This window comes from Prosopis cineraria, unplaced genomic scaffold (genome assembly GCF_029017545.1).
Source record: "Prosopis cineraria cultivar Desert tree isolate PC_DT_omini unplaced genomic scaffold, ASM2901754v1 PC12, whole genome shotgun sequence".
Lineage (NCBI taxonomy): Eukaryota > Viridiplantae > Streptophyta > Magnoliopsida > Fabales > Fabaceae > Prosopis > Prosopis cineraria.
Genome location: NW_026555343.1, coordinates 12,630,687 through 12,694,157, shown reverse-complemented (window position 1 = coordinate 12,694,157; position 63,471 = coordinate 12,630,687). Strand labels below are relative to the sequence as shown.

General features: G+C 28.5%; 6 protein-coding genes across 6 annotated transcripts; 3 read left to right on the top strand and 3 right to left on the bottom strand.

The window, feature by feature from the left end:
* Positions 1-7,289: 7,289 nt before the first annotated feature.
* On the top strand, positions 7,290-9,547 carry LOC129289109 (uncharacterized). The gene is made up of 2 exons (XM_054925922.1): positions 7,290-8,761; positions 8,944-9,547. Exons 1-2 carry the CDS (start codon positions 7,290-7,292, stop codon positions 9,545-9,547), a joined length of 2,076 nt encoding a protein of 691 aa, XP_054781897.1.
* Positions 9,548-9,843: 296 nt separating this feature from the next.
* Positions 9,844-10,569, bottom strand: LOC129289108 (ethylene-responsive transcription factor 13-like). The gene has a single exon (XM_054925921.1). It carries the CDS (start codon positions 10,567-10,569, stop codon positions 9,844-9,846), a length of 726 nt encoding a protein of 241 aa, XP_054781896.1.
* Positions 10,570-16,230: 5,661 nt separating this feature from the next.
* LOC129289106 (ethylene-responsive transcription factor 1-like) lies at positions 16,231-16,914 on the bottom strand. Its single transcript, XM_054925920.1, has one exon. It carries the CDS (start codon positions 16,912-16,914, stop codon positions 16,231-16,233), a length of 684 nt encoding a protein of 227 aa, XP_054781895.1.
* Positions 16,915-24,055: 7,141 nt separating this feature from the next.
* LOC129288732 (uncharacterized) lies at positions 24,056-27,101 on the top strand. The gene is made up of 4 exons (XM_054925463.1): positions 24,056-24,111; positions 25,362-25,488; positions 25,589-25,661; positions 26,646-27,101. Exons 1-4 carry the CDS (start codon positions 24,084-24,086, stop codon positions 26,925-26,927), a joined length of 510 nt encoding a protein of 169 aa, XP_054781438.1. The 5' UTR covers positions 24,056-24,083; the 3' UTR covers positions 26,928-27,101.
* Positions 27,102-29,353: 2,252 nt separating this feature from the next.
* Positions 29,354-33,370, top strand: LOC129288930 (uncharacterized). Its single transcript, XM_054925746.1, has 4 exons — positions 29,354-29,625; positions 30,393-30,519; positions 30,874-30,946; positions 32,803-33,370. The coding sequence occupies exons 1-4, from the start codon at positions 29,598-29,600 to the stop codon at positions 33,070-33,072; spliced, it is 498 nt and encodes a 165-aa protein (XP_054781721.1). The 5' UTR covers positions 29,354-29,597; the 3' UTR covers positions 33,073-33,370.
* Positions 33,371-51,706: 18,336 nt separating this feature from the next.
* On the bottom strand, positions 51,707-52,518 carry LOC129287475 (uncharacterized). The gene is made up of 2 exons (XM_054923640.1): positions 52,158-52,518; positions 51,707-52,057 (listed from the first exon to the last, which is right to left on the bottom strand). The coding sequence occupies exons 1-2, from the start codon at positions 52,479-52,481 to the stop codon at positions 51,893-51,895; spliced, it is 489 nt and encodes a 162-aa protein (XP_054779615.1). The 5' UTR covers positions 52,482-52,518; the 3' UTR covers positions 51,707-51,892.
* Positions 52,519-63,471: the final 10,953 nt, after the last annotated feature.

Genomic DNA, 63,471 nt, shown 5'->3' with positions numbered 1-63,471 from the left:
CACAGCAAAATTATGTATGATAATATTAAAATATTAGAAAAATAATCAAAACATTTCTCATCCTTCTACAGCCATGGTCAACCACTCATTTTCTTTCTTTTTATTGTTCCATATTTAGTACTTGAATGACATGCTTCCTCTCTTAGCCGAAAGAAGACAAAAAGTCATATCCCTTTCATATATTTGCACAACATAGGAACCATTTCAGTTTCAACAAAGTCATGAATGAGTCAAAATTGTGAATGAGTAGATATAATAAAACAAAAATTATATTAGCCTGTTCAACACTATCCGTTACTGAAAAATAGAGCATGAAGGGGGAAAAATCTGTAACTTATTTTTGGTTTCTATCTTAAGTGAGTTTTAACTTAGTACCTTCCAGTCATTAATTCTACTTCAAAAATACCCATTCATGAGCTCGGGAGAAAATCTGAACAGTAGGGCATTTATCTTCTAAGACTCATAAATTTATGCTTATGTTACTTCAAGCATTCACAGCCTTGAATTTCTAACTTTATCTCCCTAAGCTCCTTCTAAAAACTGAAAATCTCCCAAAACCACCAAGTTCAAGTGAAAGCTTGAGTTGAGTAGGTCCATATTCTGGTTTTGCATGTAAGATTTGAGCAAGAACGGAGGCAGTTTAGCTAGGTTTAAATTTCTCTCTCTCTCTCTAAGCTTTTTCAGACTCCATGGAAGTAAAGCTCATTCTCTCTCTCTCCACTCACTCTGTGCGACAAGAAATGAAGAAAGAAGAAGGAAGTGATGTCCTTTACTCAACCTCTCTTTGCGACTTCCAGGTGTTTCATAAGGTTTAGATCCACGTGACCACACTCAGAGAGCCAAAAAGAAAAGAATAAAATAAAGTACAACCCATTACTAATAACAAGCCTTGACTTGGTGGCTCAACTTGAGCTTGTATCTTAATATTATAAAATCTTATAAATAATTCATTTGGATATTTCTAATGAGTAAGCATATAAAATAAAATAAAAATTTGGACATGACATTTCACTAACATCTAAGTAAAGTTGATCATTTTTTCACTGACATGAAAAAAAAATATTCTCAGGTAAAATTCTATACAGATTAATTAGTCATCATATGAATATTATGTGGAAAAAATGTTATTTTGACTAAACATCAAATTAAATTGCTCGCTTCTTTGCAACACTGGCGAAAACCACTTAAAAATTTTAAACTTATTATGAATGAAATTGTTTAAGGCTGAGAGATTATTCTTAAGGTAAGGTGGCATAAGAAGTGTGCTTAATCTTGATCTTCGATTGTGTATAACTTAGCTTACTATATTGAATCTTAGGTTTTGACAATTGATCACCATTACACCTACTAAAGTAACATTATGAGTATTTATATAATAATCGATCAATCTTCTTAAAAATTTACCTGCAAATATTTTTTGTCTACATCAGCAAAAAAAATGGTGAACTGCTACTTAGGTGTCAACTAAACATTTATATTTAAGGGATTTGATGAATTGATCACTTTTGTACTAACTCTATTAACGTTATAGGTATTTATACCCCTTTTCCTTACTTTAGGCTACTGGATCTCCCTAGCTGACCACTTCATGGGTATTTTTGCCTCCTTTTTTTGGTCCATGTTAGTAAAGACTAACACATGACATGCACAGTCAGCATTTAACACCAAAAACTAATTATGTTAGGGCAAAGTTAATGATTTAGTTACTTTGCACTCACTCACGTAATATTATGAGTATTTATGCCCCCTTCCTCACTTTATGATACTAGGAACATCTAACCGACTACTTTATATGTAGAGTTTCCCTTTAACCCAAGATTTAAAAGTTCATTATTCAAAGACTTGCTATGCCATTTTTGACAATAAAATTACAACTCATTCTAATACATTTGGAATTTTATTAGTCCTTTTATATTATAGTTGAAAATTTCTTTTCTTGAAGTGTTAATGAGTCCTAAGATTATATTATGAGTGTGAATTCTTGGACACCTCTCCTAATAAAGGTTTAAATCTTAGATCCTTACATTGTAAGGAATTAACCCTTTCTATTAAATTCAATTCATGTTAGTTAAAAAATAATTTTTTAATGCCTACTATGTCTTATTGTTTAATGACTTATGTTTTTATTATTTTTTAAAATAAAATTATATTTTTAAATTTTTAAATTTTTTTTATTCTTTTTTTTACTTAATTAAATTTCAAATACTTCCTAGCGCAATGAAATGCCCATATTATGTATCCCACATTTGTGTCGGTTTAGTTAAACAAAGGGACTTCACGCACACACACACAGAGGGGACCAACTGAAAAAAGATAATGACTGAGAATACTTGGCTTAAAATATATTTATAAGGAATATTTGAACACCGCGCGTGCGACTAAATATTACATCCCCAAAACTGCAAGATTATCCCATTCTGTCACAATTAAAATAACATTTTATAATCTTCACATTTTAATTGAGTCAGAATTATGTATCATATTATTATAAAAAAATTATATATCATATAATATATCTATATATATATAAGGTTTGAATCTGATTACAATGTGCGCTCAACTGTGTTTTGAACATGATTTCTTCCCAACAAAAAAAGACACATGTGATAGTCAATATAAAAATAAATAAATATATATATATATATATATATATTACTTTTGCATTATCCATAAGCGAGAAAGTATTTAATTAATTCCATTTTTAACATAAAAAAAGGAAACAACAAGATGAGGATAATCAATTTTCCAGAACAGAAGTCATTAATATAAATTGATGAAACTTTTTGTTCATTATTATTTTCTTATTGATTATCATAAAAAATTGAATAATTAAATATTTTCTTACATTTTGAGATATTTTATCACAATAAATTAATTAATAATATGCTTTTGCAAATATAATATTGGTGTATCACATTTTCCATGCATCAAATGTATTTTATATTGAATTAAATTAAATGTTTTGTGGACCAGTGTATACCACAACTACTCTAATGAAATGTTGACGACCTTATTCTCTTAAGAGATATATAAACCATAATTATATATTCATAGTAAGTTGACCAATGACCCTACCTATCTATATTTTCCATGCGTGGGTCATGGTGGGCTTCATATATATTATTATAAATAGACTAAGATTGACTGCTTTTATTAGTCTGTAAAGCAAAATTAATTAAGGTATGTTAATTTGAAAATTGTTTTAATTTCTAGAGAATTGTTAAACTAAGACTCAGCCTGTACTTGACTAGAATTATTTAAGTGTATGTTTGAAAATTATACGGCACTTAGTCTTAGAGTTGAATCTTCAACAACGAACATATATAACAACATAGGAAAAAATTAGAATTAATTTAAGTGATTGTTGATCCTGAAATGAAAATAAATCATCTTCAATAACTAATATTCTATATCAATTGAAATTGGAGTTGTGCGTACATGTATGGGTAAATAAATAAACACGTTTTCACACGTACGGTACGAATTTCGATAATTAGATAAATTGTGTTGTTCATGATTTGTTATTATGTGGCATGTTTTATATTTTTATTTTTTTATTATTTTATTATATTTATAGACATGTTTTCGTGTAGTGTTATGGAGTTGGTTTTTTAAATTATTAATACTATTTGATAATAATTATTAATCCTTCTATTTCCAAAAATTTACATTTGGGGTATTATATTCATATGCTTGCATTGGCCCTGCAATCAATGCTCGATCAACGAATATGTTATCCTAAATAATATATTACTTTTTAGTGGAAATGAGAATTCATTCAATCAATCAAAAGAAGGCTGTGCAAGGATCCTCAATAATATTATTTAATTTAATATTATAACACTTTTAAAATGTTAATTTTATAATACACACACGTTATATGTAACAAATCAATGATTTAAAAGAACAACTAACAAAATTATAATAAGCAGTCAAATATATGTTGATTGTTGAGTGATGTACCAACCTTGACGCCTACGAGGCACCTATCTCAACTCCAAGTTCTGAAACCCATAAATTGTCAACAGATAATAATTAAAATTAAAAAATAAAATTAATCAATTAATTAATACTCCCTCAGTCCTAAATTATAAGATACTTTTGAGAGAAATTTATCATCCCAAACTATAAGACACTTTAAAAAGATTAATATTCTATTAAATAGACTTATTCTAATATTACCTTTTATTTCTCTCTATTTAATGTTAATTAGGTGTAGATTTAAGGTTATTAAATGAAAGGTATTTTTGAAAGTTTACATTTTTATTTTGAAAAAATAAAATTGTTAACTGTGTTTAATGAGGTTTATTAATATGTGAAATTTTATTTAAAAATGTCTTATAGTTTGAGACGGAGGGCGTACATTTTATTTTACTTTTGATTAAGAAAGCAAAATATTTCCAGGCTTAATCATCTGCTACCAGAATATTGTCGGTATAGGTTATAGATGTATTTATCTTTTGATGGTTGCAACCGAAGGAAAAAAAAAATGATGATGATGATGATCAACGATCACAGAAATGAATAATTCATGGTATTTATAATGAATGATATTTTTTTTAACTCATTTTAGCATCAACCAATTTTTTTAAGAAAATGAAGAGTATGTTTGGTCAGTAACTAACGAGTTCCACAGGGGAAAAATATTACTTGTGCCTCTAATTGTACTTAATTAAATATTATTTGTAATATGAATAATAGTTATTAGGTTGACATAAAAGATTCCAAAGATACATAAATGATACAAATAGTAGCAGTTCAAGTCCCTTAAGCATCAATGATTTAAGATTTGATTCTTGAAAGTATGTATGATAGTGGCGGAGCCACATGTTAGGGAGCGGGGCAAATGCGCCCCCTCACTTTGAAAAATATTACAAATATGATATAGAAATTGTATAACTTTGCCCCTTTTATTCTTAATCGGTTCATCCTTTGCCTCCTAAATAAAAATTTTTGGGCTCAAAAACTTATTAGATATAAAATAGTTTAATGATTTATATAAGATATGAAGAGCATATTTACATAAAAGATCATAACGACTTGGTCATTATAATTTTTAAGAAAAAACTGATAATCAATCTATTTATGTTACTATAATTTTAGTCCTATAATATAATTATTATTTTTTAAAAATATTATTTTTTTTTGATTAAATTATCCCGCACCTCTTGGTTTCAGGTTCTGGCCCGCCACTGATGTATGGAGAGCATGGCTAGATGATAGAGGATTTCTGTAGAAATTAATCTCATATGACTATTAGCTGTGAAGATACCTTAAAAAAAAAAAATACACACACATATTATACAAAGTGCATGTAAATGTTGAGGGGCTGGAAAAAACATATTGCCTAAACAATACCAAGAAAAAATTAAAAACTTGATGGGGCCCATAGCCCCTTCCAGTCCTCTCCTCACCCCGATCTTTATTAGTGCTAAAATCAAATGAGTATTTTAACTGGTTTAATAAACTATTTTCGTCTATGATTGATTTGATCACGGTTTTAACTATTAAGCCTGAATCATTACTTTGACCTAAATCTAATAATAATTGTTTTTATATCTTTTATTTTATTAGATATAGAATTAAAACTGAAAATAATTTCTTTGCCATCACTTGATTTGAAAAAAAATAAGTCTATTTGTTCGAAACTTATCTGAACTGTAAAAACTGGATTTTAACGATATAGATCTCACCACAGCGATCAGCATCGAAACCGTATAGATGAATATTTTACAGCAATTTTAAAACTGGATCTATACCTTTTTTTTCTTCTGTTTTTGACCCCGGCAATCAAAGGAAGTGTATCTCATTAATAGGCAGCAAAAGCACCGGAAACAGAAAATAGAGTAGATCGCAGAAGAATAGTAATATCAAGAAGAAGAAAGACCAGCAACAGCCCCAAAAAAAAAAACAAAAAACAAAACAAAACAAAGAACCAAAAAGTCAAGAACATGTTTCCTAGCCTTCGAGAGATTTGAGAGATCATCAACAAGGATTTTAACCCAATCTTTCAAGCACACCAACCAGTAACTGCCTTTTGGAATCTTCCCTCCCAGCACCCTCAAGGAATCTCCACAGTTTCTCCGCGCATAGCCAAATCCAAACGAAGAGATTGTTCCAAGCTTGAAGTCCACACGTCACCACAAGTTCGCATCTCTTGATTTCCCGATCCAGACCCAAATCATTCACATCTTGTCCTGATTTCCTTCACACACACCGTAGCTTAACCCACACCAAAACCAAACCACAGCTCCGAGCCATGGGTCGAAGGAACACGACTCGCCGATCATGAGGAGTGCCCTCCGGTGATGAGGGAAGGGAGAAAGAGAAACCCCTGGCAAAGCACACTCTGCAAGCTTGGCCGCCGGCGACTTACTCTCACAAGGGAATGGAAACCCTAGGAGAGAAAGGGTGTGCCCAAAACTTTGTTGAAATATGTTGCCGACTTGGCACTTGGATGTAATTGGAGGTAGATGCTAGGAAGCACGGATACGCCAATTTTGGTGGCGTATTCGTGTCGGATACGCACCGGACACGGATACTCGCTCCGTGCGAGTACGTCCGTGTCCGATATGTTTTTTGTTTGGGCGACACGGCGCGACACGGCGAGACACGGCGAGACACGGCTGACACGGCTTCGACGCTGGACGCTGCATTTTGCATAAAAAAATTGCCTAAATAAGCAGATTGAACCTCACTCACTTCTGATTCTGACCTTCTCTTCCAACTCGCGAAATCAGTCGGCCGTCGTTCTCTTACACTGAGTTCGCGAAATCAGATCGAACCTTCCCAGATCGCGCCGTTGTTGTCCTCCGACCTGCCGTGCGCCTGGTTCTTTCGTGCTCCTAGCCTCCTACGCATTCTTAGTTGCTCAGCTCACCGGCGTCAGTCTTTCGTCCGTTCAGGCGTTCACTGGTTTACACTTCTCTCTCTCTCTCTCTCTCTCTCTCTCTCGTGTCTCTCAACTCTCAAAGCCTGAAACTGAAAAATGAATAGATTTTATTATTTTATTTTTGATTTATGTTAAAGACTTAAACTTTGCTTCAACTCTCATGTCCAGTTTTTTTTTTCCTTTTGACCGAAGCTCATGGTCTGCCCTCTTCTCTAAATTTAATTTTTATTTATTAATTTAATATATTAGATTGCAATGTTCATGTGCAGAATTTATATTTAATACATGCTTGCTTTCTATTTTTATGTTACATGTTATTTTGCTCAAATCTCAATCTGCATTTCAATGCTTTTAGTCATATTTAATTTTAGTTTATCTCAATTTTTTTTAATTAGCTATGGCTACAGCAAATAGTTCTGGGGGAAATATTAATTCAGTAGCCCGTTTTTCTTCTATAAATGAGCTACAAAAAGATGGAACTCCCTTATGGTGCTATGTCACTTTGGTGAATAAAAATAGAGACATACCAGGAGGTGGAAATAGATATTGGAGGTGCAATTATTGTAACAAAGAATTCAATGGCTCTTATTCTAGAGTTAAGTGGCACTTGTTAAAAACTTCTGGCAAGGGAATTGCTATATGCTCGAAAGTTGATGAGTATTGCCTAGCTGAGATGAGAAAATTACACGAAGATGCTGATGAGAAGACCAAGTCAAAGCAAGTGCCATTACCACCCCTGGCTGAAGGTTCATCTCCCTTATATCCTATGACAAGTGAAAGCAACCAAAGTAAGAGAAGGGCAGTAAGTCCATTAGAAAAGGCCTTCCAACAAGGGGCAAGAGAAAATCTACATGCTGAAATTGCAAGAATGTTTTATACAGGTGGTCTATCTTTTCATTTGTCACGCAATCCATATTTCATTAGTTCATATCAATATGCTGCGAACAACATCATTCCTGGATACAAACCTCCTGGTTATAATGCATTAAGGGGTCCATTGTTACAAAGAGAAAGAGCTCACACAGAGAAGTTACTTGAACCAATTAAAGGAACTTGGAGTTTGAAAGGAGTGAGCATAGTCACAGATGGTTGGACAGACGCTCAAAGGAGGCCTCTGATTAATTTTATGGCTATGTCTGATGGGGATCCCATGTTTTTGAAGGCAGTTGATGGATCTAAAGAATATAAAGACAGACATTATATGGCTGACTTGATGCGTCAAGTGATTGAAGAGGTCAAGCCTCAAAATGTGGTTCAAATAATCACTGACAATGCATCTGTTTGCAAATCAGCAGGTAGGCTTATAGAGGCTGAGTATCCCACTATTTTCTGGACGCCATGTGTTGTGCATACACTTAATCTTGCATTAAAGAATATATGTGCAGCAAAAAACACAGAGGCAAATGAGATTATGTATGATGAATGCCATTGGATAGAGGAGGTTAAGGATGATGCTGCTTTTATTAGAACATTTATCATGTGTCATTCTATGCGATTGGCAATTTTTAATGAATTTATGCCATTAAAATTACTTGCCATAGCTGACACTCGCTTTGCATCCACCATTGTTATGCTCAAAAGACTCAAGCTCATTAAAACTTCACTTCGTACAATGGTGATAAGTGAAGCATGGAATGCTTATAAGGAAGATGATGTTGGAAAGGCAGCCACAGTGAAAAACTTGATCCTTAATGACTCTTGGTGGGATAAGGTGGATTATATACTTTCTTTCACTGGACCGATTTATGACATGCTTCGGATGGCTGACACAAATAAGCCTATACTTCATTTAATTTATGAAATGTGGGATTCAATGATAGAACAAGTGAAGGAGTCCATCTACAAGCATGAGAATAAGGAGCTTTCTAAGTATTCAGCTTTCTTTGATGTTGTTATAGGATCATTATTGATCGATGGACAAAAAGTTGCACTCCCCTTCATTGTCTTGCACATTCATTGAATCCTAGGTTAGTTATATTACTATTGCAATATTTTTCATTCATGAATTATTTAGTTTTGTTCTTAATCCTTTTTGTTTGCAAATGTTATAGGTATTATACACCCCAATGGCTTGAAGGTGCTCCCAATAGAATTCCGCCTCATTTAAATAATGAAATATCATCTGAGAGAGTAAAGTGCCTTTATAGGTACTTTACTGATCCTGAGGAGAGAAAGGCGGTCTTTCAAGAGTTCCCAAAATTTGTTGGAAGTTTAGACTTCTATTCATCATTTGATTGCTTGCAAGATAGGTGGAATTTAGAACCTAAAGGGTGGTGGTTAAATTATGGTTCTTTCACCCCTATTCTTCAGAGGCTTGCATTGAAACTTCTAGGCCAACCGTGCTCTTCCTCTTGTTGTGAAAGAAATTGGAGCACTTACTCCTTTATCTACTCATTGAAGAGAAACAAGATCACTCCTAAAAGAGCTGAAGACTTAGTTTTCATGCATACTAATCTTCGTCTCTTGTCAAGGAAGAGTGAAAAGTATCGCATTGGGCAAAGTAGAATGTGGGATATTGGTGGAGACACTATGGAGCCATTTGATGCTGTCAATAGCCTTGAGATGGCAAGCTTGTCACTTGATGAACCTATTTTAGAGCAAGAAATTATAGGAGAGCCTAGTAATGTAATGGAAAATGAGAATGATGAAATGTGATGCATTTGATAGTATTTTGTATTTTTTTGGATTGCTATGCATTTTGATTGTTGACATATTATTTACATTTATATAAAAAAATATTATATATTGCCATACCCGTATCCTAAAATTTTAAAAATTTGCCGTATCCCCGTATCATGCCGTATCGTATCCGATACTCGTACCCGTATCTGTGCAACCTAGGGTAGATGTTTAATAGAACAATAAAGCAATAAGCAAGATGAATGATTTTGCTTTTATTGGAAGAGAAAAAAATGGAGAAAAAGACCCATGTTATGCCTTCATCAACACGATCATTTCAAGCTTCTAACGTGGCTTCTATTGGTTGCCAACTTATTCAACAGACCAACCAGGCTCTTCTTCTTACTTGACCCTTGAGATCCATCATCATCCTTCTCTGGCGACCATGATGACGGTTCCGACGAGTGTCGCCGCTTCTGGTGGGCGACTACTCTTGTCGGCTCCCGCGGTGGTGGTTCCGACCCAATGAGGTGAGGAAAATTGAGCTTTGCTTTTCTACCCTTCATCTTGAAAGCGGCTTTGTCATAAGCCAAAGCTGCATCCTCTTCCCTCTCGTAAGTCCCTAACCACGTTCTCGCGCCGTTCCTCGCTGGGTCCCGGATCTCCGCAGCAAACTTCCCCCATGGCCGACGCCTCACGCCTCTGTAACTCCTCCATCTAGGCGGCGCGTTCCCTTCACGTGCCACAGACTGATCTGCAGCAGTGTTAACATCAGCCCCATCACTACCACCTGGTTTCATGGTGTTTTCATGCCGTTCACTGGAAAACACAGTACCGCCGGAGTTACAACGAACGCCATGTTCCGGCGAAGCGGTGACGTCGCCGATAGGGTTAGAAGTAGAGGTGGTCTTGAAGAAGGAATTATTATTATTATTCATGAGAGACGCAGAGGAAGGATCATTGTGTTGCTGAAGAAATGGCGATTCAAAAGCAGAATAATTGTTAGGAATCATTTTCAGAAGCTGACGAGTTTGCTGTGGGAGTACAGAAGCACACATGAGCTGTGAAAGATGGCTTATTTATATGTTCGAAGGGACATTGATGATATTATTTTATTCTTGTGTTTGTTGCTTCCATGAAACTTCAATTTTAATTGGTTTTTAAGTTAATTTCCTCCCGTGTGATTTGTTCCCTCAAACAAATATTATTTATTCAACGGCTTCTTTTATATAATATTTTTAAGAAAATCATGATCTTTAAAAATTAGCTAAGAAAGATTGTTTTTTTTTTTAACGTCTGTTTTCGTTGTTATATTAGTTAATTATGTGTTTTATTTTTTTTACTATTTTTAAAGAAAAAGTACTATAATGTTGTTTTTATTTTGATAATTTTCTATGTCACATATCAAACTATTCCTGAATCTGATACGTAGCATCAACTAAGATTTTGCTGTAGAAACTCCAATACTATATAACCCCATTTTTTGCGTCATTCTATTTTTTTAAAAAAAATTGTAACTTAAAATTTTCGCTTTCTTTAGTGGAACCACATGGAACCACGTGTAGGGGACAATCTTAATAATGCATTAGAATATTTAGCTTCAAATATGATTATTGATGAGAAATATTCACACACTCCTGTACGGCAATACGTATGGACTATGCAGAGTAGTATATATTATAAATTGAAGGATGATAAACATGCTAGCCAAAAAAATGATGATTAAGACACTCTCTCCATTAAAAAATGTAAGACATTTTTAACCGAATCTCACCCCTAATAAAGTAGTTACTTGCTTTCTAACTAACCTTATCTTTATATATTTACCCCTATTAAACACCCTTCAATAAATATAAAATTATTATCAATAGGGGCACTTTTAAAAAAGGCAATAATTACACCTTAAAAGACTAAAAATGCCTTATATTTTTGAACATCCAACTCAAAAAATGTCTTATATTTTTGAATGGAAGGAGTACTCCTTTTATTTTTATTTTATAAATAACTTCCAATATATTTTATTGGAAGTAAAGAAAGTGTTAATTTTTTAATTCTAATAAGTTTTTAGCTTTATTCCTATTAAATATACATGTTTTAATAATATATTTTCTCTTATCAACATTTAATAGAAGGTAAAAGAAAAAATTTATGATAAAAAATTAATCAGTTGACTTATAAATAGGATCAAACAAATCCTATTTTTGCATTATAAATAAGATAAGTAGGAATAAACAATAATGGACGTTGGTGTCTCTAGGGAAAATAACGACAAGGTCCTAAAAGATTTAATTAATAACAATTAGGTTTTTGATATTTTTGAAAAAAAATGAGTTAAAAAAATTCTACTCAAACAATTACAAATTGAAGGATGTAATTATAGATAACATATTTATAAGTTTTAAAGGTAGTTCTCATATTGTAATGAAATTCATGTTTGTAATTGTCTCAATTGACATTTAAAACACATTTGTTTAAAAAAAATTTGCTAGAAAATTAACTATCACTAATTCAATATTTTAAACCTCATTGTCATTTGCTCTTTAAGCCTAAAAGCGTGTCCAACTTACCTAAACTTTATTCCGTTAAAAGAAAAAAAAAAAGCTGTAAGCAAACTCACCTAAACTTTATTCAAAAAAAAAAAACAACTATTGTTCTGTCTTTTTTAATTTTTTTATTTGGGTGCAAAGGAAGTCATTCACTATCAATTAAAATAACATTTTTTATCAAACTTTGTTGGAATTTGTGGATCTGCCTTTGACGGAAATTATATTATAATCTTAGAGCAATTAGTGAATCTAACAAGATTTCGGTAATAATGATTTGACCAAAATCTGAAATTAATAAGTGATTGATTTTTGATTGAATTCAAAGAATAAGAAATATTCCTCTGCCCTTATGGTGATTATTCCATTCAATTATTTCCTATATAATCAAGCATTTTAATGTTGAGGATTTTTCTTTTCTATAGTGACCTCCCCTTCACTATAAATAGAAAAGGATGGTTGAAGTAAGAAAATGTACCCTAGGGCAAACAGTTCTCTCCCATTGTTCAATCTAGAAGTCTAAATTTGTGATAGTTGAGTAGATTTTGCTACTTACAAATCTGGTTAGACTTTGGCCCAACTTTGTTATTTGGTATATTATTTATGTCTAGTATTCCTTCAAACTTAAATTGGCATGTATAGTGTACGTGTAAGACCTTTCATTACTTAAGGGAATATTTGAGGATTTAAATCTCAAATCTTATATATATATATATATATAGATATAACAACAACAATCTAATTAGAGAGATTTAACCCTTTACTTTCAGTACCTATTAGATTCACAACTATATTGTCTAACAAAATATACACCAACCAGTATAAATCCTTCTAGAATTAGAAACTTCTAAGCAACAAGAGAGCAAAGATTGTCAAAATGTAGGATTATCTTAATGGTGTGTTTGAATTAATGGGGATTTGGATTTAGATTTAGACCAAATTTCTCATTTAAATACACAAAAATTTATTCAAATTATAATTTCAAATTCCCTCTACACTTTAGTTATTTGACATTCAAATCACATGTTCTCTTCTCGTATTCACCATGAATACCATGATGACTTTTGTATATTTTCTCATCTTTTGTCTATTAAAAATTAAAAATAAACTCATCATTTTTAATTTTTAATTTTTATTTCAAATCTCAATTCATTTCTTTTCTTCATTTGAAAATAATTTACACTATCCAAACAAATAATTTTAAATACATGAATTTTAAATGTGAGATTTGAAATATAATATTTTAAATCTAAAATCTAAATCTAAATTCATCAATCAAAACACTACCTAAAGGAATTGTAAGTTGTAAATCAAACTGATTCAAATTGAGTTGAATCTTTAATTAAAATTTTAAGATATATAATATTATTTTATTCTACACACTACTACTTTAATTTAGAAAAGTAGCTAAAGCAATGGTAATAAGCTTCAAGATAGATCTTTAAGGAACTTCGAAGTAAAGCATTGATCATATATCTATATACTATTGAAAGTAAGATGACCATGACTATATATGTTTTCCATGGCTCGTGTTGAGCCTTCATACTATAAATAATCAAACATTGACTACTTTTTTGGTCTGTAAAGTAAATTGTTAATTTGCATATATAGTCAGGATGCTTTCCAAGAATATCGTTCAATTAATTATGATCTATTATGGCCCCGTTTGGATTTGTTGCATCCTCTTTTCAAAATTCAAATCCCAGATATTGTTTGGATAATTATAATAAGTGTAAACTGACTTTCTAAAAAAAATTATACATTATGGATCAAAGGGTAATTGACTAGCTAGATTCAAGTGTTTGAAATACTCACCATTTATTTGAAAATTCTACATTATAGTCGAATGCTCACCATTTATTTGAAAATTGAGTCAGCCTTATATATAATAATTAATCTAAAAAAATCTCGGTCCCTATTGGCTATTACTTGTAGTATTAGCACCACATGTAATTCTGCTCATTTATTATTTTTTGTTGCTTGAACGATTTTACTTTATATTGAAGTCTTTCTCTAGCTACACGAGAATGTAAGATTGCTAATTTCAAAAGCCAACTTCTGAAAAGATGTTAATTAAATATATGACAATTAAATCAACTTATTATATTTTTAAAACAGAATTATATATCTGAAAGATTTGCCCATTTGGGGATCACATCATTGTTGACCTAATAGAGCCAATAATTTGAGTGAATCAGACTTATAAATTGACTTTAATTTAAAAATTATTATAAAATTAATGGCGTTAAATTTATTAATTATATATATAAATAAAAATAATATTTTTGATAAATTATTATATTTTTTTTCCTATTATCGGGCTTATATGGGTCAATTAATTTAGATGGTAGCTTGTAAGTAACCTTTTGAGCGCGCACATCAGGAGGAATTTCCCTTGATCTCTGCTTTCACTATCTAAGCTAGTTTCATATGGCTTGAATAATAAATTATTCTTGAACAAAGCTGTCGTCTACATACATCACGTTCAAATTGTATATGCTCGATCGTCTATATATTGTTATTATTATTTCTTTGTGTTTTTTTAATTATTGTGTTAATTGAAGAATTATACTGAAGTGTTTTCCAGCTCACGGGCATGTATGACAGTATTTTCTAAAGCTAGCCAACTTCTGAAAATGTTATTCGCTAATTTAATTATTAAATTATACTATATGATAATGACTAGTAATCCTCTATTTCCAAAAGATTTATATTTGGATATCATATCCATGTGCTTGCAATTTGCATGTTAGGCCTGCAGTCAATATAATGCTTGATCAACGAATATATTAAAGAGAATATCAATGAAAGACCTCTAAAATGATTTAATATCAAACAAGAATTTATAACAAGTAAACATTAACAATTGGCAAGTGAAAGTTCAAGTTTTGACGACAAGCATCCGATTTGTCTAAGTCCTTGTCTAATATTAAATTAATTTTGCAATCCTTCATTCATATTCTTCCTATGTTATCCTCAATAATATTACTTAATTTACTGTTATAACACTTAAAATTTTAATTTTATCATATATACGCAAATGGGTCAAGATGATTGGCCAAATGCTCTCTCTCCCACATCAAAATTGGCAACTATCGTGAGGGAAATAAATTTGCTGACTTTTTAGCCTCTTTCGCACTCAGTTTGGATGTGGGAATGCACTTTGGGCATAGGGCAAACACGTTTATGTAATAATAGATCCTAGTTGGATCTTTCTTCCTTAAAAAAAAAAAAAGATTTAAAAGAACAACTAACAAAATTATAATAAGCGCAATCAAATATATGTTGATTGTTAAGGTAACGTACCAAACTTGACACCTACGGGGCACCTATCTCAACTCAAGTTCTGAAACCCATAAATTGTCAACAGATAATAATTAAAAATATAACTAAATAACTAATTAATACATTTTATTTCACTTTTGATTAAGAAAGTGAAATAACTAATAACTAACAAATAACTAAATAACTAATATTTCTAGACTTAATCATCCGCTATCAGAAAATATTGTAGATATAGGTTATAGATGTATTTATCTTTTGATGTTTCCAACTAAAAAAAAAAATTACGGATGAGGATGAAGAATAATCGCAGAAATGAATAACGGTATTTGAAAGGAATGATATTTTTTAAAACAAAGAATATATTTCGTCAAAACATATGAGTTCCGCAGGGGGAAAATATTATTGCTTTTTCTCTTTACTTTTTTTAATACTCAGATTTATTGCAAGATTAGTCTCAAATTAAAACCTCGATAGTGCCCAAAGCCCCTCCTAGTCCCCCATTTTCACCCCAATCTTGATTAATAATGAGCTCTTTCTTAGGTGCTCAGTGCAAGCGGTCCAAATTTAATAATAATTATTTTTATATTTTTATTTTATTAGATATAAAATTAAAAATAAAAATAATTTATTGGCCATCACTTATTAAAAAAAAGTCTACTAATTAAAAATTTATCTAGACTATCAAAACTGGATTTTAACATCTTGATCTCACCGCAGCAATAAGCATAGAAACTGTATCCGTTAATACTGCACGGTACTAATAGTGTTAGATGAATATTTTTTAGCACTAGACGTTTAAAAGAACAATAAAGCAATGACCAACATGAATGATTTTTTTTGTTTAATTAGGAAGAGAAAAAAATGGAGGAAAAGACCTATGCCATGCCTTTATCAACACAATAAGCTTCTAACTTGGTTTCTATTGGTTGGTAACTTATTCAATAGACCAGCCAGGCTCTTCTTCTTACCTGACCCTTGAGATCCATCATCATCCTTCTCTTTCGACCGTGATGAAGGTTCCGGCGAGTGTCGCTGCTTCTGGTGGCCGACCACTCTCGTCGGCTCCGACGGTGGTGGCTCCGACCCAATGAGGTGAGGAAAATTGAGCTTTGCTTTTCTGCCCTTCATCTTGAAAGCAGCTCTATCGTAAGCCAAAGCTGCATCCTCTTCCCTCTCGTAAGTCCCTAACCACGTTCTCGCACCATTCCTTGCCGGATCCCGGATCTCCGCCGCAAACTTTCCCCACGGCCGCCGCCTCACGCCTCTGTAATTCCTCCATCTAGATGGCGCGTTCGCTTCACGTGCCACAGCCTGATCTGCAGCATTGTTAACGTCAGCCCCATCACAACCACCTGGTTTCATGTTGTTTTCATGCCGTTCACTGGAAAACACCGTACCGCTGGAGTTACAACGAACGCCATGTCCCGGTAAAGCAATGACGTCGCCGTTAGGGTTTGAAACAGAGATGGATGTGAAGAAGGCATTATTATTGTTATTCACGAGAGACGCAGAGGAAGGATCGTCGTATTGCTGAAGTAATGGCGATTCAAAAGTAGAATGATTGTTAGGAATCATTTTCAGAAGCAGACAAGTTTGGTGTGAGAGTACAGAAGCACGCTTGAGCTGTGAAAGACGACTTATTTATATGTACGAAGGGATATTGATGGTATTTTTTTTTATTTTTTTTTTTATTCTTGTGTCTGTTGTTTCCATGAAACTTCAATTTTAAGGGGTTTTTAAGTTAATTTCCTCACATGTGATTTGTTCAGTCAAACAACTATTATTTGATCGTCATCAGTGCGTATATATAAATGGTTTTTTAATATAAATACACATACATACATATATAGTAGTGGCTTCTTTTGTATGACATTTATTTTTTACATAATAATACTAATAAATAAATAAATAAATAATTTAACTAATTTCATTAATCTCCATAAATTAATTATAGGTTTTACAATTGTAACAGGAGAAAATAGTTTTTTTTTTTGCCAGCAGAATAGTATTTTAACATACTTCCTTCAGTCTAAAATATAAATATTTTTTTCCTAACTAATCTTGATTCAAAATATAAATTTTCAAAAAAAAACCTTTCATTTAATATTTCATTTGTGAAATAATTTTAAGAGAAGAGAATATATAGGAAGAGTAATATTAAAATAATATTATTAATTAAATTTTATTTTTATCAAAGTACCTTATATTGTGGATGGGACTTGCAAAAGTGTTTATAATTTGAGATGAATAAATTATTTAGACTTTTGCTTTCTTATTATTTATAAATCAATCATGTCATCAAATTTTATCAAAAGTTTTCTCTTTTATACTCATAAAATGTTGTTGAGATAAAATAAATTATTAATTTTTTAGATAGAGTTAATGAATTTTAAATTTCTCTTTAATAAAACAAGATAAAAGTGACTTATAACTGGAATTTAAAAAAAATAGTTTGAAATTTGTGTCAATTACCATACAGAAAATTTGTTTCTCAGTAAATCTCAAGCCATTTGATATGGAAACATTTGTCTGGGATTGTGTACATGACATGAAAAACGATGCTAGTTAATTGGTGTAAGAACAAGATACGTGATCTCTTGGAAAAACAAAAAAAGTTTAATTAGCAATCAACTTACAAGCCACACTTCACTGTGATCATGCTTTTGTTTAAGATTAAAAAATAAATATTTTTTTGATAGTTTAAAAATTTTACAAAAAAATATTTAGGCTGTAGAAATTTTATAAAAAGCACATACAATTTCATGTTTGTTTACAATGATAAAAAGTGATTATTATTTAATTTGTTTTATATTTTATGATATTTTGTGGATCTCTATTTATAAAAAATAATTTATTATTTATTTGTTTATTTTAAAATATTATGATATATTCATGCATCTCCTCCACATTTTTATGACATTTTTACTTATCTATCACATCAAACTATTTTCAGAAACTATTTAAAAATCTGTTTTTTTAACAAAAAATTAAGACTACTTTCATAAATTTAAACAAATCTCATAAATTTTCATATAATAGACTTTAAAAAAAAAAGTGGTGTTTATTAAAGAAAATTAAAGAAACGACGCAAATTAGGAAAGATCTCTTTTAACGTCTGTCTTCATAGTTATTATTTAATTTTGTGTGTGTGTTTAACATATCAAACGATTCCTGTATCTGATACCTTTATGCATCAAACCAAGATTTTGCTCTAGAAATTCCAATATTATATTTAACCCCATTTTTTTTGTCTGTCTATTTTTTAACAGGAAACTTGAAATTTTATCTTTTTTTTTTTTAGGGAACCACATGGTACCACGTGAAGGGGACAATCTTAATAATGACATTAAATATGATTATTTATGAGAAATATTCCAACACTCGAAGACTTACGGAGGACTATATATTTGTATATCAATAATCATTTCCGATCTAGTGAAAAAGACTAATTTTTCATAACATAATGAATCTTATAAATTGAATTTAAAATAGTAACTCAGACAATTACAAATTCAGATATTTAATCATGCATCAATAAGATATGCATAACTGTCTAAATTGATGTTTTGATCTCATTTAGAAAAAATATCTGGAATCCAATTATTAACAATTTAATCTTTGAAAACTTAAATGTCATTCTTTATTTATTTATTTATTCTTTTTTTTGTGGATGAAAAGAACCACTCAGTGTCCTTTTTTTTTTTGCCAAAAAAAATAGCCCATTTTATTAATCACAAAAAATAATACACACACCACTAGCTGAAGCCAAAAAACACTCCAAAAAAACCAAGATACAACCTACCACACAAAACTCACTGAAAAAAAAAAACAAACAAAACAGCAAAAAAACACAAAGCAGAAACAATTAACTAATTCCAACTTTGTTCTAGTCATCACAAGAACAATCAAAAGTAGGAATTCTTGCAGTCCTTAAATCAACAATCAGAAGACCAAATAAAAAAGATGATGCATCTAATAGGATATATCCTCTTACAACCTATCACTGCCAACAAGTTAGTAGTTTTATTGCCTTGGTGAGCCACCAAAGAAAAAGAAACATCCTTACATGAATCTCGAGCAACTTGAATATCCTGCAATAAATCAATATAATGCCAATCATAATCACCTGAAATCTTACCCATAAGAATCCAAAAAAGCACCTCACCATCTATCTCTATGACCACTTTTTTATCAGTAAAAGAAATATCAATTTTTAACCCTTCTAAAACTGCTAAACATTTTATTAAATTTTATGACACTCAGTGTCAATTAAAACAACCATTTTACCAACTTATAAATTGGTGAGTGGTAAGAGATTTTATTACTTAAAAGAATATTTAAATATTTAAATTCTAACTCTTATATATATGTAATAATTTAATTAGAATAAGTCTATCCTTTTTTTCTTCAATGCCTTAGCAGAGATTTGACACAACTATCAACAAAGTATACCCCTACGTGGTCTAGACGTTCCACAATTAGAAACTTTTAGGAGCCTACTTTACTTTTTTTATTATGAGAGAAACTTCTATATGCCTCCTTAAAAACTATAAATTTTAAGAAGTATTTATTATATTTTTTTTTCAAATTACCCTTATAAAATAATGTTTATTTTCATGAAATAATTCTGCTTCATTAATTATAGAAATAATTTAGTTTAAGTTTTTTTATTTTAAACAAATATTATACTTAATCAACTTTCTTAAACTGTGTGAATTGGTTTTTTCCCTAAAATTTGAAAGTTGATAAAGTATAAGAGAGCAAGGATTATTGTCATGAGCGTAGGATTATCTTAAAGATATTGTAAGTGGTAACCAAACTCATTTAAATTCGATTGAATCCTTAATTAAAATTTTAAGATATACAATAACTTGTAATAATAACATTATTTTATTCTAACACTTTAATTTAGAAAAGTAGCTAAAGCATTGATCAAATATTTATATATTATTGAAAGTAAGCTGACCATAACTATGTTTTTTCCATGGCTCGTGGTGAGTGTTCATATTATAAATAGACAAACATTGACTGCTATACCTTTTTGTCTGTAAAGTAAAATGTTAAGCTTTCCAAGACTATATGGTGCAAGTGACGCACACAGAAATTTCAAGAATATTGCAAGGACAACATTAATATACATATATTTTATATATGGGGAATTAAAACTAATATTATTAAATATTAAGAATCATTTATATACATTATAAATATAAAATTAAGCAAAATAAATTTTTTGTGAAGGCCACATTGTATGTAGGTACGTCCCTGGATGAACTAATTGACTCATATCGAACTCTTTCCAATCTAAAATATAGTATAATTATGTAATATGCATCACTGCATTACACGTATTAGAAAAACTAATTTTTTTTTTATAAATCTCATAAAAAGTTGATTTTTTTTCAATTTTTTCTTTGATTCATAACTAATATCCACAATTTTCGTGCATTTTGTCTCATCTGTATACATACTCAACATAGGGGTAAAAAATGAAAATTGTTTTTTAAAATTACAAATATGTCCTATATTTTGAAACCAATAGTAGCTTATAAAAACATGTTCTATAATATGAAGATGAGGAGTAATTGAATACAATATTCAAACGTTTTAAAGGCTTGTAAGAATATATCTAATATGAATCATATAGTTGTATTTTCATCATTAATTTGAAAATTGCAGTCTTATGAAAACTGAATCGGAGCATCCGGTTCAACTATTGAACTGAAAACTAGTCCCAAGTCCAGTTCAATCATAACAAGAAACCAGTAGTTTTTAAAAATTAGTTAAGAAAATATAATATTTAAAATATATCAATCTATTCATAACTAATTGGACCGTAGTTTAACTATTAAATATCCTGAATCAGTGTCTAGACCGATTTAAATAGCCAATCTAGCTTTCTTAACTTTATTTTCAATCGGCCTCATAATAATTAATCTTAAACGAATCTCGGTCCTTCTTGGCTATTAATTTAACGCCACATGTAAATTCCACTTGTTTATTGTTATTTGTTGGTTGAACGATTATAAATTGAAGTCTTCATTGTCTAGCTACACGTGGATGTAAGATTGCTTCTTTGTAAAGACAACTTCTGAAAAGGTGTTCCAAGTTTAATTAAATATATTATAATTAATCAACATATTATATTTTTAAAACAGGATGATATATATCTGAGATTTGCCCTTTTGGGAGTCACATGATGTTGTTGGCCCTAATCAATGTTTAGATCAATCAAATATGTTATGGTATTATTCATTTAGAGTAATATCAAATATGGAATAATATTCTTTCCTTATTTATAGCAATTAAACTTATTTTAATTATTGACGCATTCTCCTTGTTTTCAAATTTATACAACCTTTCTTCAAACTCAGGTTTGGTGCTACACACGCACACAGACAGAACTCTCTTTTATTTTTGGAATCTAAAGTTTATGTAACTCTTTGTTTTGGTATTTCCTCCATCTTCCTCTCTTCTCTCTCTCTCTCTCTATCACACATTTTTACATCTCTAGAAATTTAGTGTGAAATGAAATATGATGATTATTAATGGAATCAAGTGAAGTAGAATTCAAGGTTCCATTATTTGGTCTCATAAATTATTATAAAATTAATGGATTTAAATATATATATATATATATATTTTTTTTTTTTTTCTATTATTAGGCTTTTGGGTCAATTAATTTAGATGGTGCCTTTTGAGTAACTTGATACATAATTAAGATATTTATCAAACAATAAATCAAATAAAATAATAAATCAAATACAATGGTCGAAATCAGAAAAATTCTCTCAAATAGGTATGGGGATTATCATTAGCTATTCCACTCTATTTCATTCCATCCTTAAAAATAAAAAGAAAATCCCAAACACTATCCAAGAAATATTGAGAATGGAAGGTAGACATTATCAAACGTGGCAAAAGTTTTTAAATTAGATTTTTCCTTTTCAATATATATACATAATTTTATCCTTCCATTTTTTGGGATTATATTTTAATTTTTGTGTGAGAGATAGAGAGACACAAGGTGTGTTACTTTTAACTCGAAAAACGATAATAATAATTATTGTTATAAAAGAGAAATTGAGGCTGTATTTGTGAACATGGGGTTTTAACTAATTTTAAATGCTAGCCTCACAGATAGATATTAGATAGATGTATTTTAGCCAAATACATATTCAGGCCTTGTAGAAACTTTATTTTGGGCTTTGTAAACTTAAAATGGGCTTACCCCAATAACATTTTAGGCCCAAACACTTAACGCTACATTACTGATGTATGTTATCTTCCCACCTCAGCTCATAATTCTGGTTTTGACTACATAATACAAAATAAGCCACTCTAAATCCAAAAGTTGAAAATGTACATTCAGTATCGAAATATTCATCTTCTATGAATTCAATTTTTTGTATACTTTTGGAGACTCAGGGGAAATTTTGGTGGTTAAGTCCCTCGTAGAAAAGTACAAAATAGTTTCGTTTTTTTCAAAACAAAAAAAAAAAAAGAACAAGACTACCAAAAATGTCATGCTAAGAAATTACAAAATCAATATGTATCAAAGCGTAGAAGTTTCTACTGCCAAAGGACGGATTGTCAAAAAACATGATATTTCAATGTTCTCATGAAATGCTTAGTGGGCGAGCCAGTCATCATATTTATATTGGTTAGAGGTGGGGGAAAATGAGTGGGCTGAACCCTTATAGACCCAGTTTTTAAGGACTTAGGTCTTTTAGCTCAGTTTTTAAAAAAATGGTTAATTTCTAAAACTCAGCCCTTATTTGAATGATTGAGAGCTGGGCTTGTAAACCCATTTTATTTTTTCAAAATAAAAAGTTCAATAAAATAAATAAATACAAATGCAGATATAGAATCTTGATCAAGTTTTAAAATGAAGATAAAAATTTTCAATCTAAATCAACCTTATCACATTTGATAAATACACAAACTTATATATCATAAAGTATAACATTAATCAAAACCAAGAAATAGACTTTACAAAGTCATCGTGTTTAAGAATTTAATAAAACATATATCAATATCATGTTAAAATAAATGGCAAAAATAATAGGCATCAATTATTTTGACAACATAATACTTAAAAAATATCAACCTTTTGGGAAACATAGCCTATCAAGGCTAGGCCTAAAAGCCTAATTTTTAAAAAACCTATCAATTTTTTAAGCCTGAATCCTTATTTAAATAGAGCCTTTAAGCCCAATTCTTTAAGCTTGACTCTTATTCCCGACTCTAATATTAACTTCATTGCAAACAATATTAAATATGATTGTTCAATCTCATATAACAAGTTTTCTAATCTTCTTGATAGTATATGGGAAAACTCATCTTGGATGGACATGAGAGCGTTGAGTGAATCAAAAGTAAACATTGATATTTCTAAAATTATCATTCCAACAAAAAATAAGATCTGGGACTCGTTAAATATAATTTTGGACAAACAAAACATCTGTAAGGACAATAAACTTGTTCATATACCTCAGCTTTTAGATTTGTTGTTTGGTGATAAATGGGGTCCTCACTCAGGCATTACATAATCAATCCATGTATGGTATGGATCCCTTGGAGAGAAATTAAAGTTTTGATGCGTTAGCCACGATGGTGATTGAGTGAGATATCAGTAAAGCATCAATGTGTCTGTGCTTGTTTGCCTTTAGTTTCCTTCAAAATCAAAATCTTGAGCTCCCTCTTCATTATTTCTCACAAAAGTCCACTGTTCGTGTCTCATCATGGGTCAAGTCTTGGACAGGTTACAGGGTAAGGCATGCATAGTCTATCGTCTCTTCTCTGTTCTTATTTAGTTAATTAATTTCTTGTTTCATTTCAAGTCTTTCACTGATGTTGGTCATGCTGGTTCATTGATTAATTCTCAAGTGCTATTTATTTTTCTTCTCTTTTCTTTGAATCTTCTCAATTTCTCTTCCTATGTATGATTGCTGTTAATTACTTCTCTGTTTGCGTGGATCGTCTTTTTATTCTGAGATATATATCAGGATCAAATTAATGATAATTAAACTGTTAAAATGAAGACTCCAAATGTTGAAGCAAGTGTTATATATAATATTTATAATTGTATATTTTTACTTATATATGTTGTTGTTTTTTCTCTCTTGATTGTTTATATATATATATATATTAATGTATTGAAATCATAGACAATAAACATTCATGTATGTCATTAAAAATTTGAACTATCTATTATTAATTTAAACAGTTTTGTTAAAATGTTTATGAAATCAAATATTATTGGCAATAAATTTTTATTTTTTATTCCTATTTGGGTTTAACAATAATCGAATAAAGATTAGTCGGTAAAATATTAAATAGCTAGATTATATTCAATTCTGTTATTGCATTTTTTTTTTCCTTTCCTGCATGGTAGATTAATCTCAAGTATTGACTAGAAAGCAGCAGAAACTTATAAGTGATCAAATAATCAATTTTTATATAATTAGCTTCAGCTGAAAATTAATCTGAGTTGAATTTTAAACTCATATGGGTCATCACATATCCTTTTCCGGGATTTATTTTAGTGTTATGAAAGAGAAAGCGAAAGAATCAGAAATTCAACAATTCCAATATTCACTGCCTGAGATTAGTTTGATTAATTGAACATAATTAAGCCAACTAATAACATATCAAATTAAGACTCTTAGTAATTAAGAACGTCTGTTTGTTTGCTAGAAACGATGGGAATTGAAAGGATTAAAATAAATAAAAGCAAACACCCGATCAAAATATATGGGAGATAGGTGGTAAAGGTTACATAATTTAGTTCATAAAATTAAAAATCTTGGTTCATGAAATTCGCAAAGAATGTGATGATTCCATATTTACATTTTGTAGTGTATTGTATGTAATCTATTCTTACCATGAAGGGGAGGATAATTTAATTCATTTTTTATTTCTTTAATATATTTCATTCTCATATTTTCTATCAACAAAACAAATCGCTCTAAAGTTGTGATAAGCATGATACAATAATGGTCTTGATTATTGTTACACAGATAAGAAGTGGAGGCAAGGCAAAATAAGGAAGATAACAGATAAAGCATTTGAAAGTCTTAAGAATGAAGAAGAAAAGGCTCAATTGACATTTGAAGATCTCTATATTGCTGTTTTACTGGTTTACAAGTAATTATTAGAAGTGATATATCTCTTTAATTAGCATTAATCAAGTTTAGGATTAATTAGCTCTCACAATTTTGTGTTTTATGTGTTTTAAATGTTGCAGTGATCTCAATAAGCATTTGCCTGGTCCGCACTTTGATCCTCCCTCGAAAGACAGGGTCAAGCAAGTCATGAAGGTACTTAGCGACGTGCTGTTTTCATTTTAAATCCTAATTACTCTGTTTCTCTGCACGCTTTTGACTGGTCTTGTAAATTTTTTTTTTTAAATCCTAGTTACTCTCCGCTGTCTAGCAATTATTGGTAGCACAATGAATGACATCATAATCTTGAACAAAAAATTCTACAAGTTTGAGTATTAATTAAATATTGTGAGGATGTTCAAGTATGAGTAAACATGAACTAATGTAGGAAGTTTTATATTAAATAAAATTAAAGTTAATAACTAATATATAATAATATGAAAAATATTGTCATGAATCTCACATTAGAGAACGCAAAATAAGTGAAATGTATAAGTTCAAGGGACTAATTTTTTAAAAAGAGCTCTTTTTTTAACTTGTGCTTATAATAATGTTGCTTTCATTATTGAGAAGAGAGGTCATTGTTGGGCATCATTGTCCCCATAAGCTTTGAGTGATTTTAAAGATTTGTGGTCTTTTACCATAAATAACTTTTGGTTTTGGTCATTTAGTGTAATTTTCTCAAAAAGCTTTCATTTTTATACATGGCTAGATTTTATTCCATGTGTTTGATGTATCAAGTTCTTCAATAATTAAATTGAGTCAATGAATTATAATGAATGGATTGTTTCAAGTTAAAAAAAAAATCATAAAGATTAGCTTGCTCCAAGCTGAGAAACTACATTATGGAACTAAGTTTTGAATTAACAAAGTTTGAAAATTGAATAGATAATTAAAAAAAATGGAGATTAAAAATTATATATACTTCTTCCAATAACTTCTGATTATAGTTCTTGAGCATTTTTTTCCCCCATAAACTGAGTAATTTCAAAGATTTGTGGTCTTTTAGTATAAATAACACTTGGTTTTGGTCATTTAGCATAAGTTTTCCCAAGAATTTTTTTTAATAAATACATCATCATGGTAATTTTCTTTGATTAAAAACTTCAATTTGCATATCACATAATTACGAACTTGCAGGAATGTGATGTGAATCCTGATGGGAAAATAGACCGTGACGAGTTTTATGAGTTCATAAAAAGAATGACAGGAGACACATTCACAATAATAAGCCAAGGGATGATTGTGACTTTGGTTGTGGCTCCAATGTTGGCGTTTGCAGCAATGAGGGCCATTGAAGGCGTACCTGGTGTTGTTGGCAAAGTCGCAAGAAAGCTTCCAAAATCAGTTTACGTGTCGCTTATCACTATTGCTCTCGTGGCGCTCTGTAATTGGATGCAAAGGATTTCTTATCACAGCTAGTCTTGCCTGCAACTAATATTCTGTGTTTCTACATTAAAAAAAAAAAAAAGTTTCAAATGTAAAGATAAATTTAAAAAGAAAAAATAATAATAAAATCTCTTCAAATTATGTAAATGATATTTCAGTCCCTCAAAATGTCATAATACTAATGAAATCTCTAGGAACTTTTGTGTTATTAAAGAATTAATGTACATGATCAAATTATCCTTAGTTTAGAATTTTAAATGCAAATTTACGAATTACTATTGTATTCTTGAGATTTTAAGAATAAAAATTGTGAATATCTTAGAATAAAACTTGTGAATAGTAATTGATATTTGCAATACTTGAGAAATATCATGATTTTAAATACAAATTTACAAATTACTGTTGAATTCTTGTAATTTCAAGAAGAAAAGTTGTGAATTTTAAAATAAAAATTGTAAATGTTAATTGATATTTGAATTAAAGATAATTTAATTATTTATATTAATTCTTTAATGACAGAAAATTTACTAAAAGTTTTATTGGTATTATAACATTTTAAAAGATTAAAATATTATTTACATAATTTAAAAAGATTTCTTTATTATTTTTTCATTTAAAAATGCATGCAAATTAAAAGAGAGAAATTCGACTGACTGTATTGTGTTTAGCACAAAAGCTAGTCCTCACAGTCTAGTTGTAATAATAATAATAATAATAATAATAATAATAATAACAACCTTGATCCTAAAGGGCTTAATTCTATAGGCTCACGCACCTCGAATTGATGGGGTTTCTCAAGTCCAATGTTTGTTGACAGAGAGCAAAGCCAGGTTTGGAAACCCACAATTCCTTTTTTTTTCTATTTTAATTTTTAATTATGCTAATATGCAATTTAACATACTTGTGATTTTCATATATTAATTAAAAATTAAAATAATCAAGCAATTTAACCATATTATTTTGCAATATCAACAGAATTGACATATTTAATGAGCTTACAAGCTAGCTTGAGCTTGACCTTATTTTTAATGGGCTTAGAACATCTAGGCCTTCAAGCTTTTTAAATTTTTATGCACAAGACCCCAGTTTTCTAAGCTTGTTTTTTAAAAATATAGCGCCTAAAGAGATCTGAGAGGCTTGACTCTCAAGATATGTTTGAGAGTATACTTCCTCCATTTAAAAATATAAAATATTTTTAATTAAATTTTATTTTTAATAAAATAATTACCTACTTTTTAATTAATTTTATTTTTTTATATTTATCCTTATTAAACACCCTATAATAAATATAAAGTCATTATCAATAGAAGCACTTTTGAAAAAAAAAACAATGATTATATTTAAAAAGATTAAAAATGTCTTACATTTTTTAATATTTAACTACTCAAAAAATGCCTTACATTTTTAACGGAGAGAGTATATTAAAAAATTATCATTAATAAAATGAAATGAGATAGAATGAAATGGAATGAAAAATTTTAATTATTTAAGAGTTTTATCAAAAGAATATGTGTTAAAAGTCAAAAATATTAAAAAAATAATTGGTGGGATCCAGTTAAATATTTTATAATAAAGTATTAAAAAATTTAAAATGAACCCCATTAATAAAGAAAATAAATGAAAAAATGGCACGGTAATAAATTTGAAAATCTTAGTAATTGATAGATAAAATTGATCATAAATTGAGTTTAGGGTCATTTTTTATTTTTTATATACACTTCAAAAATAAAATTAACCCTTAACCTATTAAAAAAATAATATAGGACCCACAAGCCATATGTTATAATAAACAAACATTAAAAAATTCATATGTGAGACCCACATAACAATAAGTTAACATTAGGATAACAGAGCAATTATTTTTTAAAATTGAGGGATATAAAATGACCTATAATTAAATTTAAGATTATTTGTAATCCTTCATATGCACTTCAAAAATATTTTTGACCCCTTAACTCAAAGAATGAATAGTTTTATTTAATCATTATCATTATTCAAGAATTATTATAAAATTAATAAATTTATATTAAATATAATTATGTTATTGATATTATGACATCCTATCCTCAACTCTCGAACAGGAGTTAAAAAAATGGGTTTAAAATAATTAAAGATGACTCGAAAGGTGATTCTAAATCATTTTATATTCTTTTAAAAAATTCTCTTAAACAATAGTATAAACTTTTAATTATTTCACCCCATTTTATTACAAAAGGAAAAAAAAAAAAAAAAAACTCGCAAACACTATGTTATTGGCCGGCTTTAAACGTGACCCACTAAGTCTGAATTTGTTTTGACATAGATGCTCGTATCAAGCAGTAGCTCAGGGTAAAGATGGAACCTAACAAAAAGACACCCCTGCTCCATTCTATTTAATTTATTGTGCTTTTGGATTTAAACCATTTTTTATTTATATTTTTTCCCATTGATTTGTCCGATCATTGCGGATCGATGCAATGGGTGGCTTGGCGGAGACGAGACGAGTTTAGATATCTCCAGTTTACAAATTTGGGTCCTTTCGTTCAAGGAACCGATAAATTTTTCTTTTGAAAATATGTACAAATTTGTGATGTGACGGTTCTCCCAATTATAGATCGATTTCACATGATCAGACTGTAAAATATCAGTAAGCCTTGGGTCCTCTTTCTCAGAACCTTCAACTTTTGACCTTATCTTCAACCCTCCAAACCCGAGTTTTTCGTCATGGGGCAAGTCTTGGGCAGGCTTCAGGGTACTTGCTTATCTTCTCAATTCGATTCTTCTTTTTAATCTTTTTGGTTTCGTTTGAAGTCTTTTACAACCACTCTCCCAGACTCAGGGATTCGTGAAGTGTTTTTTTTTTTTTTTTCTCTTTGGATTTTCTCTTTGTTGATTGCTGTTACTCCTATTTGCCGTGGATTCTCCTTCGGTTCTGAGATTTCAGGATCATTGACGGAAGAATAAATGGTTGAAATGAAGTCCTGAAAATTTTTTTATATATAAATAAATGCCTTGGATGTGTAAAGACATGTTAGTGCTTATTAATTACCTGATTCTTGAAGTTTTGTCAGTCCTCTGTTTTGTTCTGCTAATTTATGGTAACTTTCTTTGTGCTGATTGATTAGAAATTACAGATTCAGTTCTGTTTTTGTATTTTTCCTTTTTCTGCATGATGGGTTATGTGCCATAGGGTGTTTAGTATGGAATATTCTGAAGTATTGACTGCAAAGCAACAGAAAGTTACTTTAATCAGAGAACCAAGTTTTATAATTAGTTTCTGCTGAAAATTAATCTGGAGTTTATTTTTAAACTTGCATGTCACATATCCTTTTCCAGCATTTATTTACTGATATAAAAGAGAGAACAAGAGAACCAAACACTGGTTTCATAAGCTATACCATCATTTGATCATTGCACTCCTAATATTCTTTTTCTATTTTAAGTCGAAGATGCTTTACTTTGAAAAAGTTGTGATATGTAATGCCCATGGTTTTGTGACTATGTTGACACTTTACTCAGGTAAGGAGTGGAGGCACAGACAAATAAGGAAGATAACGGATCGAGTTTTTGAACGTCTCATGAATCAAGCAGAAAAGGCTCATTTGACATTTGAAGATCTGTATATTGCTGTTTTACTTGTTTACAAGTAAGACATTTTCGTAATTTTCTTTAGCACTGTTTATGTATCAGATGGCCATACACAAAGTTAACTGAAAAAATGAATACTAACATTAATGAAAAAGAGAGGAAAACACTGATCCACCAGACAAAGAACTGTGCTTATCTAGATGCCCTTTTTATAGACAGGGGCTAGCCCACTAACAACTTTACCAATTGGCTAAGCTTGGCCAAGAGCGAGTCTAATCAAATTATAGCATCTAATCACTTGGGCTACTTAGGAAATTAGACTAATTAACTAATTGTTCTCTCAACAAGTATTCTAGTTTAGTTGACAAAATTCTGTAATACCTTCTAAAGTTGAGCTGTTTGTATGTTGTAGTGATCTCAATAAGTATTTGCCTGGTCCACATTTTGATCCTCCATCAAAAGACAAAGTCAGAGAAGTCATTCAGGTACATTTTCTGTGTGATGCTGCGACAAAACTGTGAGGTATTTTAATTTACATATATGAAAGCACTGCCAAGTGGTACTGGATCTATGTGCTGGGCCTGGTACTCTGTTTTTCAGCCATCTAATGCTCTGTATGTGTTTAAAAAAAATTTCATGACAGGGTGATCCATCTGCTTCGCTCCCCACTTTGACTCCTTCTCTTCACCCTTTCACTTTCAATTTCGCTAAGGTCACCTGAAAGTATCAGTAATTTTATTAAAATGAGTAAAAAAAAAAGGAAAAATAAAAAAGGAATGTCAGGTGTACAATTTAAATAGCGCTGATATCTTAGAAGTTTCAGTTGTATTCTTCTGGGCACCTTTTTTCCTTTTTGATAGGAAATTTGAGGATCCAGAATCTTGGGGTGGGGATAATTTGGTTAAGCATTGTGTGTCTGAGACTGGAGGCACATGTTAGCACATACTGTTTCATGATCTTCTCATGACCTAAAAGCATGATGAATATTGTATATAAGATTTTTGAATCATTATAGCTTAAGTTTTAGATTGTAGTCCCAAAAATCCAGTTGAGGATGACAAATTTGGGGAACTTTACCGTCATTCACAGGTATAATTACATATTCTTTAGTCAACCAGAGCCAGTGATGATATTGTACTTTTGATGACTGAACTTATTCATCTCTTTGGCCTTTTAAGTTAGGTAATTACCTTGTAAGGATTCATATGTTCAAATAAATATTTTAGGATACATCCAGCTTTGAGTTTATCTGAGCGAGGAAGTTATTTATTTTTAAAGACTGATAGAAAGAGGTAGCACATAAGGGCTTCGCTAGGAAGAAGTAAAATTCTGTCTTGTAAAGGAAATCAAAGCTACTGAAATTTTCTTAATTTAGTGAAATTGTTGGCCATTCTAAAAGGAATGGAAGGCCCTTTTTAGACATGCTTTGTTTTACCTGTGTGAGGCCTAGGGCATTAGGCTTGTAAATCAGTATTTTTTGAGATTGCATAAAATATCAGTTTCTTTCCTTCTCTCACTATCTTTTCTTTCCCATACTGCTTCTACATTAAAAATCATTATCTTTCAAAAGCCTGTTTGTTTAGAAGCTAAAATGTCCCAGAATGTGAGAAGAGTAGACCATTCTGTTAGGAAAAAGGGTTCACTTTTTTTTTTCCTTTTTTTTTTTTTGGGTCAAGCTCAACAGAAAGGGAATATCTTGTGATGAAATTAATCATGTTAAAGGCATCTAGAATTCAGACTTCTAATGCAAAGATGATTGAATCTAGCTAAGAAGGTCACTACTACAATAAACACAAATCTAATTATAGAAACACCCAATATTACTCTTGGAGCAGAACGTATCCAAACTTGAAATTGAAGTGACTGAGGTTTGTCTGAAATATAGTGCTTCTTGTCAGCTTTAAAGTGATTTACTGTTCATTAAATTTGGCATTCTTATCAGTTTTTCTTGTCAATTTGAAGCTGACTAGAAATATAATGTCATCTTTTCTTAATTTAGTTCATATTGATATACTGATGTGAGGCTTTTCTCACTTCAAGAGTGATGCAAATGCTTCCTTGTCTGATTTTTTTTAATCGAGTAACAAAACCAGATTGGTCACATATGCCCTGTCATGATAGCTCCTAACCTATTTTTTTTCTCAACTACATTTTCAATGCAAAGAGATGAGTGATAAATAATACAATACATCCAAATTTGGTTATGCAAATGCTTTTCTGATGAGGCTTTCAAGTGTCAATGGCTTCAGTTACAATTAGAAGCTTTCCTTATACATGATAATCATCTGCAAGTAATCAAAGAACTTCATGTCATGTCATGTCATTTCATAACAACTTGCAGGAATGTGATATCAATCTTGATGGGGCAATAGACTGTGAGGAGTTCTACATATTCATTAAGCGGATGACCGGGGACACATTCACGGTCGTAAGTCAAGGGCTTATCATCACTTTGGTTGTAGCACCAGCAGTTGCAGTAGCAACAAAGAGGTCTACTGAAGGTGTCCCAGGTGTTGGGAAGGTAGTGCAAAGGCTACCAAATGCAGTTTATGCATCCCTTGTGACTCTTGCAATTGTGGGATTCCAAAATTTAGGACAACAGTCTGTGTAGTGGCCATTGCTCATGATCATGAATTGTGTGCAAAAGGATTTCTTATGAGAACTAAAACTCTGGGTAAAATTTTTCAAGTGTTTGTTGTCAAGTTCTTGGATAAAAAAAACTGATTTTTCTGAAAGAACTTGTTGGCAGATGCTTAAAAATTGTTCTCAAGATTTGTTCGTTATCATAAAATGTTTGTTTAGTGCCATGTAAGTATTGGTTGTAGTTGGCAGTTTGGACAAAAGACCATGCATGTGTGATAAATTGTCTTGTGAGAAATTGTTAATGATATTATTGTCCTTTACTGTTCCGTGATATTTCTTACTCCCTCTGTTTCTAAATATAAAAAAAAATTATATTACACAGTTTAAAAAAATTAATTTATTATAATAATTATGTTTGAAAATAAAAAAATTAAACTAAAATACCCATATTAATTAACATAAATATGTATTAATTATTTTTTATTAATGTAGATTATGAGGGACGATTTCAAAAATGTATAATAAATGTTTATTAAAATATGTGATTTTATTTATATAAAAAAATAAATAAAAGCGGTAATTTTTTTTATATAAATAAAAAGGGAGGGAGTATTTATATTGCTTCTCTTTCCTTTACTTTTCCTTAATCGGTTTTACTGAATTCCGTTGTAACACTGGTCAAAAACAAAAGTAGAATTCCGTGGTAAGGATGATCTCTCTCTCTCTCTCTCTCTCTCTCTCTCTCTCTCTCTCTCTCTCGCTCTCTCGCGCTCGCTCGTGTGTGAGCAATTAATAACTTTTTAACATTATTCATTATTAATAAAAATATATACAATAATTATTGAGGTACTTTATGAATAGAATTAAAATAAATATTCTCTCTATCTTATAAATAAAACATATTATGCTTGGATGTATAAAAATTTGAATTTAAATTTGAATCAAGTCTTTTATTTAGATATATAAAATTTTATGTATTTGGATTTATTTTAAATATAAATTCATATTTTGGTATATTTTTTTTTTATTTCAAATTCCTTTTAGACTTTTGTTATTTGTAATTTTAGCTGCTTTTAAACCTTTTGCTTGTTTTCATTATCAGTGCCTCTATTACTTGATGAAGCACTTCAAATTGCTTCATGTATTCATATTGGCATTGCATTTGATACCAATACTAGCTGATACTTCTTCAATACGTATCAATAAAGTATTAGATAATTTTTTTAAAAAAATAATTTTCAATATATATTCGACATTTCTAAATTACTAGCCAAAACTTCAAGGTTATTTTTCAAAAATTAAATTTTATTAAATATTATGATATTAATCTTTTCATTCCTAACATATGATATTATGATAAAAAGATAAAGATTATATTTTCCTAACTATAAGAAGTGGGAATGTTATTTTTTTGCATATAAACCTTAAGCAAGGACTAGGTACACGGCAATTAGGCATATAAATAAAATAAAAGTATAATTAATGATTATATTTTATTTGATATTACTATAAAGAACAATATAAGTATACTAGTTTAGATTTTTTTTAATTGACTTTATATTCTAAATATTTTTATGTATTTTTTATAAATATGTGTGTGCGCTCGGATATCAAGTTATCATATCAGATCCACGTATTATATGTGTGTAACATAGATCTCACCTCTCCTCTAATGTCTCGTTCTCGTCTTTTACCAGTTAAAAAACAAGATAAATTTGTTGCTCCCAATCTTTTGTTTCTTCTTTGAAACACAGCTTGTCTTTCTTTTACCTTCAAAATTTTTTTACACTGTCTCAACAAAAGATTTTAAATATACGCATTTTTAATGTGAGATTCTAAATTTATAATTTAAATTTAAATTCATCAATCCAAACACTACTTTAAATTATTTTATGATATTTGCATTTAATTATTAAGGATTCTATCATATTTTATGATACTTGCATTTGATCCTTATACTTTTAATTCCATTATAACTCAATTCTTAAACTTTAACTTGGTATAACTTAATCTTTATAACTTTATTTTTTATAATTTTATTTTCTAAAATATAGGGACAACATTTTAAATAGATAAAATTATCAGGATTGAGTTGTATTAAGTTAAAGTTTAAAAACTCAATTAAAACTATATAGATCAAATAATTATTTTTTTAAATTGAATAAATATTGATATTGAGTTCTCTTTTAAGACTATTGGTTCTCTTTTTCACCCTCTTTGAAAGATCTTTTGCCTTGACTGCACAAGAAGTTAAGAATTGTTACTTTTAAAAGCTATGTACATTTCGTGGTGGCTTTAAGGACTTGTCTTTCGTCAACTTTCTCACTTGACTTCAAACGTTCACAAAATTATACGTCATTTAAGTTTAGTAAGATGATGATAAGTGATGACATGATGTAATCAATTTATAATTAATTTTTTCAAATTTATAACACAAAATTATATTACATTTAAAATTATTTAATTATAACTTCTTTATGATTTCAAATTCTTTTTATATCTTAATTATTTAAAATTTTAACTACTTTAACCCTTTCATTTTTTGGACATTTTCATTATTAGTGCCTCTCTTACTCTATGAAGCACTTCAAATTGCCTCATGTATTTGTATTGGTATTGTGTCTAATATCAATACTAACTGATACTTTTTGATATGTATTCATAAAGCATCAAATGATTTTGAAAAATTATTTTCAATACATATCCAATACTTCTAAAATTATGAGCCAAAACTTCAAGGTCATTTTTAAGAAATCAATTTTATCTTTAATTTTTTTTCTTACATTATCTCAATAAAGGATTTTAAATATACAGAGTTTAAATGTGAGATTACAAATCTAAATTCAAATCCATCATCCAAATGCTACATTAAATTATTCTACCATATTTGCATTTAGTTATTAAGGATTCTATAAGATTTGTATCACTTTTTAAGCTTAGGGTATAATAATGCTTCATGATAAATTGAAGGAAAAATTAATTATTTAGTCTCTATACTTTAAATTTTATTATAACTTAGTTTCTAAACTTTAACTCAATATAACTTAGTTATTATAACTTTATTTTTTATAATTGTATTTTCATAAATATAGGGACAACATTTTAAATAAATAAAATCATTGGGACAAAATTGTATCGATTAAAGTTTAGAGATAAGTTTTAATTTAGTTAAAATTATAAGGATTAAATAATTAATTTTTTTAAATTGTAAAGATTGATATTGAGTTCTCCTTTTGAGATTATCATTGGCTCCTCTTTTTCATCCTCTTTGAAAGATCTTTTATCTTGACTAGATAACAAGTTAATAATTGTTACTTTTAAAGGCCATGTACATTTCATGGTGGCTTCAAGGACTTGTCTTTCGTCAACTTTTTCACTTGGACTCCAAACATTCACAAAATTATACGTCATTCAAGTTTAGTAAGATGATGACAAGTGACGAGATGATGTAATCAATTTACTCAATTTACAATTAATTTTGTCAAATTTATAACTAAAAATTATATTACATTTAAAATTATTTTTATAAATTACAACACATATTATAGTTTTTAAGATTCATATATAACTCAATTATGCTTATAACCCCCGTTTCAAGTTTTATAATCGTGTTATATTGTCGAGTAAATGGAAGCACTGTTATTTGTTTTTTTTTTTATTTTAATAATTAAGAACCTTGAAACTTATATATACATCATTTTGAAAACTTATTCTTTATAAGGAACTAGCAAATGCTATTTTCCCTTGAACTCCCTTTTTCTTTTTTATCTAAGTCACTTTCTTTTGGTTTTTATAACATTTGATATACAATTTCAAAAATACTCTCCAACAAATTATAGAAAGAAGTGCAGTAATTCAATTTTCAAGAAAACACTCCTCGTATATGAAATAACTCTTTTTTAAATTCAAGAAAAAAAATTAAAAAATAATGTATATTTAAGATAATTTTATTATTCTAACTAAATTACTTTAATTTTGGTGAGAGTTAGTCAAAAAGCTACATTGCATCAAGGTTTGTCTCACTTGGCTTCAAAATTTCATAAAATGACGTCACTTAATTTTAATAAGATGATGTCAAGTGGGATGGACTCGGGGGTATATTTTGCTTTTTTGAGAAATAAAAATTGTATATTATCAAAATATATAACTTATTATACACTTAGCATGTAGTATATATTTTTAAAATATAATTAAATTTAATGATAATATGGTTGGTTTTTGCTTGTGTAGAAGTAAGATGGCTATATGCATTGCAAACTTATTAAAAGACAAGCTAGAAATGATCTGGAATTAATCACCGAAGAATAGACGATACCACTAGTTACAAAGTTTAAATACATGGGATCGATTCTACAAAATATGGTGAAACTGATTATAATTAATGTTATGCATAAAATACAAGCAGGGTGGATGAAATGTAAGAAAGTATCAGATGTTCTTTGTGATTGCGAAGTCCTTGAAAATCTTAAACAAAATTTTATATAACCATTATATAAAGCCAAGAATCTTGTATGGCAGTGAACATGATGAGAATCTTCTATGGCAGGGAACATGGGGCGTTGAAGAGACAACATGAGCGTAAAATGGGGGTTATAGAGATAACGATATAGAGATGGATATGTGATCATATAATAAATAAGATCGAAAAATTTTAGTTACAGATTAGAGAAGAGACTTAATTTATGGTAGTATTCAAAAATTTTTAAAATTTCAGTTAAATCCAAAGAAAAAAAGTTAAAATAATTTCAACGGTGAAAAGATTAAAATAAACTTCACTTATTATACAGAATTACTAATAATTTTTTTACTTCACTTGTTAATTTATTAATATTACTTGTAAATTGCATCTCTTTGTCAGACAATCAGTAACATCAATTATTAATTTGCTAACTTTACTTATTAATTTATTAACATCAATTATAAATTACAAGATCTGTTAGTAATTTACAATTGATATTAATAAATTAACAAGTAAAATTAGTAATTTAACAATTGATGTTACTGTTTATGATTGAACAATTGATGTCAAGTTTTATATAAGTATTAACATGTCAACTCATGTAATTTACAACTCATTAATAAATTAACAAGCAAAGTAAAAAAATTAATAAATAGTAATTTTACATAACAAATAAAGGGTATTTTAATTTTTTTACTATTGAAATTATTTTAACTTTTCTTCCCCAAACTAGACTATAATTTTAAAATTTTTTGAGACTTAGTAATAAGTAAGTCTCTTATACAATTCTTAATTGAAATTCTCTCAAATAAGATACATAATGATCATGTAATTAGAAGACAAAAGTTGATGTGACATTTCATCAAAAGAGTAGTAAAAAATCATGTTTGGGTGCTAGTAAGAAGATGTAACTAAACGATCTCTAGTCCTGAAGAAAGTTAGAGGAAGACGGAAAGATATCTGAATAACCTTTTGTTTGCCTAGCTAGAAAGAAAGAGAATGGATTATGATTTTTTTAAAATATAATTAAAATGCAACCCTCCCCTCCAAAACCTTCCAAATTCGGAGGAAAAGAGAATGGGATGTTCCATCTTCTTTCCTCCCCTCCAAATTTCAAAATCTAAATGAGAATAGGTATCTCTTTTTCCTTTCTTAAAAAAGTAAAAACAACCTGCAAGGAATATGATGCATTATATGTTACTACTCGACCGTTACATATAAGATATTTGATTATTTATTTAAAAATACAGTAATAATTTAATTTTATCCTTAATTATTATAAATAAAAAATAATTTTTTTAAAAGTAAATTTATGAGTATTTATTTTTTTGCTTCTCCAACGTAATAAGGGTATAATAGTCTATTTATTAAAAAAATATGCTAACAATCTCTTATATTTATGAATAAAAAAAGTTATAGAAAACTTCTTATATGTAGGGGAAAGAGGGAGCATGTTTAGCATAATAATATATCCTACAAATTTTAACATTAAGGTCCAATTTTTTTTCTGTACTTATTTTTAGGAGTGTTAAACATTCTATACTCTTAAGTGAGACAATTTTACCCCTGAACTATTTTTTTGAGGGGCAAAACACCCCCTTTGTTAATGAACCATTAACTCTATCATTATATGCTGATGTGGCATGTATGTAGAACCCACCCACAGTGACATGTAAGATTTTGACCATGTTTTTTTATGCTAATTTGCGCTTGAACTCTTTTTTCAAGAACGTTGAGCATCTAAAGTCTTTTTTCAGGAGTACTGTACATTCTGAAGTCATGTTAAAATAAAATTTAATAAATATTATAAAAATATTGAGTATTTTAATATTTAATAATTTAAATATTATTATTTAAAACATTACACCACCTAATTTAATATTTTTAATATTTTGTAACTTTGTATTAAAAATAAAGGGAATGAACTTCTAAATTAATGAAGGGATTTTTTCTTCTCATCTCTCCATTTTTTTTTGTTAATTAACTTTTTTTATAACACATTAATGGAATAAGTGATATCTTTTAAATAAATATTTTTGTTGTCATTTTGTTGGTCTTAATTGTCATATTTCTAATTTTACTTCTAATATTGCAACATATAGAGAATATTAAATTTGAGTAGTGCAATATTTTAAAGGAAGATTGTTAGTCAATCAAAAAAATTTAGGAACTTAACTAATATTAAAAATATAAGTAAGTTTCAAAAAGTACAAAAAGTGTAATGATTTGGGCACTGTCTCGAAAAGAAAATCAAAGATCAATATATAAAAAATAAAAAGTCATCTATAAATTTATAAAATACTAGTTTGAGTTGTTAATATTTAAAATATAATTTATAAATTTTGAATGAATATTTAAATTATTAAATATGAAAATATTTAATATTTTGAAATATTTATTAAAAATTTTTAATAAGACTTTAAGGTATTCAATACTCTTAAAAAAAGATTTTAGATACTCAGTACTTTTGGAAAGAGTTTGAAAGCAAATTGCCACTAAAGATACAATCAGAATCTTACCTATTATTATGCGTGGGCTCCACACACATGCCACATTAGCATATGATAGTAGAGTTAACAGTTCATTAATATTAGGGTTTTTTTGCTCTTCAAAAAAAAAATAGTTCACAGTAAAATTGTCTCATTTAAACGTGTAGAGTGTCTAACACTCCTAAAATATAAATATAGGAGTAAAATTGAACCGTAACTCTAAATTTTATATAGTATAAATAGGGGAAGGAATATGTCAAGTTTTGATTTTATTGGCTTAAGCTCATGTAATAGGCCAGACGTCTATGCCTAACTTAAAACTCATATAAAACTTTTTTTGATAGATCGAATGTGAGTTTTCCTAAATCCAGCCTAATTTAAAAAACTTATTTTTAAGTAGGTTTTTTTAAATGATTTTACATAATAGCCTTTACATGTTTTAAATAGGCTTTAAGCTCATTAACGTACGCCTACATAAACACAACTTAGTATGCAAGGAGAGGAGTCCGAGGACGACTCGAGAGGCTAGACGAGGAGTAGAAGCTGAGAGATTGAACGAAGATTTGAAGCCTGAACATTGGTTGAGGAGTAACATCGCTGGAGTTTGGAGGCGAGGTCAAGGATGACGTTGCACATGTAGATATTTAGCTCTAGTTTTTTTTTTTTTTTTTTTGCCAAATTGCTTTAGGGTTTTTAACTTTTCATGAGCACGTTTATTTAAGATTGGAAAACAAGTTATTTTTAAATAGTTAAGAGATTTTATAAAAAAATATATTTATTTTAAAAATTTTATAAAAAATAGATATTTTTTTATATTTGGTTATAATAGTCAAAAAGTAATTATTAATTAATTATTTTTAAATTTTATGATGTCATTTAATTTTTGTTTTATAAAATTGACTTATTATTTACTTATTTAAAAATTTTATTATATTTCGTAAATCCCCTTTTAAAACATTATTTCTCATCTACCATCATATTGTTTTTAAAAATTACTCAAAGTAACTTTTTAAAAATAATCAAAAATATGCTTTTTTTCATATTCTGATTATTTTTAAAATTTTAAATAAACATATAAAAAATAAATTATTTTTTCATAAAATAAATAGAAACAAACAGGCCCTATAATTGATTTTGCTGAAACAATAAATTTTAGAACAAATTGGCTCACTAGCCCGAAAAAATCTTATGCCTAGAAAATAGAGTCCGCATTCGGTGTTCATCATAATGATAAGCATCGAATGTTCATCAAGTCAAAAGCAATCTTGGCCCTTCATTTTAGCCTTATTTAATCCTTGCCGATTATTTAAATTAATTTTTAAATATTTCTAATATTATATTTATTAAAATAAAAAATATAAAAAATTTAATATTAAATTTGGACTATTTAGAGTACATTTAAACAGTTAATTTGTAAAATTTATAAATTTTTTAATATTAAATTAAGTCATTTAAATTTTACTTGAACGATATAAAGTCTATCTGTATAGTGAAATTATAAAATTATAAATTTTTTAATAAATTAGATTCATAGATTAAATCTATACTAACCAGATTGGTAATGAACAGATATATTAAATTTTTAAAATTTTTTATATTAATAAATAGACTATTAAAAATATTTAAAAATTAATTTAAATAGACGGTAGGGTTCAAATAAGGCTAAAATGGAGGGCCAAGAGCATTCCTAGGACTGATGAGCACCAAATGCAATTCCTTAAAAATATGGATAAACTTTTTAACAATTTAAAAGTATGGCTAGTTTATATTGATATACAAAAAATTTATAATTGATATACAATAAGTTTATCATTGAAAATTTAAAAATTTTCAAGGAATATTATTATTGATATACAACGATATATCATTAACAAATATAATAAACTAATTATAATATAAAATATAATAAATATTGAGTTATTTGCTTGGTTTGATCATATGTAATATAGGCTATCTCTATATAAGCCTCTGAATTTTATACCTTTCAATATCTTTTTTTAAAAAAAATAAAGGATTTTATTATAAAATAAATTATAACAAACAGGTTCTATATTTCATAATTTCTTAAATGAAATATTATATATATTTATTACTTATTATATATATATATATTACATATTATATTATATATATATATATATATATTACAAGGCGGGTCTATTTATTTTAACTGGCTTAATTAAAAATATGAATCTAACCTAATCATATATATATATATATATATTGTAAAGTACAACGTCAAAGCACTGTCGATGTAACCATGTGCTTTTTTATCTTGTTTAAATTTGATTTAAGAAATAATAAAAGATAATTTTTTGATAAAAAAATTGTAGACGTGAGACCCATAATTTTAAAAAAAGTGGAAACGGGACTAACCATTCCCAAAAAAAAAAGGAGGTAAATGCAGATCCATCATTTAATTAATAAAATTTATTAGATTAAGGTTCAATTTTATTCATGTACTAATTTTTTAAGGGTGCTAGGCAGCCTATACTTTTAAGTGAGATAATTTTACTCCTGAATTATTTTTTTGAAAAGCAAAAAAAACCCTTCCATTAATAAACCGTTAACTTTGTCATTCTATACTGACATGACATATCCATGGAGCCCACAAAGTGATATGTAAGACTTTGACCAGTCTTTTTATACTAATTTACTTCTGAACTCTTTTTTAAAAATGTTGAATACCCTAAAGTATTTTTAATATTTAATAAAATGTAATAAATATTGTTAAAATATTAAGTATTTTTAATATTTAATAATTTAAATATTATTATTTTAAACATTACATCACCCAATTTAATATTTTAATATTTTTAAATTTTGTATTAAAAATGAAGGAAATGAACCTCCAAATTAATGAAGGGATTTTTCTTCTCATCTCTCCATTTTTTCTTATTAAGGAACTTTTTGTAGCACATTAATGGAATAACTAATATCTTTTAAAGAAATACTTTTGTTGTCATTTTGTTGGTCTTAATTGTTATATTTTTAATTTTACTTCTAACACTGCAACATACAAAAAGTATTAAATTTGGTAATGTAATATTTTAAAGGAAAATGATTAATTGACCAAAAAAATTAATGAACTTGACCAATATTAAAAATATAAGTGAGTTTTGATAGGCACAAAAAGCATAACAATTTGGACACTATCTTAAAAAGAAAATTGAAGATCGATATATAAAAATAAAAAGTCATCTATAAATTTATAAAATGCTAGTTTAAGTTTTTAATATTTAAAAAGTAATTTGTAAGAATGAATATTTATAAATAATAATTTTAAATTATTAAATATGAAAATATTTAATATTTTGGCAATATTTATTAAATTTTTATTTTAATTCAATGTACTAATGTTCTTAGAAAAAGTTTTAGAATGCTCAGTACTCCTAAAAAAAGAGTTCAGGGACAAATTAATATTAAATGACATGATCAGGGTCTTACTTGTCGCTGTGTGTGGGCTCCACGAACATGTCATGTTTGTATATAATGGCAGAGTTAACGATTTATTAACGAAGGGGTTTTTTACTCCTAAAAAAATAAGTCAGAGATAAAATTGCCCTATTTAAAAGTATAGGGTACTCAGCACTTTTAAAAAATAAATATAGAGATAAAATTAGAACTTAACCCAAATTTCTTTATGTAAATGTTAAAAATTTCGATAAGGTATAAAAAATAATAGAATTTCTATATTTTGAAAGACAATAGAGGATTCATAGTAAAATTTGGCATGGATATAAGTTGCTTAGTAAAAATAATGGGTATAAAATAGATTATTTTATTGTTTAAATTTAAATTTAAATTTAAATTAATGTGGGTATAATACATGTCCTAGAATAATAAATTATTTTTTGTATTTTAGAATTTATAGATTAACAAGGTTTTAAGTTATTTGATTAAAAATAAAAAAATTATGTATATATTCTTAATATAGATGAGTACATTATTTGTGTTTTTACTATGCACAAGGATTAAAAAAATATAAAATAAAGCAAGTTATTATTTACAAAATTAAATTTTATTTTGAAATAAAGAATTATAAAATAAAGCATGTTTAAATTCAAATTTATATGTGGATAACACAGGATAACAATTTTTTTTATATATTTGTCATTATCATAGGGTGACAAATTATAAAATAGTTTTTGTAAGAATAAAACAAGTTATCATTCAACCTATATAAATACATGGGGTAATGAAATTTTTTTTAAAAAAAGAATATGCTACATTATATTTCAAGTTGTAAGAGGTAAGAAATTAAAAAAATATTAATATTTTTTAATACGTACAAAGGTAGCACAATGCAAAATAGAAATTGTTTCTTAAAATTTAAAGAAAAATGAGTGTATGTGAGACCAATAATAAAGAAAAGTGGGCGTAGCATATACCATTAAAGAAAATATGAGGGGAATATAGAACTTACAATTTAATTAACAAAAATTGTTTACATATGGAGAAAAAATTTTGCTCTATAGATTTTCATTTGTAAATTTTAAAAATTTAGATAATGTGTAAAAAAATAATATTTTTATGTTTCAAAAGATCATGTAGGATTTATAGTAAAAATTGATAGTGAATGTAAGATTCTTAGTAAAAAAAATTATAGGTGTTAGATATGCAATAAAATTAAAAAAATTTATTTAGACAAAGTAAAAAAGTATATGGGTAACCTCATGATTTTTATTTTGAAATTTAATTTACTCAAAATAAAAAATTATAAATAAAATAATTTATTATTGTTAATTTTTATATATATAAGATCGTAAATTGTAGACAATGCGTAAAAATAATAAGAGTTTTATATTTTATAAGACTATTAGGATTCATAGTAAAAATTGACAATGAATGTAAGATATAGGTGCTATATATGTGATAAAAATAAAAAACTTGCTTAGACAAAGTATCGTATATAGATAACCTCATGAGTTTTATTTCAAAATTTAATTTACTGAAAATAATAAATTATAAATAAAATAATTAATTAATTTTAAATTATATATGTATAGGATAAAAAATTGTAGAAAAAATAAAAAGATAATATAAAAATAATTAAAATTATTTTATTAAAATTATAAATTATAAATAAAAATAATTATAAATTATATTGACTAATTTATCTCATATTATAATCCATCCGTTCAGAAATATAAGATATTTTTGAGGAGTTGAATATTAAAAGACTATAAGATATTTTTAGTCTTTTGAAGTATAATTATTTTTTTCTAAAAATATCCTTATTAATGAATGGTTTTATATTTATTATAGGATATTTAATAGAAATACATATGAAAAGATAGGGTTAATTTAAAAGTAAGTAACTACTTTATTGGGGGTGAGATTTGATTAAAAATGCCTTATATTTTTTAATAAAGGGAGTATTAGATTCATATTTCATTAAACATATTATATTAAATTCATATTTCATTAAGTTTTTTTACATACATGTTTGAAATATTATTTTAGCAAACTTATATTTTTAAATTTTTTTAAATAATAAAAAATAAATTTTATACTCCCTCCATTTAAAAATATAAGGTATTTTTTGAGAAGTTTGATGTTAAAAAATGTAAAATATTTTTAGTTTTTTGAGGTATAATTATTGTCTTTATTTCAAAAGTGCTCCTATTAATAATGACTTTATATTTATTGGAGGATGTTTAATAGGAATAAATATGAAAAGATAGAATTATTTGAAAAGTAGGTAAGTATTTTATTGTGGGGTAAAATTTAATTAAAAATGCCTTATATTTTTGAACAGATGGAGTAACTATTAAATTTATGTGAATGAAAATTTAAAAGAATAGACTATTTAAATGTTTTGGGGATAATGTGAATAATTTTTAGATCACATTTATATTTAAAAAATTATTTTGATATAAAATATGTGACTTAACTATCAACTAATGATTAGGTGGATGAAAATAAAAATTTTAAAAATAGGAGCAATATTTGTATTTTGTATCTCATAGAGATATATGCAATTAAGATAAAATAGATAGGACAACATATTTTACTTTAAATTATAAGTGCTCTAAAATAATTTTTAAATTTTTATAATAATTTTTATTTTATCTTTTATATATTAAAATATCCATGTGCATCGCACAGAAATTAAATCTAGTTGTTAAAAAAGTGTGTTATTTAAATATTAAAAATAATGTTAAAAATTGTCCTGCACTTATTTTTGTACAACTATATGTCTAATTCTGTTAAATTAAATTTAAATCTGAGCATTATTATTATTATTATTAATTTATAATTATAATTGTATACTACTAATTATAATTGTGAATTTAGTTATAACATAAAAAATTTAGCATTCTGATCACATAGACTATAAAGCTAGAGCACCCTGATTAATAGATAAAGTGGAGAGAAACAGAATAAAACTCTCCCATAAGAACGAAAACAAATTTTGGTACTCATCAATCCAATTTGATTATCCATATTAAAACTAGGCGATTGAGACTTAACATAATTTTATTTTTATATTTTTAATATATTTATTATTTTAAATTGTACAAAAATTAAAATAAAGATAATCTCACAATAGTTGTTATGTTGCTTAATTTTAGATGACCAAGTCTTGCTATAATTATGAGCATCAAAACTCATCCCCTTGGTCTGATGGCTTTAATAAGTGCCAAATTCATCCTTTCTTGGCATGATTCAATGTTTTAAAAATTAGACCAAATAATAAACTGAAAAAGTTAGCTGATTATAGCTCTCATGGTTTAACTAATTAAATTGGTAGTTAAATTGGTGACATAATAATTAAAAAAATTATATTTAAATGAAAAAATGAGTCAAAATGGTCAAATCATTACAAGTTTTAGGTTTTCTCTGAGTTTTCAAGAACTACTAGGTTCAAAGTGACTAACTTAGGCCAATTGCTAAAATGGGTTAAATAGTTGAACCAAATCACTTTCTTCTCCAAGTAGTCTAATGCTGTGCTTGGCTCGCAAAACAAAATTAAAAAAAAAGAAAATGTGAGGAGAGAAAATGAAAAGAACAGAAAAGTGAAGGAATATAATTTTCTCTCATTGTACTTGACTAAGTGAGAGAAAACAAAGAGAAGAAAAAAAAATGTTAATTTTACAAAGACAATAATAACCTTATTATTTATAAAAATATTTATATAATAAAATTTAATATTTTAACACACACAAAACACACACATATATAATAATTTCTATCATATATTACTGAATGAACAAAAACATAATTAAAAATTATTTCATTCAATACTAACAAAAAATTATTTCATCCAATTTAAAATTTTATTTATTAAATTATTAAATATATAACAATTTTAAAATTGGAAATTACAACTAAATATAAGGTACTTAATTGAAAATTAACTCAAAAATTTGGAATTAATATTTGTCTAATTAATTTAAAAATTAAATATACTATTTGTTTAATAAAAGTTCATGATCAAAATGTAATCACACTAAAAATATCATGATAAAAAATTAATGAGTAAATTTAAAAATAAAATTTTCTTTCTAAAATCTCCTCATATTTAGAGATTAAGGTTAGAAATAAAAATACGTGGGTCTAACATGTTTTTCTTCCTCTCACTTTTGTCTCTCCTATACTTTTCTCGCCAAAGTCAAAAAGAAAAAAAATTAAAAATGATATTTTTCCTCCCCACTTTTTTCTCTCTCACTTTTTTTTCTCCCCTAACTTTTCTCTTCTATCAAGCATAGTATAACTGTCCAAGCCGATATGGGTTTTAAAAAACAGGTGCCATGTCTTAAACGATTTAAGGGCTTTGGCGTCTTCATCGTATCATTATCCCATCTTTTCTGAAATCTATATATCTAGCACCAAACGATAAGGCAATTACATTATTCCATGTCTTAAACCTCGACTTGACTTGTTTGACGTGGAAAAGGATGGGTCTGTCCACGGTGTTCATCACTGACGCAACCTAAACCATTCATGTTTTGATCAGGTGAGTCCAAATTTAAAATCTTATTATTTTTTCTGTTAAAAAATATAAAATATTTTTAAAAAATCAAATATTTAAAAATATAAAGTATTTTTAGTTTTTGTAGGTGTAATCATTACCTTTTCTTCAAAAGATAATAATTTTATATTTATTGTAGGGTGTTTTATAAAGGTAAATATGAAAAGATAAAGTTAGTTGAAAAGTAGATAACTACTTTATTGAAGGATAAGATTTGGTTAAAAATGCCTTACATTTTTTAACGAAGGGAGTATATATTTTTTATTTTATAAATATTAAAATAAAAATAATAAATTATTTTTTTTAATTTGGTCTAAATAATTTAAAAGGTCTAATTTAATATTAAAATTTTTATGATTGTCATATTACATCTGAACTATACATAATACATCTGTATAGTTAATATATAGTAATTATAAAAATTTTAATATTAAATTAGACCCTTCAAATTAGATCTAAACCAGATTAAAAAATAAAATAATTTAATAATTTTTATAATTTTTTATTTTAATAAATATAAAATAAAATAATATTTTAAATTAAAACCATTCATATTTAAACGGCTCAGATTACATCATACTGATGAGGTGCTCCTCAGAGTGATAAGCACCTGAGTCTGATCCCAAAAATGATTGAGGCAAGTGGTGCCCACTGATGAGCACCTGAGTGATCTCCGGAAAATGATTGAGGCAAGTGGCGCCCACCCCCACCAAATGTGACATGTGTCAGGTAGCAGACAATCCACACCAGAAATGAACGCAACCATGGACGTGTAAACCTTAAGGCCATTAAATCAATTGCCTTAGTCCTCATAAAAAATTTATTTATATAAAAAACTTATTAATCTTTTTCTATAAATTAATTATATCATAATCTTAATTGTAGTATGATATATTGGGAATATATGTTACTCCCTCTGTTTAAAAATGTAAGGTATTTTTAAACTTTTAAAGTATAATTATTATTTTAAAAAAAGTATTTTTATTGATAATGATTTCATATTTATTGTAGGGTGTTTAATAAAGATAAATATAAAAAGATACGGTTAATTAAAAGTAAGTACTTATTTTATTAGGGGTGAGATTCAGTTAAAAATGCCTTATATTTTTAAACGGAGGGAGTATAATATTATTTATTTTTCCATTAGTAAAATCTTATCACTCATTCAAGGGAAAATTATAAGCAAAAATGATTTTGCATGTGCTTTGAAATTTAAAAAAAAATTATTCAAATGATTTTTTTACAAGACGCTATTAAAACAAATATAAAACGTAATCTTAATGAAAATTGTATAATTCATAAATTATAATACAGTAAATCTCTATAATAATTTTGCCTTTGATGTCCAATATTCTTCACACCACCTTGAACACAACAGAACAAAAGAAAAGGCTATGACATATCATTCACATACAATACAATGCTTCCTACCTTTTCAAATCTTATAAGAGAGAACAATTACTTCAACTTCATTCGAACTCGATTTTTGGTGGACATTCTTGGCATCTTGCCAGATTTAGAATCCCATGACTGCAGAGACTTACAATGTCAATAGCTTAGAAGATGCCCTTTTTGAACCCACCATTTCTGATAGTATCGCGACCTGAAACGCACAGATTACAAAAACAACCAGAAAAAACCGGATCTTACACATAGAGATCAGATGTTTGAACACATCAGATTATTTTCAAAAACAACCAGAAAAGGACCACTTGCTTGATCTAAAGCATTAGATTATTTTCAAAAACTACTTAAAATAGCTTCTTAAAAATAATAAGAAAGATTCTTTCTTTTTTTTTTGAGATTCTGATTATTTTTAAAATTTTAAGCAAACATATAAAAACTAAGTAATTTTTTCACGAAATAAACTAAAAAAAACAGGCTCTATATTTCATTTTGTTGAAACAATAGATTTTATACCTTTCAATAGATTTTTTTTTCAAAAAATAAATGATTTTGTCATAAAATAGCCGGCCCCATATTTCATAATTTCCTAAATGAAATATTATATATATATATATATATATATTATTTATTATATATATATTGCATATTATTTTAATAGACTTAATTAAAGACATGAATCTCATATCATATATATTTTATATATTGTAAAGTACAATGTCAAAGCACCGTTAAAATTATAAATTATAAATAAAAATAATCATAAATTGTAGGAAAAATAGCAATCAAGGACCACTAACCAAATTTTATATCAGCCAAAAACCACTTGTTGTCAAAACTCAAATGGGAAACAAATCCAAATGAATTATTGTTAATTTAAAATGAGTTGTTGTGAAAATATGAATGGATACTTGTTGATAAAAACCAACCTGAATTAACAAGTATTTATCCAAATTTTGATAATAATTAATTCTTAATTGATATAAATTTTTATTAGTGGTCCCTGATTGCTATTTTTCATAATTATATTGACTATCGATGTCATATTATATTAAATTCATACTTCATTAAGTTTTTTTTTACATATATGTTTGAAAAATTATTTTAGCAAACTTATATATTTAAATTTTTTAAAATAATAAATAAATAATTTTTATAACTACTGAATTTAAAATATGAATAAAAATTTAAAAGAATATATTATTTAAATTTTTTTTGGGGTAATGTGAATAATTTTTTGATAACATTTATATTTAATTAAACAAAATTATTTTGATCATATAAATTGTCAACTAATGATTAGGTAGATGAAAATACAAACTTAAAAATAGGAGGAATTTTCGTATTTTGTATCTATTGATTTTAAGAGAGGTTTATATAGATTTTAAAAATAAAACATAGATAAAATAGAGAGAAGGGTAACATATTTTACTTTAATTTATAAGTGCTCTAAAATAATTTTTAAATTTTTATAATTACTTTCATTTTTATCTGTTATATACCAAAACATTTTCGTGCATCACATGGGGATTAAATGTAGTTATTAAAAAGTGTATCTTTTAAATATTAAAAATAATATTAAAAATTGTCTTAAACTTATTTTTGCACAACTATCTGTTTTAAACAATTTGGATTATCCATACGATTCAGACTTAATATAAGTTTATTTTTATATTCTCAATAAATTTATTATTTTAACTTGTACAAAAATTAAAATAAAGATAATCTCACAACAGTTGTTATGTTGCTTAATTTTTGATGACCAAGTCTCACTATAATGACGAGTGTCAAAACTCATCCCCTTGGTCCGATAGCTTCAATATTTGCCAAATTCATCTTTTTCTTGATGTCATCCAATATTTTAAAAACTATACCGGATAATAAATTGGAAAAATCAGTAATTCATGGTTCTTATAGTTTAATCAAAATGGTTAAACTGGTAACATAATAATTAAAAAATTATAATTAAATAAAAAAAAAGCATCAAAACAGTCAGACCACTACAAGTCTCAACTCAAGTTTTTTTTTTTTTTTTTTGAGTTTTCAAGAACCACCCAGGTCAAGATGACCAACCTAGGCCAATTGTTATAACAGGTTAAATAGTTGAATCAGATCATTTTTCTTCTCTGAGCAGTGACTGTTTCGAACGGTCCTGGTTTTAAAAAACGGGTGTCATCTCCATGAAAGCGACGTAACAAATTGAAATGTGCTCACAATTCAAGGGATTTGACGTCTTCGTCGTATCATTTTCTATGTCAAACAAGTCCAGTCGAGGTTTGAGACATGGAACAATGTAATTCCTTTCAAGTTTGGTGCTAGATAGAGCTCAGAATAGATGGGAAATACTTCATTAAACAAATCCAAACAACCTAATACACCAGAAATCAACACAACAGAACAAAAGAAAAGGCCATGAAATATCATTCACATACAATACAGTACAATGCTTCCCTCCTTTCAAATCGTGTTGCTTCTTTTCAAATCTTACAAGAGAGAACAATTAATACTTCAACTTCGTTCAAACTCGCTTTTTGGTGGACATTCTAGGGCTCTTGCCAGATTCAGAATGAGACAGCAAACCTCGCAGAGTAGCTAACACTCCTAAACCCAGGACAGAGACGTACACTGTCAATAGCCTAGAAGATGCCCTTTTTGAACCCACCATTTCTGATAATGTCGGGACCTGAACGCAGAGGTTACAAAAACAATCAAAAAAAAACCAGATCTTACATATAGATCAGATGCATGAACACACTATATATAAAACTGTTGCTTATATATACCATAACAGAAGACAATACAACGCCGTAGATCAAGCAAGTGGTTTTGAACCAGGGTTTGGCCGTCAAAATGGCGTAAAGATTGAGAAGAATGAGTGGCAATTGAAAGATGAACTCGAACCAAACGAGTGCAACGTAGAAATGGGGCTGGTCCCTCATCAGATAGTGATCAAAACTCGTGGAAGTACCAGTTCTTGAGCTGGACAAGGAAACGAGGTAGAGAGTTTGTGGGAAAAGGATTTGAGCTTCTATAAATGGACATACCAGTGCTATTACGAGCATGTACGAGAACAGAACAACGTCTACCACTTTTGCCACGGAACCCATTTTCCAAATTAAGGCCTCTCTTTCGATTCCCTCTTTCCCTCAGCTTTATCAGATAATCTTTCTTACTCATGTCTTCCAACCTAATTTAAACTTCTAAGGTTGACTAACAGATATATTTTGACCTGCAGATATCTCACACCTAATTTCTTAAAAACGTGCTGTGAATAGTGGTTTTAATTATAATCATCTCTCACCATTGTGTTTACCTATCATGAGAAGTTTCTCGCACCCAAGCCACACAACATCATTCACTGGTGGAGAATATATACAGCTACAGGAAATCTTATCTCAGATAAGCTGGGATCGATGCATGGGATCATGACAAATATACAGAATATTACTATCTTAACTACCTATAAATGAATTTATTATAATGGTACATTATAATCACCATAATCACGCCTATAACGACTCTTCATTAGCGACGCAAATCTCAGCCATTCTCATTCTTGCTCTTGTCTATCAGTCAGCAATATATTAGCAATATCCAATATATCATACTGAGATAATGTATTAAATCTATACTGTTCACACTATATCTAGATTGTTAATTTATAGAAATTATAAAAAATTTTAATATTAATTATATCACCTAGCAAAATATACTTGGATAGTCATTTAAAAATTAAAAAACTTTGCTATTAAATTAGTCAATCCAAACTAAATCTGTACTAGCTAGATTTATGATGAACAAATTTATTAAAAAATTTAAATTTGATAAAAATAAAAATAAAAAGTTTTAAATATGAAAAGTCCAAATCTCATGGTGATGAGTAATCTAGTGCTCATCCCCTGATGAGCATTGAAGACAATCTAGATTCAATATTAATTTTTTGATTATTTTATAAATTTTTATTTTAATAAATACATATTAAAAATATTTAAATAAATTTAAAATGAATGGAAAAAAATTATTTTAAAATAAATTAAAAGTTTTAGATTAATTTTGGACTAATGAGTATGATGAGCACTAGATGCAATGGCATAGTTGGACAAGAAAGGCTAGATAGTAATTTGATTATAGTCGGTAATTCAGGCAAACCCAATGAGTTAGTTTAAAACTTGCCCAAAAAAAAAAATAGAATCGAGCTTAACTATATATACTTTTTTCAAGAGGATATAATACTTTAAGTCCGTCTCAAATAAGCCTGACTGCTAAAATTTTTAGCTCTATATATATATAAAGTTAGAAATTTGGCCAAGCTCGATAGTCCAGCCCAAACTCGGACAAAAAAAGTTAGGATCGAGCTTTTTTAAGAAGATAATATATTTCAAACCTAATTTAAATAAGTTCAATTTAAATTGAGCCCGATTTCAATAAATCTGGTCTCACCTGAGTTACCAGCCCTGCGGAGGTAGAAAGATTGCAACATTCCCCTAGAAGCCTCTCTTAATTAGTTTCTCCCTGAGCTAAGGAAGGCAGCTATATTTTTCAATTCAGTCTTCGTATTGTATTGTTAAGGGGCACGTGGCATTCCACTAAATATTTTTTAATGATTGAGAAATGATTTCCTCAAGAAAGAACAGGATCTGCTGGGGGCCCATAATTTGCCATGGGAGTTTTGAACCGTTCGTATGGCCATTTTCAGATCTTTTTATTCCTCCCACTATTTCATTATATTTGTCCTTAAATAAATTTATTTCATATTACAAATTTCTTTATAATTTCACAACAATGTTTTATAATTCTTTTCCTGTTTTATCATAGAGTAATCTACTTTTTATAATTATAATATTTTTAGAAGCATTAAATGAGTAGTAAATTTGGTAAAATATGTTACATTTTTTACAGATTGGAATGGTTGTACAAATCTTTTAAGTAGTGACAGGCAGTCAAGCTTGTCTAGGAGAATTCGCTTTTAATTATGCTACAGATTAGATATTTTCATATAAAGATGCTTCCTCTTCAAACATAATGTCAATTTTTTTTAATAACGATTTTTTAATGAAACTGTGTTTTTGCTCCCCAATAACATGTCTTCAATCGTGTTCTTTTCACTCTACTCAGTTGTCAAATCCTAATTTTTTAAAACTTTTCCTATGCAATTGAGAGCAATATGGTTCAGACGAAATGAAAATTAAAGTTCATAAATTAAAATTTACAAATTAATTATTGAGTTACAGCTTATTTGGTAAGTCTAGAATTTTTGCTGACTTTTAAAATTCATAATTAAATTTAGAAAATTCATACAAAGATATTCTAGAATTCTATTGAAAGCTATTAAAGTCATTTAAGTAATAAAAATACATTTTAAACCTTTTTGGTTCCAAATAACACATTCTATTTATTTTTCCAAAGTTGCTCTATTTCTCATACAAAATCTGTGTCATAACTTGAAAAATTCATAACTCAATATTTAAATATCCAAATGATCTGGTTTAGGATTTTTTTAAAATGTTTATGTGTCTAATTTTATCATAAAAATTTTCATGAGCATTGAATATGAGTTACCGCATGTTAAACAACCTAAGCCGGAGAATCCCAATCATGCATTTTAAAATCATGATTTCAAGCCTAGATTAGGACTCCAAGTTGGCCATCATACATCAACACATATCACTTATACATACCAAAGCCTCATCATAAATTTATATAGCTTATGGATTTATTTACATTTTTCATCTCTATAAAGGTAATGCCATAGGAAAAATAATCTCCTAGTCCACTTACCTTTACTTCTTGCTCTAGCCCTTCCTTTGAAAACTTATAATCTAACATGGTTAGTCATTAGGGGTGAGATTCGACAGAACCTCAGTAGTAAACAATACCGTTCAAGCATATAAGGAAAAAATTTCATACATAGCATGTACTTGCATTACATGACTTCATAACTATATATTGAAATGTTACATGCTCATACACCATAGATGAACCATGGGACACTTAAAAATGGAGCTTCAAACATTCATTGATGACTCATAGAATTAAAGAAACTAATCATACATATCATCATGCAAGCATAAATACTAAGCATGCAATGAAGAGTAAGTTTACTACCTTTTGGCTTTACTATTTCTTATTTGTTTTCCTTACTTCCATTTGATCCCCCCATAGTCAAACCTCTAATTCCTTTTTCATGACACTCATTGACCCTAAATATTTGTCATAGAATATTTATGACAATTGTTAGAGCCAATAATGACATTGTCAATACATGACAACTTACTCTTTATTTAATTCTTGCTTTCTTTATCTCAAGTATTAACATGAACTTTTCTTGGCATAAAAAAAAAAGTCTTGCACCATCATTTTCTCACTCAATTTTTCATAACGAACTCATTTTTAAACTCAAATTTAAAAAATTCTAACTACTTCCCTTTGAACCATCCTTGATAGTAACTTTGGGTATTTGAGACCCTAGATTATGGTTTCTTCCAAGCTATTTTCATGCTTCATATATACATGTCTCAAGGCTAGGTTCTAAATTATATTTCATAAATTTAAATGCTTAACTAATAACTGCTTAATTATTTGAAAAATTGGGCAGCATTTCCCCCTAAAAATTTACCATCAAAACATTACATCATGCTTGAAATCAAGCTACCATTTATTAGTAACCAATAAGTAACATATCTATGACCATTTCTATGCCCTTTCCTATCATTAATCATCAAAATAGCAAGCCTTATTATCTCAAGAAAAACAAGGCAGTATCTTATTATCATGAAAACTCAAGGAAAAATTATTTAAAAAATAGCTCAAAAAGAAGCTTTTCCATATCTTTTCTCAATGCACTAACTTATTCTTGCTTTCTTCACCACTTCCTCCATCTATGTCACTTCAAACTCATCCTCTTGAAAAACTAAAATCATAGAAATGTTCCTCTTAATAAGAGGAACAATTTTAATGAAGGCACTTTAAAGTAGAAATGTAGTTTTGATAGAGATTTTGTTGATTTTCCTTTTCTCTCTCTAAACCTCTCGTGAAATCCATGAAAGAGATTGGAAATTCTCTCTCTTCTCTCTCCTTGGCCTGACCGAAAATGATGAAGATGAAATGCGTATAATGGTGTTTGAGTGGAAATGTTAATGGAATTGTAATGTTTTCTCAAATCCACCAATCACAATTTTCACTTACCACTTCCGTTTCCTTAATTTTAAAATATTGTTAACTAATGATTGGCTATATAAAATATGAATTTCCTTCTCCCCGTGATCCGAAAGTGACGCACCCTCTTCACAATTAGGCACAAATTGAACTTTTAATAAATTAAACTCAAGTATAGGAAATTGATATATTATCTTAACCCAAAACAATTTAAATTGTAAAGTAATTATTTTGAGCAATTCTCAACCAATAAAACTGGTATAATTCATCCAAATATTTTATCCTTTCATATACTAATTTTCTTAATTTTTTCCTAAAATTTGGGTAATTTTATATAATTACACTTTAAGACCCAAACTTTCAAAAATTACATTTTAACCTTGGTTGAGCTTGACATTTTTAGGTCAACGTTCAGTTTCATTTTTAAGTTTGGGTGCTTTCTCATAATCCCATCATATTATGTATATATAATTATCTTTAAACATTGATAATTACTATTTAGTTCTGGATAGGCTATTATTTTTACTCATTTCTCTTCTCTTTTCTTTTTTGGCTTTAATAGTAGTTGAGATATCTAAGAAAAAGTCAATAATATTTTTTCTGTAATAGTTGGCCAAATTTAAAATATCTTTATATTTTAAACTCATCCTAAACCATTGCCTTTTTAGAGAACTGTCATATATTCTGTGGCTTAGTAACTTTCTATTAGGTCCACTGTGACCATGAGATCTAACTGCTATCTTGAGATCTATTTGTAATCTCATTGAGCCTTTTGTATATCTAATATGATCTTTAGGATCTAAGTACGATCCTTCTTTTAGAAGAGTTAAGACATAAAGATAAAGTTGTCAAATAACTCTACCTCTAATTAATTTAGCAACTTTATTGATTATTCTCCAAAACTAATCTTATATACCTCTGTTACTCTCTTAGCCCTTATTCATTCCCCTTTTAGCCTATCCTGGACACTTTTAAATTTTAACTTGGTTATTTCTCAGTTCTAGACACTTCCTTAAAGTCTCTGAAAACATTACATTTTCGTTGACAAAAGACTTTAAAATTATGATTTGATCCCTAAGAATCATTCTTTCTTTTCAAATCACCTTAGAGACTTTTGATTACTTAGGCTTAGTACTTTGCTGAATTATGACATATTCTTAAGCGTTTAAGCCAATAATTTGGGATGTTACATGTGTTACTCTCTTTAATTTCATTTATTAGGCACGTTTCAAAAGATTCATTTGGTTTCATTTATAAGTCACTTTTCTTTTTTTAGGCAATATTTAAAATATATTTCTAAAATTACTCTTTATGAGAGAGAAAAAAAAATATAACCTCACTTTTTAGATTCGTTATATATGGGCATATTTAAAATTTTACACTTTTTTTATTTTTTTACATTAATATTGATGGGATTGGTAAAAATGACTTATAAAGAAGATAGGAGGAGTATATCATAGCATAGGGCTACACAAAGGACATGACAAAACTGGACTTTAACCTAACTCGAAATCTTGTCTCTTTCAAGAAAAAGATTGGGTTAGTCAACCCATAGTCCATTCTAGTTCAGTTGTATCTCAAAAATTAATATAATTGGACTTGGTTCCTAAAATTAAGGGACTGGTCCTAATTGTCATGCCCCAAAATTAGGGGGTGATCGGCACAGGATGTGAACAACATCACATATCTTGTAAACCATAAATCCAAGATTTATTTTATTTAGCTAAAATATACTCAGCTTTACACTGACCTTTTAATACTATTGATACTAATCATTATACTAATTATTTCAATATTTTGTAAAACTTTTTACAGAACCTCCTCTGTAAATAAGGTCTCTCAAATTCTGTATCACAAAATTTTTCCTTAAATATTATATCAATCAGGAGCTTAGCTTCTTCTAGCCAGCAGACAAAATATATAATAAACTAAGGACTCTAATTATAAGTTATGTGAAGCACCTAATCATATATCTCATGTCATAATACATAAATTTCATATTTACATCAATAAAATTTATTTATAGAACCAGCCTCCATTCTGTTCCATAAACAACCATCATTGGTAAGTAAAACGTACAATGTTAATTATGCTATCTGAGACCAAAATAATTTTTTAGTGAATAACATCCCAACAATAAATAATTTAACATGAATAAAAAAAATGTTTGAAATAATCATGTAAGTTAAAGAGACAACAATTTCCATAAAAAATATATAAATTTCAGAACAAAATGGATCTACAAACTTTTTGAATAAAATCTTAAATTATTGAACTATCATAGCAAATGTTAATATCACTTGATTGTAAGAAGTCACATAAATGAAGTAAATACTTGTAAATAAATTTCTAAATAAAACCAATGGAATATAAAATTACCAAATAATCAGATTCATAATTATAAGGGCTTATCATAACAATTAACAAATGTGGACACACAGTCCACGAGGGTCAGTAACCAAACACAGCTGAAGCCATGAAATAAGCGTAGACACATAATCCACGAAGGTAATGCTAACCAAACACAGCTTGAAGCCATGAAGACAAAAGTGAGTATGATGCTCACAAATAACCATCTCTCTATTCTACATGCATTAGCCATCGCATGGGGCTTGTACCTCCTATATACACCCTGCTAGCTAGGTGTACCATGGCGCACTAAGGACTAACAGAACTGCTGTTAGCAACTAGTGTTCTGTATAAAATTCCCTTCAAATTCATTTTTAAACATGCGAGAAATTTATCACTTTCACAATAAAATTTTCATTTTTAAAGTCAAACTCGCATGAATCATTTTCTATATCAACCCAATGTTCAATAAAATAAAATCTCATGATCAAAGTCCAAACTTATATTTGTTAATTAATTAAAATTTTAAAACTGATAAAGATAATTTCACAAAATAATGAATTTTAATAAACAAACTATTCAATAACCATATCGTTATTACTAAAACCATTTTGCATAAAAATTATACTATTTTAGTAAAGGAAATCTTTATTGCAAAATCAGTTGGGATGCTATCTACTTACCTGTAGTGCTTTCAAAGTTCAAAACTCACTTCTTATACAACTCTAATCGAGCTACCCTTCTCACAACCACCCTATAATAAATAATAAGATCTTAATGAACTTTACTTTTGAACCAACAAGTCTCTTTTTGTGAGAATTCACTCAACCAGAATTAGTAATAAAACTTTAAGTTTCAGTAACAAAATTACTGATAAATGATAATTTTATATATTTTTATTCTTTTAATTTAGACTTTTAAATATTTATTTAAGGCTAATTGAGTTTAATTAGATATTATTTGATTTTATTAGCTAATATTCAGTTTTAGAATTTTAACTAACTAAATCTTTGATTTTAAAATATAAATAATATCTTTAATATTTTTGCACAGGTGCTATTTAATTTTATTTTATTTGTGCAGATTTTTTAGATTCAATTTGAAAAATATTGATAGAGAATATTTTGGATAAGAAGAATCTGGGCATGCTTGGAGATCAAATCAAGAATTAAATCTTTAAAATTTTGTTTAAATTTACTTTGGGTATTTTAGTGTAGTTTTTAATTAGGGTTATTTAGGATAATTTTATCATTTTAGTAAATTATTAGATTTTATTTTCTTTTGGAAGAGACGCAGCAGGAGAGGTGCATAACATTATATATATATATATATATATATATGAAAGAGAGGAACGAACGCGGGACGGAGGCATCACTGGACGAATTGAAAAAAAGAAAGAACCAGAGGCATCACGAAAAAAAAATCACAGGATAGCAGCGATTGCGGTTCACTTTTTCTTCGATTCCTCCAGCATGGCTTCTCAATTTCTTATCTTATGTTGTTTGATTTTTAGTTCTATGGAGAGCTAATTTTCTTGGTGTGATCAATCACAAACTGTGATCCTAAATTTTAATCAGAGTCTTTAATATTCAGGGAAGATTTTATTCTAACTTTATTTCAATTTACTCTTCTTCTCTCTACCTCTAAATTTTATGCCTTAATTGCTATTGCTGATTAGAGTAGCTCTACTGCATAATTTTTGGGTTATAAATTTTATCTGAGGTTTTAATTGCTATGATCGATTGATATAGTATTGTAAGAGTAATTTGGCTTGGCTTGGGTGATTATCCATGCTTTGTTTTTGGTGTGGCCATAAAACAATTGTTAGGTTGTGGGTTAAGGGAGATTTCAATTAATCTATAACTTAACTTCTTGTTTAATTCTTGAATGATAATTTGAGAAATATATAATGAACCAGAATAATAGAGTTGAATAAAATTAATTTATTTTGTGGACGAGGAAGGTTAAATTTAGGTGATTGGGTTGTGATTGATTGCGCTGCTTATTCTCGGTAATTTTCTTAGTTGAATTTCCTCTATTTATTTATTTCTAATTTAGTTTTTAATTTCATCATAAAAAAAACCCCCATTATTTATCTTTTCATAATCATAATTCAAATAGTTACTTTATTGACTCTTAGGGAGACGACCTAGGTTGCACTTTACTGCAAAATCTAGTTTTTATTAATTTTGGTGCTATTCGACAGTAGTGTCAAAATTTTGGCGCCGTTGCCGGGGAGTCAAAGGTGTTAACTTTTTGAGTTTGGTTATTAGTTTTTTTTTCTTTCTCATTATTTTTATTTTTTTTTATTTTTTTCTCTAGTATTTTTTATTTTTTTCAAGATTTATTATTATTTTTTGTCTTTACTTGTTTTAGGTGTTTTTCATTGTTTTTCCAATTTATTATTGCATGACAAGATCTTTACAAGATAAATTAATTGATTTGAACTCTGAGATTAAGTGAACTTGTCGTAATAACCATAAGAATCAAAAGCACCATAAAATTAGGGATAGTATTATTTCTGAAATTTTGTCTGAATTGATTGATAGTGTTATTAGTGATTCTGAATCTAACTTAGACTCTACAGTTAAGTTGGAAAACATGGCTGAAAATAATAATGGTAATAGGACAATTAAAGAATTAGCTGCGCCTAATGCACACTATCAAAATTTGTGCATTCAATATCCTAATTTAGATGCAAATGCTAGTTTTGAATTGAAATCTGGTTTAGTACATTTGCTACCTAAATTTCATGGTCTTGCAGGAGAGGACCCGAATAGGCACTTGAAGGAATTTCATATTGTGTGCTCCACCATGAAGCCTCAAGGAGTTTCAGAAGAACAAATCAAATTGAGGGCTTTTCCTTTTTCATTGGATGGAGTTGCAAAAGATTGGTTATATTACTTGCAACCAGGTGCCATTACCTCTTGGGATCAAATGACACAGTTATTCTTAGAAAAATTCTTCCCTGCCTCTCACACAGCAGCAATTAAAAAGGATATTTGTGGGATTCGTTAGATGACTGGGGAGACATTTCATGAATATTGGGAGAGATTTAAGAAATTATGTGCCAGCTGCCTTCACCATCAAATACCTGATCAGCAGCTAGTTCAACATTTTTATGAAGGTCTCTTACCAACAGATAGGTGGTTTGTCGATGCCGCAGCTGGTGGTGCTTTGGTAGAACTTACTCCAACTGATGCCATGAATCTCATTTCTAAGATGGCACAAAATTCTCAACAATTTAGGACGCGAGCTAACCAAGCAGTTAAGGGGGTGAATGAGATTCCAAACATCATAATATGATCCTAAATTTGAGAATAAGATGGAGGAGCTCTCTAGCATGGTTCGGCACATTGCCTTAACACAACAAAAATTAATGAATTCACCAGCAGTGCCAACTTTTCCACAGGCGTATCCCTCACAGACGTGTGCACAACCTCAATTTTATAATCCTCAGCAAGCTACCACATCTTCTGCTTTAGTTGGGCCTCTATGTGGCATCTGTTTTTTGGCCACACACGCTATTGACCAATGCCCACAATTGGATGATAGAGTTGAGAATTGTGCTGGGATTTTTCCAACTAGACCTATGCAACAGGGCCAAAAATATGATCCTTTCTCTAACACTTATAATCCAGGGTGGAGAGATCACCCTAATTTCAGATATGGAGGAAGCCAACAACAACAATATAATGCTACAGGTCAAAATTCACAGCCTATGCAACCAATGAGGCAATCTACTCTTATTCAAGAGTCTAAAAATGATGGACTAAGTCTAAAAGAGTTAATGAAGCAAATGGCAACTAACAACATTCAATTTCAACAACGCACTGAGACAGTAATCCAAAAATTGGAGAATCAAATTGGGCAGTTATCCACCTCTATTAATGAATTGAAGAGTCAAGGTTCTGGAAAGTTGCCTTCTCAAACAGTTGTAAATCCTAATTACAGTAATGTTAGTGCCATCATTCTTAGAAGTGGAAAAGAACTTCCAGAGCCCTCCACAACATCTATCAAGAATAAGTCAGCTGCAGCAACACAAGTAACACTTGAGGAGTCTAATGAAGAAAAGGAACCAAGGAAGATCCTTCCATTTCCAAATAGGGAGACTCAAAGCAAGAAGTTAAAGGAAGCTGAATTGGAGAAAGAAGTGCTTGATGTTTTCAAGAAGGTTGAAGTCAATATTCCCCTTTTGGAGGTAGTAAAGCAAATTCCTAAATATGCAAAGTTCTTGAAAGACCTATGCACGAACAAGAGAAGATTTAAAGCTAATGAGAAGGTCAATCTAGGAAGAAGTGTATCAGCTTTATTCCATGGAGGAATGCAGTGCCAACCCCCTATGCCTTTAAAATGCAAAGATCCGGGGAGTTTCACTATACCCTGTACTATAGGAAATTTAGAATTTTCTAATGCTTTGATTGATCTTGGTGCAGCAATAAATGTTATGCCTAAGTCTCTATTTTCTTCTTTACAGGGTTGTGAGGTGAAGCCAGCTAGGATTATTGTGCAACTAGCAGATAGGAGACTTGCCTATCCTAATGGTATGCTTGAAGACATTCTAGTAAAGGTAAAGGATTTAGTCTTCCCTGC

Excerpts from the sequence above, each read along its gene's own strand:
- LOC129288732 (XM_054925463.1), top strand. The coding sequence starts at position 24,084 with ATGGGTCAAGTCTTGGACAGGTTACAGG. Across the intron at positions 24,112-25,361 it reads AGTCTTGGACAGGTTACAGG|ATAAGAAGTGGAGGCAAGGC; the intron begins GTAAGGCATGCA and ends ATTGTTACACAG. Across the intron at positions 25,489-25,588 it reads GCTGTTTTACTGGTTTACAA|TGATCTCAATAAGCATTTGC; the intron begins GTAATTATTAGA and ends TAAATGTTGCAG.
- LOC129289109 (XM_054925922.1), top strand. The coding sequence starts at position 7,290 with ATGGCTACAGCAAATAGTTCTGGGGGAAATATTAATTCAGTAGCCCGT. Across the intron at positions 8,762-8,943 it reads GAGAATAAGGAGCTTTCTAA|GTATTATACACCCCAATGGC; the intron begins GTATTCAGCTTT and ends CAAATGTTATAG.
- LOC129289108 (XM_054925921.1), bottom strand. The coding sequence starts at position 10,569 with ATGTGTGCTTCTGTACTCCCACAGCAAACTCGTCAGCTTCTGAAAATG.
- LOC129288930 (XM_054925746.1), top strand. The coding sequence starts at position 29,598 with ATGGGGCAAGTCTTGGGCAGGCTTCAGG. Across the intron at positions 29,626-30,392 it reads AGTCTTGGGCAGGCTTCAGG|GTAAGGAGTGGAGGCACAGA; the intron begins GTACTTGCTTAT and ends CACTTTACTCAG. Across the intron at positions 30,947-32,802 it reads AAGTCAGAGAAGTCATTCAG|GAATGTGATATCAATCTTGA; the intron begins GTACATTTTCTG and ends AACAACTTGCAG.
- LOC129287475 (XM_054923640.1), bottom strand. The coding sequence starts at position 52,481 with ATGGGTTCCGTGGCAAAAGTGGTAGACGTTGTTCTGTTCTCGTACATG. Across the intron at positions 52,058-52,157 it reads TTGTATTGTCTTCTGTTATG|GTCCCGACATTATCAGAAAT; the intron begins GTATATATAAGC and ends CTCTGCGTTCAG.
- LOC129289106 (XM_054925920.1), bottom strand. The coding sequence starts at position 16,914 with ATGATTCCTAACAATCATTCTACTTTTGAATCGCCATTACTTCAGCAA.